Raw genomic sequence first — 72,089 nt, 5'->3', positions numbered from 1 at the left:
AAACTCCCTTTTGGGTGAGGACACCCAATCTGAGAAACGCCTACCTCCCCGGTGAAATCTGTCTAGTATAAGAAAAGCCAGATTTCATGGTCCAAGACATATTTTTTCATGGCTGCGAATTTTGTAAGACCCCATATATTGGCATAAGTGATAGCACAGAAAGAAAGATGTCAAACTGTCTCTACTTTCCCTTCATCCCTTCCATTTTCCCTTCATTGTGTTACTTATTCAGTATTGTTTGATACTTCATTGTCTACTGCAAATGTATCCAGTGGTGCTGAGGAAACTGAGAATTAGGGACAAAATATCACACTGGAAAAGAAAGATTGAATTGAAATGATAAGGTCATAAAAATGACAGAGCTTTCACCTCCCTTAAATTTGAATATAAGGTTCGCATAGGAAAATATTTCATTGGTGATATAGATCCAATGAAAATCCAAACTCTATCAAAGTCCTTGTAATAATTCTTCCCCTTCCATACAAACAGAACAATTCATTATTATCAGGAATTATTGCTGGAATAAGAGACCCATTAGTTCCAACTTGATGGAGGATCCAAATGACCTTAAGGTGAATGCCCAGATGTGTTCTGTCATCTCCCCACTCACCCACCATTCCTGTGATGACCCTGCACACACTCCCAACAACCACATCATTGATAGTTGACTATGCAGTGGAGCTGCTTGGCCTGAAGAGGGAGCTGGAGGCAGAAGTAGGGATGGGAAAAGAGCCTGAGGTTACAGGCAGAGCTGGCGGGGGGTAGGGGATAGGACAGAGATTGGCTGGCCTGGAGTAGGGGGCAGAGTTGGGGCTGGTCTGAGACAGAGACAGAGCTAGGGCCAGGAATAAAAGCCATGGCTGGGGCCAGGGAACAAAAGCAACTTGGGGCTGGATGGTGGTCTCTCCCCAACTGTGCCCTTCCCCTAAATATACAACCACCTGACACCAGGGGTGTGTCCCACAGTTTGGGGATCATTTCCTATATCCATTCCTGCAAACATTAGTTGCTCAACCCTTACATCTCTCCACAACTAACATAAGATTTCATATCAAGCTCTTAAGGCCAGACCAGTCAAATACATGATTGCTACATTTGCACTTTAACAGCTAAAAAGAAAAAAAACATAAAAGTGGATATTTGCAAGCACTACACAATTGATTAAATGAATTAAAGAATATAGTGAATGAGGCATTGCCACCCAAAGGGCTAAGAGAGAAGAGCTAAAGATCAGCATTTCATCAGTACAGGAACTGTGGAGACTGAAGTCCAGGTTTTACTCCCTAATCATGAATGAGAAGCTAAAAAGATGCTCAAAAATCCAGCTCTCTGGCCATGATTTTCAAGAAGCATCATGAAAATCCACACCTTACTCAATTATTCTAAGTTTCCTGGAATCTGAAGACACCAGTACATCGTAATAGTAGTAGTAGTAGTGCAGGTTGAACCACATAAGTCCTGCACCCTTGGGAACTGGCAGGTGCTGGATGAAAGAATATGTTGGACCATGGGGGTTCAATGCTGTCTAGCAGCATTACCAACACTTCCACTACTTACTTGGCTCTTAGAAAGGCATTTAGGCATAAAATACAGCTAAACAACAGCACAGAGCACAGAAAACCAGGACCCCTGTCTGTAAACAAACTTTATGGAGCCACAGGAAACTTGGCCACACCCATGATAAATGGACATCTGACTAACTAAAATCACGCTGGATTACAGATGTTGCTGGACAAGATAGCAACAGGATAGAAAGGTTCTACCTGTATTACTTTCACAGATAGTTCATATTTGTAATGATATACATCTGATATCTATAATTGTTATATTAGAACTAAAAATATTTACAAAAAGTCCAGGCCTGAAAACTGCAACTTGAGCCTGAGTGGTGAATCTCTAATTGGGCATTAGAATTTCTATGCTTCTGGAAATTTCCACGTGGTGGCAATGGACAGGACGTACTATATGAGACCATTAAATGGGTTCAAGAGCTATGTGAGAAAACAAGACTTTTTTTCTGAAAATATTAAGAAAAATATTGGAGAATAACTATCAATTGCTCAAACATGGCTTTCCAGAAAACTTTAAATCTTAATGCCCTTTTCTTGCCAAAAAATCAGCTGGGCCCCATCACCAACTAAATGACAAATTTCAACTCAAGGCCAGTAATCAATAAAGAGAGGATAATGTATGAAAACTTTCTTTCCTTTTGAAGCCCGTGCTGAGAAGGTGCAGTAAGAGAAGGGACATTAATTATATAAAGGTACTGAGAAATTTTAAAAAAGCATTAGAAAATCATGGTAAGTGTATATTAAGCAAGGTAAGCTAAGGTTTACATAGCAACATGGTAATGTAACCCTTCTGCTGGAAGGAGTCGGCAGAAACCAGGGTCGGTTCAATATCTAGGGGTTCCTTTTCATCCACCTCACACAGAACTGGCTCAAGCCCCCACCCAGTAGTCATATGGCATAAGCTTGGTAAAATACCACACCCAGAGTTCATAATCAATCCTCAAGTAACTGTCCCAGCTCAAACAGACTGAGCAGTGTCCCTTGCCTTTCAGGCTCACCAGTCCAATAGTGTAACCAGCCAATCCACACAGAAACTTTTTTCATGCCCCGCTTTTCAAATGCCCCATTTACATCTTGGTCCAGTCTGTGCAGGCCCTGCCCCATCACCTTGATGCATTCCCTCACTGAACCTGAGGCAATGTCCCCTTTCTGCTGGTCCAGCATTCCACTTGCTCCCTGTCCACTGCTCCTCCTACCACTCATCCACCATTTGTGCCATCCATCCGTCAGCTGCTCCTCCTACCAGCCGGCTGCCTGCTGCTGTCTTGTGCAAAACCCTGTGATTCCAGCTCTCAGTGATTTCAGCTCATAGTCGCATTCAGCTCCGGGCCCAGCCACAACACCTCAGTATCCACTAAGATGGATTCTCACATAATAACTACAGACCTACCTTTAGGTCTACCTGTGAACTGTGGGCGGGAGGGGGAGAGCTAGTCAAACCAGTCTTTCAGCTGTACCACCAAAAGGCTTCCAGCCAACTGGTTCAATCTCCATGCCTCTCCCTTTTTTCACTCACACAGTGCTTTGAGGGCTGGGGAGGGGGAACCCTCTGTAATCCATATATTACACAGAATGATGAGTGCCCTCTACCCCTACAAAACTTCAAACTTCTTACACTGGGTGATAGCATAAATTGTGACTTTACAACAGCATGTTGTTTTCAATATCAAAACCTCCTTGCTTTGCCTGCTCCCAGCAGGCTTTGCTTACAAAGCACTACATATGCACACCTTTGTATTTTCGTGCAAATGATCTCTGCAGAACATATTCCCTAACTCCTTCAGAAGTATTGAGCTCCTGCTGGCACGTTCCTTACATCAAGTTTATCAGTACAGTAGGTATAAACATCAGTCGTACACTTTTCAACATTAGACAGTTTTGTGATGGGGAAGTTAGTGAATTCAGTGCAACGTGCTCAGCACAATGGGGGGTCATTTAGGCAGTTTCACAATGAAGCATGCTACACTATAATCATGGGAGTTACATCAGCTGATTCGTTTTTGTGTGCAAGTCAAGGTGCCATGTTTAGACTAATTGGTTTTAGACTTGGTTTACCAGAGTGGCTGCCTCTTTTTCATGCAGTACTGCCAGAGATGAGATCAGCATAACACCTTATATCAAAAGGACAGAGTTAACAGGACATTCTTCATAAGACGTCTGCACATTTGGAAGGTCTTAAAATACTTAAAAGAGTGTTTCCTAAATAATGATGTTTTCCTGAATCACATCTGAATATGCATATTCAGATTGAACTTCTGTGGTCTAGGACCACAGATTTTGCTGGACAAGAGAGTCTCTAGATCAAGGAATCCCAAAGGCAGGGAGACCACCGTTAGGTATTCGGGCCAGTGTGCTGGAGAACAGGAGAGGGGCTGGCCCTGGGACAGGGAACCCAATGGCCTGGGGCCAGGGAGGCTGGTGGCCGGGGGCTATCAGTGGATCTCTGTTGGGTGGGTGTGAGCCTGGCAGCCAGGATGGCAGTGGAGTTCTGCCAGGGTTACTGAGCCTGTTGGCCAGGGTCAGGTTTAGCAGGGGAGCCCCACTGGTGTCACAGATACCAGCTGCGGTCAGCATTCTGGGGCAGAGGGCCCATCAGTTATGGATGGTATCAAAGCCTGACTGGAGGCCAGAAGGGGAGCCACACAGCTGGGAGAGCTGGGAGGGGGCACACAGCTAAGTCTGCAGCTGAGCCCCAGAAAACCCCATATTCTGGCAGCAGAGGCAGCATTATCCTTTAGCATATATAGCATATGCTTCTGTGTAGGTCCCATGTGGCCCCCCATATTTAGTACCATTTTTTGCTGCATACACCTCGGGTCACCACTGGCCATGGGCAGCATCAGCTTTGGTAGCCTCAATCCCCCAATCTCCACCCCTGCTCTGCCTTCCAGTCCCATCAAACCCAACCCCCCACCCATCCGCTCCACCTCCCAACCACTTTGGATCCAATCCCCCAGACACCCACTCTACTTCCTGGCCATGTCAGCCCCAAACAATAGGTGACTGTAAACAAACTTTATGGGATCACGGGAAATTTGGCCACACCCTTGATACGTGGTCATCCAGCTAACTGAAATCATGCTGGATTATGGCTGATGCTGGACAAGAGAGTTCCAGATTAGAGAGGTTCAACCTGTAGAGTCATCAAACTATTGCATGAATAAAAACGTTAGTAGGAAAAAAGCATATTGGAACTGAACCAATGATACATCTACACCGATGTTCTCCACTGTTTAACTTATTTCTCCAGTTTATTAACTTACAGCCACTTCTCTGGTCACCTCTGCCATACATTAAACATGGGGTAATCCAAACAATGACAAAAGATTGGCCATAAATATATTTGCCCCTCCTCAACAGCCTTAGCAAGTTGTATCATCTATTAAAACATCAAAAAGAAAGATTAATTATGATCTGAAATATTAAAACTATGGGAGGTCAAATATTGTCTCACAGCATTACCTACACTTCCACTGCTTTCTGGGCTCTTAGACGACATTTAAAGTTAAATAATAGATATATAACTCCATAGAATACTGAAAGCCGGGACTGATGGTTGTAAACAAACTTCATGGGACTACAGGAAACTTGGTTGCACCCTTGTAAGTGGTCATCCTTATAACTAAATCATGCCGGACTACAGATATTGCTGGATCAGAGTGTGCCAAACTAGAGAGCTTCAACCTGTGTTAAAGTACTTTTAATAGCAACGGTAACATTATTTTAAAGCATTAATGTGCAATCATTTTATAGAGTACAGAAGACAGTATAGTTTTTGGTTATATCCTGAATGACTTCATTTCTTTATATTTATGATACATGTAGGTGTTTATATTTTCCTAATGCACTTTGTAAATTGTCTCATAATTCCCAGATGGAATAATTTGAAACTATTAAACTTCCATAACATTTTAAATCCTGTATTGTTCTTCATGTTCCAGTGTCAGAACAGGCAGAACGAGTGAAGGACAAGGAGAGATCCCTCCCAAACTTCCTCAGTGTTCTGCAGTCTAGTGACTGGAACACTGAACTGGGACTCAGGACCTCTGATTCTATTCCCAGCTCTGCAGCAGGCTGACGTTACATAAATCACTTAACCTTCGTTGTCTCTTTTTCCCCATATGCAAATATGGATAAAGAAACTGACATTTATTCTACAGTGCTTTGAGATCCAGATATGAAAACTGGATATATACTCATTCGGATATTTTCTTATTACTTATGCTTACCTCTCCAGCTGGCCCCAAAAGATAGAAAGAGCAAAATGGAACCCTATCCAGACACAGAGTTTTTTCATAAATTCTCTGTCTCCTGGAAGCCCCAAGTATGGGTGTGTGGAGGCAGGAGAACTTCATTTCATTCCCAACTGTTCCTGAAAGGAGGAGAGATCAAAAGAGTTTGGATAAAAAAAAAAAAGTAAAGGGAGATATTTATTAAAGACAAAGAATTATATAACTATTATTGTTATAATATTAATTGAAATAACACAGAAAAAAAACACTTGAATTTTATTAACTGTCCTCAGAGCTGTCCAAACATGGGGCAAAGTGTATCTGTATACTTATTGGATCCTAATTCTCAACAGCTTATCATTCCACTATTTCACAGAAGTAGTCCAGTAGAGAAGAGGTTGATTCTCTACTTTGCTACACAGAAAGATTTATCTAAACAAAGTGACAGGCACCGTCAAAGCACACTGAATTTCTTGGCATTTGATTTCTTTCAAATATATCTAACTATGAAAGAGTTGTCAAAGGGAGCTCCCTGCTAGTTGTCAGTGGGAAATGACTTCAGAAATTTCTATCTAAGTCTTCACAGGCATTTTCCAATAAACTTTTTGGTAAGAATTTGCATGGCCTCATCCTGTTATTTCATCCTGGTTCTCACAACAGTATCTCCAAAGGTGGCAGCATTTGCAGGCATTTAGAAGAAACTAGTACTTTGTAAAGAATATTTGCTAGTCCAACTTTAACGGTAGATTTGCTTCTGTCAATAAAAGATGAATATATATGCAAGCTGTGACTATGACTGCAAAAGTTGCAGTCCTTTTTCAATGATATCTGGATTCTGTCAGAGTTAGGAGTAACTTGACTGAAATTTATATAAGTTAAGTTGAAGTATGTTTCTGACGTGTACACAAACAGACCATCCGCAATTCAACAGAGGAATGTTCCTGTCTGCCCCCTCTCTCCACCAAAACAGGTGTAGGTAGTGGAGAAAATTGGTCCCCCTATATTCCTGAAAGATTCAATCTAATTAAGATGCTGTGGTGCTGCATTCTTCAGTGGAACTGCATTCTTCATGTTATGCTCTGAGTTGGATGACCATATCTCCCCCAGCTAAATATGGGACATGGAGAATGACCCTTATCCCAGGCAAAATGGGATGGATGGTCACCAGGAAGAGAGTTGTTGCCTGCCAGTGAAGCTCCTGTCTTCCCTGAACTGTGGGTGGCAGCCTGCGCCACTGCTCTGGTCCAGCTCCCAGCTGCCCTAGCTGGAAGAAGCCAGGCCACTCTGACTCCAATCTTACGGTGGCCACAGTTCACCCTGCCTCAGTTCAACCCCCACCCTGCAGCTCCAGTTCAGCCCTGTCTCCCCTCCCCCACTCAGCTCCCACTACAACCCCCATGGCCTCAGCTCAGCTCCAACCCTGCTGGGGGAAGCCAGGCAGCAGATAAGGTGCTGTACAGTCTGGCTCCCAACTCCCCACTCCCCCAGGTTGGGGAAGCCGGTGAGCCCTGTGAAATATGGGGCAATTATCCCATTTTGCAAAATAAATCAGAATGCAGAAAGGCACTCAAAATACAGGGCTGTCCCGCCGACAACGGGATGGTCACCCTAGGTCTGAGCCATAAATTAGAAATCACTGTCCATTCATTAATTTGTGTAAAGAGATACTTCAATCTAGTCTGAATACTTAAGTATTTTTAAAGGATTATAAAAACTACTATAAAAATGCCATATTTTTAAAATGAATATAAACCAGAGCTAAAATTAAGACACTGAAAAAAATCAAATATTGTGATAGACACTTTCAAGATAATTAAGTCCCTGCTCTAAGGAACTTACAATCTAAGGGCAGAGGGATGTAGAAGCTAGGAGAAAGGATACGCTAGGTGTGGATTATGCATGTATGCAATCAGCTTCATTTGCTTTTAGAGCTACATAATAAATGGGTCTTTAAGGGAGACTTAAAGGTACATAAAAGGAAAAACCACGTGGATGAGCTCTGGGTGGCTATGCACTGCACACAGATTTGTGTGGAGTGACAAAAGAAATTGAACTTGTGCCCTGCAATGACAGTCAGGCTTTGATTTTAAAAGATTCAGAAAACTATCTATTTAAACAACGTAAAGGAGTAACAAGAGATCATGATTATTTCTGTTGAATTGGGATGCCGCCATGTACCATTTGTGGTACAGAAAATGTGTCTTGCCACAAAAAGCACAACAATCTTTGCAAATACTTTAATATGCAGCCACTCCAGGGGCAACATGTTGATTTACATTTAGAATACCATGACTATTATAAAAAGTTCCATGTGTGGGAGATGCTTCGATCTTGGAAAGAATATCTTTAATATAGCAAGGCTAATGAAACTTACTAATGTCATTCTATAAATAAATATATACTGAATATGTCATCAGGGAATGCTCAGGCACAACCTGAAGGTGGCCAAAGCACATCAAATGTTTAGATCTCATTTAATAATTAACAAGGTAACACAATGAAACAGACTTAGCCACTGCATTTACACTTTTATGGATTGTCATAGTCATTAACTTCAGTTCTCTTCACTGCAGTGCCACAGAAGACTACTTTTGAGTACACAATGGCCTTCTGTTCTGGGGATGGAACAGAATAATAAGCCAACCTACTCCATGTACAGCAAAGAGGGAAAAAAAAGAGGGCAAACAAAAGCACAGGTGAATAGTAACAGAGAGGGAGCTATGCTCACCGAATAAACTATTTTGCTAGTCTTTAAAGTGCTACTTGACTGGTTTCTGTTTTAAAAGCACAGATGTCCATTGAGATGTTGAAGAACTGCCTATCCTCAAAGCTATGTTATTTGGAATATTCTGTCTAGTCTCTGCCCCTCTTTTAGCCTATGCAAGCTGTGACAACATTACAAGCCTGGTATTACTCATGTATACTGCATGCTCTACAACAGGAAGATGATGACTTAACTTCCAAGGTTCAGCTGTTTGTTTTGTATTGAAGAAACAAAAATGAGATGAAAAATGAAAATTCCTACCACCCACCAAGTTTTGAAGAAATATATTTGGGGAGATCTTTACCTTAAATAGTGTGGAAGGACCCAAATCCAACACCACTATTGTGACTGGATTGTGGGGATTGTCTGACCAAGAAAGCACAAAATGAGACTCTTGTGGTTCTCTGTCTTTTATTTTTCAGTATCTATCAGCGCTGCAGTGTATTAAGTTCACAAAGCACTTTGCAGGCATTAGTTAATTCTGGAGTTTGTGCAGGGTGAATTCGTTGGGTCATTGGGTCCATTAATATCTCCCTGAATGTGTTCAGATCCAGATCTGCTGGCCAGGGAGAATCACTTTAGAAGACATATCCTTTCCAGTTCTTCTATGGCTGACTTAATATCAACCACCAGGGAAGAATTCAGATCCTACTACAAGGATAGGCAGAGTCCATTATTGCCGTGAAGGTTATTCTCACAGGCTCATTTATAATGCATGGCACTTATGTAAAGCTGAATCTGTGACTCCATCTCAGAGTAGGGGGTATGGCTTGTGGGACAGATAGCAGCATGGATGAATATTGTTGTGTGAAATCACAGCTGAACATAATATGTTTCCCCTATGGAATAAAGAGCTATCACAGAAGATGAAGAGCCCACAAGACTTTCACAAAGTTGGTCAAAATATTAGATCAACACTTTTTTTTATTGAATAAATTGGAGTTTCCTCAAACTGTCTTCATGAAAATAGTCCAATTTGGATGATAGTTTCCAAGAAAAAGAAAAGCACAACAGAATGAAAATGCTCACCTTTTGTAAGCCACATTTTGATTTATTTTAGTGTTCTAAGCCCAAAAGTGCAATCAAAATTTCAGTTTGAAATGCTGCAGAAATAGTTGGCTCATTTTGAAGTTTTTAATCAAAAATCAAATTTGTGTGTAAAAATCAGATTATATGGTTTCATTTTCCCCCAAAAAATAAAAGCTATTTTTGAGTAGATATTCTTGTAATGTCTGGCTACTAAAGGAATTATAATCCCCATTAAAAAAATCTCTGTCAGCACATAATTGCCTTGCCAGGTGACTTTTCTCTGACCTGGCAATACATAAGACCATAAAAGGAGCTTTTGAAGCTGAAGAAGAATTTCACAGGTATAGGCACAGTGCAGAATCTGGCTTGTATTGTGAATTCAGAAGAAGAAACAGTCTGGACTCTAAAAAATAAGGCTTTAATAAACTAAAGCAGAGTTACATACAATAAAGGGGAATCTTGAGCTGATTTATGTTCAAGAGCTCATCTATGTCTGGTAGCTAGTTTCAGCTTGCCTGACCAATTCAGTATTCCCCAATTCATTAATGTCATTACCTGTACCTAGAAGGTGCAGTGTAAGACGTTAAGGAAAAGGTAATAACCTTGACCATTAATAGCACTGTATGTTGTTTGCAGAAAGGACAAATTCAAAATTATAAACACTTTGGAATCATGCTGTTGAAGTGTTTCTGTCAGGCAGGGCTAAAGTTATCCCTTTGGTTCAGCCACCTTGCAGATATTTCCAAGTTTAAGGCTACATCTACACTGACCACAGAAGATCAACCACTCAGGCTCAGTCTTCCAAGGCACCATTTTGTGGTTGTGCAAACCAGCACATTACAGGGTCAAAGTTGACCCCAGAACTCCTCAAGACCTGTGAGGATTAAAGAAGATCGATGGGAGGAGCACTACTGTGAACCTTCTGCTGTGAAGATGGTCATGGAAGTCAATGGCTGAAAAGGTGATTTTAGGGATGCGATTGGCATACCTAAAATTGAGTATCAGTGGTCAACCTGTCAAGTGAGTATAGATACAGCATGTCTTAACAGCTGTGGGGACAATTCCTTCCAGCGGCACCCAATATTGTTTTGTGCCCGAGGAGACTTACCCCAGTGTCATAAAGCCACCAAAAATATTGTTGGTGGGGGCCAGTTGCTATAGGCATGGGGGTGGGAGGGTTCAGTGGAGAGCTTCCCCTGGCGGCAGTAAGCACATGACTATCGTAGCCACTGTGGAAGACATCCCCCCGGAGGGAGCAAGCACCACTGGTCCCATGGAAGGCCCATGGGCATGGGGTTCAGTGGAGGAGGCATTGAAATGGTCCCCCCCAACTATTTTAGCTGCCAGGGTAGACTTCCCCCTGGCAACAGCAAGCCCCCAATTATCTTAGCTGCCACAGGAGACTTCTTTCCCACCTTTGGAGCCCTAAACACATGCGAACTAAGACATGGTGCTTTCTGGCAGCATGGTCAGCACTAAATGGCAGGCATATCCTTTTATAGGGTCAGGGGCTACCCACGTGATGTGACTGAGCACGAGAAAGGCCATGACTCGGACACCTGTGGGGGAGGCAGCGGGGTTCGTGCACAAATATAAACTGCTGAGAAGAAGGTTCTTGGCTTCTTATGTGAGAACAACCCCCACAACAGCCTTGTTGCCATGTGGTACAGCAAGACAGCAGGTGGCACCAGGCAGTACAGAAAAAATAAGTGTAGAGACACAATCATGAACTTCCTGCAGGGGAGGAATGGGTAGACACGCTTACAGCACTAATTGCAAAGACAGACAGACCTTTCTCAGGCTCTAATACAAACGTCTATGGAGGCTAATAAATTCAATTGGAAGATGACACGCTTCCTTTAATCGACTGGCCTTTAATCGAACTTTTGAATTCGAGCTTGATGCTATACCCATCAGATAACGGCGATATTGTAATGTTGATATCCGTGCTCCCCAAACTGAGCTAATAGTATTGAAAGTGAAGACAGTCATGTGGTACTATTGAGCTAACTGCCTTAAATTCAAATTTATCTCGTAGTGTAGATGCAGCTTGAGTCACAGATGCTTAAGAAAGAGACACACAGTGGATGCTAACACATTGGCTAGCAGCCAGACAAGAGACATACAATTGCATAGCATTTTGAGGTATTCAGGGTTGTAGGGCAAGCAGTAATAGAGCAACTCGCTACTCTGGATTGCATGTCAGAAAGTGAGATTACATAAGGGACTGAAATCTGTCAGAAAAGCAGAGTACCAGAAGCAGCTTCCGTCAGTAGAAAATTCTAAAAAAATAGTTTTTTTTTGTTTCATCTTAAGAAATTAGTTTAATCTGTGTTCAATAGTTTGACTGAACTGTCAAAGAATGAAAAGGGAACAGCTGTTAAGGTACATTTAATGACCTTTAAAAATGTTCTGCAGACCTCTAAAGAAAAGTGTTCTTCTGTAATAAAGTCCAGAAAGGTTTAAAAATGGAACTGTTTGTTGGTAAAACTGTATTCCTTTGTGTGCATCTCAGAGCTGTTTATTTTAACTGGAAAAAACTGCTGCTGAACATGTGAATGCTGGACAAAATGGCTTGGGCTTTCTCCTACATTGTGGATATCATCTTGCATGGTGCCCTGGTTGTTTTTTCCCTTCATTTTCCTGTTTCTTTTGCTGATAAAACTCTCTAACCTAGGCTATCAGAGTAGTATGCAATTGTCTTTCAATTTTTGTACTAGAAACAACTAAGGTTTGGTACCTCAAACATTGCCAGTAAGAAAAGTGGTGGGCTCACTACACACACTGATGCACCCACATAGAGTGTTTGTACATTTTACACTGATTGTAAGAGCCTCTCTTTGGTCCCATGCAATTTGGTCTAACTCCACCTTCCAAGCGTTTCCCCAGTGTGGGAATAGTGGCACACCCAAGAATTTATGCAGCCTCAATCTAGATTATATAAGGTTAAGAAAAGGGCTGGGTCATATCCGAATTGCATTTCCAAATAGGTGTTGACCCAGCTCAAAGAACAAATAACAGCTATTAGAGGAGGATCTCAACACCTTCTAGCCCATCATATGAGTGTCCTGTGAACCTGAAGGCCCCTGCAATTTAATAAGGCCCTGTGGTAACTGAAAGAGATGGGCTATAAGGCAGAGAGAGAGAGAGAGAGAGAGAGAGAACTAGAAAGAACCTGGTGTCTGTCTGTTATCTATACAAGGAATTTAGATGATATAAAAGAGCGACATGATTGAGGATGAAATATTTCTTGTCCTCAGCTATAAATACTGTGAAGAACTATCCAGAGGTATTTTTGTGGGTGTGCACAATCAAATTAAACTAGAATGCCTCAGTCATTAGTCGTAACTACAATTGAAGGTTCAGATATTTTTGTTAGTCTCACTCACAGGAAAGAGTTGACTTAAAATAATATACCTGGTGGGAGTTCAGTTAGTCCAGTATGATATTGCTTAGGTGTAGATGTGGGAACTCAAAAAGAAGGGATACAATAACATTTCCTGGAGTATTAAATCATTATATCTCTTAGGGTTTCCTTTTATTATTATTATTATTATTATTATTAGTTTTTTTCCTGTTTTATTAAACATGGAATATGTGGAAAGATGGTAGATTGCAGTTAAGTGGGACAGGAGAGTGGTTTAGATATCACTAAAAGAAGTTTTCAACAGCAGGAATATTTTTTCAATTACATTGTGTAACACCACCGAGAATTTAAGCAACAGCTTGTCCAAATTTTGCATTATTGGTCAAAAGCAAGGATCAAAAGCATCTTACTGTTTCAACTGATGTGTAAAATTTTGCAGTCAAGGTTCTTGGAGTAAACATTGAGTATTTAGTAGATAAACTGTCTGGCTATCATAGACAGATGGAACTGAGTGCAAACAGTTTATTATGAAAGGTATAGTGAAGAAAATTATTATTTGGATTGATTTTATTCCTGTTAAATATCAATGACCTTGACTTGGGAAATGTGTAGTTACGTGATGAAATTTACTGATGATATAAAACTGGGGAGAAGCAATCAATACGAAGTAGGAAAAAAATCAGAATGACTTGGATGAAGTAGAAATATGGGCAGGTAAGTGCGTTTTCTATGGGTTTCAGGAAATAATGCTTAATACACTTGACATTCTTGCTGTTTTAAGTGCTGCAATTTACCACTACATCACTAGTTTATGTTTTAGGGTTTCGTTTAGTAAGGATGCCTTTTTGGTTTTTCTGTACTGACATACTGCTCTAAAAGTGAATAAATTCAAGCAAGAATCCATTTCTAGACTGACTTGTTGGTTTGTAACAATAATCCCAGTTGCACTGAAAATATGTTTGAAACAAATGCCAGAAGGAACAATTATTGTCAAGGCAGGTCACATGTTTCCTTTTGCAAAGAGAAACCTGTGTGTCAGTGGATCTTTATATATTGCTAAATTTTTCTCCCATTAAATGCACTCCATCCTACTTTCTTATATATATATATAGAGAGAGTACACACACACACACACACTATATTATATATATATACACACACACACACGCACACATATATATATATACACATATACATATATAGTACACACACACACACTTATTGTGAGCCCAGCAGCAGGGAATGAAAACTCCCTCCAGAGTTAAAAATATACAACCTGACATATTTATTCAATTGATTTCTTCACCATTCCTCTCATCAGTAAGGAAAATAACTACTGAATGTACTTGTTCATTAGCCTGCTTGTTTATAACCTGGCCTCCAAGATGGATAGGCAAAAAAAGAAAATGCTAAGACTCTTCCATAAGGTGACCCTATATTTCAGGGATTGGCAAAATACTTTTCCCAGCCCATAAAAATAAGTCAGTGGCATGCCAAGATGTTTTGTTTACCTGAAGCATCTGCGAGCATGGAGCTCTGCTTTTCCCAGTGTCTGCAAATCACCACTCCTAGTCAACAGGGGCAGTGGGAATTGGTGACCATCATGCACCTAAGCTTGCGCTGTTTCCTACAGTTCCCATTAGCCATAAACAGTTAATCACAGGCACAGGAAGCTAAGGTCCTCCATGCCTGCAGATGCTCAAGGTAAACAAAGTGTTCTGGTGCACCAGAGGCATACCCACCTCAGCTGGGAGCCAGCACTGTTTTGCTGACCTGTTGATAAACCAGTCATGGCTCTTTGATGAGTCACTCACCCCACCCCCCAAAAAATAATTCAGCTTATGAACAATTATATATGGCATATAAGTTTGGTTACATAAATTATTGCTGTATGATATTGAAAATCTGTTCTAACTTATAAGATCATGATATTATCATGACCCTGGATACCTTAAAATCCCATATAATATTTTGCTGGTATGTTGTGATAAGCCACTTCATGAGTTATATTAAAAATTTGAGATGTGGAATCATAGTCAACCATAGGATTGTGTATTGAGATGGAAAATAATAGAGAATAACTCATAGTAAATATTTGTTTAATTATTTGTACTTCAGTAATGTCCAGATGCCCTAGTTATAGACCATGATCCCATTGTGGTATATGCTGGCAAAATGAAGAACAAAGAGGGTCCCTAATGGAAGCTACCACTGCTTATCTGACCATAGGTACATTGAAATTACCTTTTTGCTTTGTAAAAATTAGTTTGGTGATGATTTCTCTCTGCCCTCTGTAAGCATGGATAAAACAATTAAAAAAAAATAGCACAACCAGTCATGTCAGCTCAGGAAAGTCTCAGAAATGGGATATCAGCAACAGTTACACGTCAGGACTGCACTGACAGGACAAGGGAAAAAGGTGCATCATATTAGTATTTCCTCGTTTTTATATGCACTGGTATAAAAAGAGGAACAGACGCTGTATGGGGTTTTATCGGTGACCTTCAGCACCTAAAGAAACCATTAACAATTCAAATAAGGAAGTTCAATAACAAAATTACCAAGCAATACATAGTATTAATTGAAAATATTTCAACATCTCCATTAATAGGAATAGGGTGGATAGAAACTGCCAGTTTAATTATAAGAATTCTAACAGGAAACACAGTGATGACATTTACTATGAAAGGAACGTCATATTTTCAATCAAAGAACAGAGACAAGAAACATTATGAAAGTGCTTTTGGGTAAGGTACATAAATATTTCCTGACCATATAACAATATAGTAAACCCTTGATTTTAAGGACCCCGATTTAGCAGACTTCAGGAACAATGGACTTCTGCCAGCAAGCGCCACCCCCGCCGTTGTTTCTGAAGTCCACTACATCCACCCACCAAAAAAAGTACATAAGACAATGCACCATAGCTGCTGCCAGTTGGAGGAGCTGCTGCTGCCGCTGAAGCCTCTGCGACGGCCTGGACTGCTGCCACCATTGGGGCTGCAATGTGCTCCTCCCACCAGGGCAGGGTGCATACACAGGCAGACAGAACATGCATACACACCCCACCCTTGGTGGGAGGATGATGTGGTGGTTCTGCTGGTTCCAGAGGTGCCAGCTCAAGCCTCTGGTGAATCACTGGCTTTTATACGGGAGGGAGCAGGGGGCTGTGGGAGCTTGGCTGGGGGACCCTGACTGGGAAGGGAGCACTGGGGAGTGGGGCTGGGGAGCTCAGCTGAGGGGAGCACTGGGAGGGCACTCTGTGTACTCTCACATTTAATGGACTTTCAGGTTTAACAGACACCCCTTCTCCCCGTTAGTTTGTTACACTGACCATTTACTGTAAACACATTAAAAACAAACAAAAGAAACAGAGCTCACCTGTAGAAATCTCTTGCTACTTTCCCACGTATCTAGCAGCACTTCTGATTTTCTTATCTTGATATAGTTCATCTGAGAAAATATACTGATGCATTGTTATACTTACTTGTTTAGGTTGTAAAAAAAGACATCTTTACATGATTTAATCATCTACATTGTTCCATGTCCCATTGTTGTTTTCCTCAGAGAAAATTATTTGTGTAGATTTCTTCACAATTTGGCATATTCCAGAATTCTGTTTTTGAAACATTTGTTTAGAAGTTATAGGGACACTAGCTCAGTCCAGGAGTTTTAAAATTATTGTTATACTATCTGTAATAAAACAAAATTATACATATTACTCACAACAGATTGTCTTTTAGGCTAACATTAATGATAATCACGAAAAATGAAATCAAGGACATTCCAAAAGGACTCTCACCAAAAGCCCTAAGAATGTTGTTAAGTTGGTGCTTGTGGAAACATTCAACTGCCTCCCTCTCTCTCCTGATTGGCATACACAAAAGCTACTCATAAAAAGTAGCTTAACGTCACTTTTGCTGACATCATTTCTAGAAAGTATGAACATGGCATGTCTACATTTTGTATATTTGAAATAGTTGATGTCCTCATGTTTAGACATACTACTTTATAGATTTAATCTTATAGTAAAGAAGGTCAGCAAGTGAATTTTTCCGTGTGTGTTTGAACCTTTGCAAGGTAGTGGGGAAAAAATAATCTTCTGTGCCTGAATTGTGGGTTTTATGTCTCTAGATGCGGGAGGAGCTTGAAGAAACCTGATATTACAACACCTGGTCGATTTTCAAGAAACCATACACATTGCAATGGCTTGATTTAAACTTTTCTTTGTTTTCTAAGATTTCTCATATTATTTTATTTTTGATTTCCTAGGGTCATCTTGTTTTGGCTGCTCCACACTAGGCCTTAAATATTAACCAACTTGAGTACCACAGATATTGACCATGACATCACTAACTTCATCTGAAATACAGTGTTGTTGGTGGATACTTACAGTCAAAGAATAACCCTTTGATGAATTTTCTTAGACAATATTTATAAAAATGCTGAACATCACAAAAAGACACACAGGCCATTCAGACCATCAGTCATGCTTTGTCTATCAAAGGGTCAGTGCCATAATTACTTTCTTCAAGAAAAAGAAAGGACATTTATCTTAGGGTTTATATTTCATGTTAACCTTGCTACCAAAACAAGTTGAATCCAGAGACAATTGATTAACGTTAACACTTTATCAAAAGGGATATCATGATAGAAGGGGTGATGAAAGCAAGAACTGAAATAGAATCCCTGGTCTCACAGAGGAGAATGTGGAAACTGAACTACTTTTTTAAAAAGCTGGAAGACCATTCACATGATGAACAGAGTGCATTGGGGGGGGAAATATTTGAGAGACAAATGAAATGTGGAGCTTCTAGGACTTTAAAGGAAGAGGGACACAATAATCTGGCCCTTTCACTCATCTGCTACAATTGGCTATGAGATCCCATTTAAAGTGGAACAGAGTCACAAAATCTTCCATTTTCATTTGAAAAATATACCATAAGTTTTGAATATCATAAAGTATCTCAGAGTAATTTCCTAATAGTAAGCGGTGGAGTGGATCTTAAAATTAGCACAGACCTAGTGACAAGAAACTGTGGACATGACTAACTGGCTCAGGTTTTTGGTGGAAGTAGAACTGTAAAATCATTGAACTTCAATGCAGGTGATACAAGGCTGATGGTCAGGTTTCCCAGATGGGCGCGAAGGTTGAATGTTACTCAGAAAAGCCGTGTCTACACGTGCACGCTACTTCGAAGTAGCGGCACTAACTTCGAAATAGCACCCGTCACGGCTACACGTGTTGGGCGCTATTTTGATGTTAACATCGACGTTAGGCGACGAGACGTCGAAGCTGCTAACCCCATGAGGGGATGGGAATAGCGCCCTACTTCAAAGTTGAACGTCGAAGTAGGGCACATGTAGACGATCCACGTCCCGCAACATCAAAATAGCGGGGTCTGCCATGGTGGCCATCAGCTGAGGGGTTGAGACACGCTATCTCCAGCCCCTGCAGGGCTCTATGGTCACTGTGTGCAGCAGCCCTTAGCCCAGGGCTTCTGGCTGCTGCTGCGGCAGCTGGGGATCCATGCTGCATGCACAGGGTCTGCAACCAGTTGTCAGCTCTGTGGATCTTGTGTTGTTTAGTGCAACTGTGTCTGGGAGGGGCCCTTTAAGGGAGCAGCTTGCTGTTGAGTCCGCCCTGTGACCCTGTCTGCAGCTGTGCCTGGCACCCTTATTTCGATGTGTGCTACTTTGGTGTGTAGACGTTCCCTCGCAGCGCCTATTTCAATGTGGTGCTGTGCAACGTCGATGTTGAACGTCGACGTTGCCAGCCCTGGAGGATGTGTAGACATTATTCATCGAAATAGCCTATTTTGATGTAGCTACATCAAAATAAGCTACTTCAATGTAGGCTTCACGTGTAGAGGTAGCTTAAGTGTTGTATAAAGCCCCTGCTCAGTCCAGTACAATGCTGATGTAAGTTCTGTAACTTTCAGTTATTGCTGGTTTTAAGTCCTGTAACCTTCTGTGAGCTTTGTAAACAGTAGCTTTGTTTTGTAGATGTACCTTTGTTCTATATAGTTATATTTTGTTTCATGGGCTTTGTTTTGTACCCACTGCTAGGTTTATATTGAGTACTGTAAGTTCATAAGAAATTGTTTATGAATACTATAAGTCTTGTAAAAAAATCCTGGCTATTCCTTTTGTAAAAGATTTTTTTTTCTGTGTAAAGTGAGCTTTTCTTTCTGTGAGTGAGTAAAGTGTGAATGTGTATGTACTTGTAAAGGAATCAGTCCCTAAAGCCAGCCCATTGGGACAACAAGTTGCCAGCAGCACATTAATGGCTAGAGAAAAATAGGAGATGAGCCCTGCAACAGAAAGAGGCCCCTTCAGAGAAGACCTATGTTAGCTGGTCACTCATAGTCATGCAGATTCCTGGGACAGTGTTGATGACTCATGGTCATACAGCATCCTCAGGCAGTGGGACTGGATTGAACTGAAGCTTATAAAAGATGGGAACAAAGCTATAGGTGCTCCCTCTTATTTCCTGCTTTTCTTTCCATTACCACTATCCAGGAGTGAGTCTCAGCTGGTGGCACAAGGAGGCTCAGGGCCCCAGGCCCCTTCCCTTCTTGCCAGGATGGAAGGCACTGTCTGCTCCTGAGTAGTCAAGCTGACAAAGAGAACAAGCTGAAAAGGGCTCATAAAATCAGCTCACCGCCACAGATTCATGACTGCAGTCAGACACACTGGACTGACTCTGCCTTGGCTTCTTCCAAAAGTTTGGAGAGTAAAGGCACTTTGAAGTTTGACATGTCAAAGTTGCCATGGGAGAGAATTTGCCTAATGAAGTACTGCATATTCACTGCAGCACTTCATTAGCAATCTTCCGTTGCCCAGATTAACATGCCCCCTTCAAAGTTGGGGGAATAGGTAAACCCAGCCAAACTGTTTTATCCCATGAGGAGCACTTTAAACTAGATTTGATGTGGGGCAGAGGATCACCCCACAGGTAAGTAAAAAAAATATAAAGATTTGGAAGAAGGGTCAGAAACTAGGGTGGGGGAGCATGCCTTTTGAATCATGGAGTCATTTTTTTCATCCCTGCCTGGAATCCTATACCTCTCAGTCCTACCCAACTTCATAAATACTCTTTTCTGAAAATAAAATAAGAAACAAACAAGTTAACCCTTTACTCTAACTTGATTTGTTAATTCTCTGTGTTCAAAATTCTACTTATCTAGTCATGTCCATCTCTATTCCTTCTTGCTTTAGGACAGACCTTATTCTGGGCAATGAATCCCCATTCTAATGACATTTCCAGATGACTATTGTCTGGAAAGAACATCAACACTGTAAACTGTGGTAAACACCTCAAAACTTTCAGAGAAGACCTCTAAAATGTAGATAAAAAATTAGATACAGACTTTGTGTGACAGGAACAGGAAAGAAGGCTTGAATGTCTTAAGAAACAGAATGGTAGTGCATTTTGCAATATATAATTTGTCTGGTCCCACACCACAATATACACTAGCAAAGAAGAACTCCAGAAAGGAGAAATAATAAAATAATATTGGGTATTGATCAGAAGCCCTCCCTAGAAGCAGAAAGATTATCCTTAAATATAATAGAGAAAATCATTGCTATTTTAAAACAGAGCTATTTTGCAGAGGAATGAGTTTAAATAGTCTGACTGAAGTCCTGCCCCTGTTAGACTCCATAGGAATTTTACCATTGACTTTAATGTGCCCAGGATTTCACACTATTCATATCCGACTTAGTCTCTTAATAGAAATCATAAATATTTATTTTTATATAATTGCTAAAACATGTAAAATAACAAAAAAAATGCAGGGGAGGGTGGGAGAAACTGTTACATTCAAGTATTAGGGGGATAGCCATGTTAGTCCACAAAAATGAGGAGTTCTGTAGTGACAAAGACTAAAAGATTTAGTTGGGCATGAGCTATAGTTCATGGCTCAAGCCCTCAGCCAAGGTGGGACATGACACACAAAAAAAGATTTTAAATCTTAGGCTGGATAGACATGAGTAGTTCAGGAGGCGTAGACATGCAGCTAGGTCAGGGGTCCCAGTAAATTCTCTAGGGCACTGGCAGGGGTGTTGAACACATAGTAAGCGATCTCGGACACCAGTAGAGGGTTGTCAAAAGCATGGAGACCTCTTAGCTCAAGAGGGGGAGAACTGTTACCAAAGTTTGGGATAACAGGACTGACATGCATCTAACCAGCTCTACCATTTCCAAGCTCAGGGCTCTAATAGCAATGGAGTGGTCTGCCAATGAGTGAGAGGGAATCCACCCACCAAATATTGACTGTGTTGCAGCAGCACCACAGCCAGGTAGTGTGGTATCCCTGAATTCCTTTCTTCCAAGGATCATCCGCCCCCCATCTACATAGAGTATATTGTGAACCACAGTCCCAGGAACTGTCCCACTTCTCCATTGTCTGTGTGGCAAACTATGATTCTCACTTTCACCCAGCAGGAACCACCTGCATCTCCCTCTTTGTCAGTCTCTGGGGCTGCATGTATACTAGTAAATTTTTTTTGTAAAATCCAGACCTTTTTCAAAAAAAGCCTGTAGAGCATCTAAACATTAAATGTGCTCTTTTCAATCTGACATTGAAAGAATAAAAGCCTTTTTTCCAGTGGCCCTCTTCTTCTCCTAGATGAGGAAGAACACCTTTTTCTGAAAGATTCTTTCAAAAAGAGTGTAGAAGCTCTGCGGGCCCTTCTCTCAAAAGAGAAGTCCTTATCGTGCCAGATTTTTTGATCCCTGTCTCATTCTTTCGAATGATCAGGGGACGTGTGGACTCTTTCTATCGAAAGAACGGATCAACCTTTTGATCTACTTTTTTGTGTGTGGACACAATCTTTCTAACTAAGTATTTTCAGAAGATCTCTTCAGGAAGAACTTCTTTCAAAGGATTGCTGTAGTGTAGACAGAGCCTGAGAAAGGCCAGGATGCTTTATTATGAGTATAAATTCAGGATCAGGAAGCAGGTTGTCAGATCTCAAGTTTAATCCATAGTTTTGCCACTGATCTACTTTGACGTCTCAAAAATGTCCTACTATTTCTATGCTGCACCCTCAATTTCTATTATTCTAGAAAACTAATGCTGTACATTTAGCATCATAATGTTTACAATGTGTATTTAAATCTGTGGATTTTTGGTGTTATGTATTGAAAGAAAATATAATTTTCAGCAATTCACAAAATTCTGATTTCTTTTAATGATCATCTACTCTCTGGGGAAATTATATTTCATTGTTTACATCTATAGAACAAAGGCTGTCTGTACACTAGTCCCCTTCTTCAAAAGGGGCATGGTAATGACCCTGAGCAGAGAATACTAATAAAGTGCTGTGATGAATATACAGCACCTCATTAGGCTAATTCTCCCTGAGGCAACTACCAAGTTGCAAACTTTGAAGCTCCAGCACCATCGCAGCACTTCATTAGTGTGCTCTGCTCAGGTTGATCACCATGCCCCTTTCAAAGAAGGGGCTAGTGTAGACACAGCCTGAGTGCATTGTTCTTACAATTAATAATAATACATTGTTTTTCCACAGTTAATTTCCCTCACACACCATTTACATGATCAACTTTAGAGGTTGGCCTGGGCTGGCAGCATTTGGCCGGGGCCAGGATTGGTGCCAGCAGCTCAGCCAGCTGGCCATAGGAGAGTCGGCTGGTGTAGAAGAAAAGACAGCATCAGGTAGAAGTGGTAGTCTGGGGGACCAGAAGCAGGAGACCCTCTGCTGGTCCTGCAAATTCCTTCATTCAGGATGTTGCAGGTCCCAAGACTACCAGACCAGGGAGGACCAACCTGTATTATGTTGAATCCTGGTGACAGCCATGTGATTACATACATAGAGTTTGCATACACGCACTTATTCTCAAACATTAATTCTGAGAAGCATACATACTTACTGTCCCATGCACAAGTTTCTGTATGCCCTATATTCTGGAATACTCACTTTATACAACACCCATTTAATTTCAATCTAATTCAGTGTTTAGTAAACATGAAAAACTATAGCCACTATAATGCTGAATAGTCACTTTTATTATGTGGAAACATACCTCACATTTTTACTGTCATTCTTATTATCCTCTTTCACCCAGAACATCTAGTGCAATAACCACTGCCTGCCATTCTCATTTCCTCTTTAAATAAACACTTCTGTGATACTACCATTTCAAGAGATTATAACTCTTGGTAGCTTCTGATTAAACACAGTCATTGTAGTTGATGACATAACATTTCAACTACAGCAAAAGTACTGAAGAGTTCAGATGAAACATGCTTCTTAATAATCAGACACACAAGAGCATTGTAGAGTTGATGGTTTAATATTATCCTTTGACTTGACACCGATGGGATGTACTTTTTTCCCTTGAAATGCGTTTGATACAGTAATAGCAATCAAACTGCTATAGTAAACTAATAGAAGTACTGAAACTCTATTGGTACCAGGAGAATTTTGAAATTGGAAAGAGACATTAGATTAATTTGAAGATCATTCTTTCATTAATTCATTACATTGCTCTTTTTGTAACTCTCATGCAGGCATATAACGTGAGAATTACAGGTAAGACAATTAAAAACATTTGTCAAATGATTCAGCATAGAGGGATCAATGAAGTATTTAATTATAATATTTGCCCCCCGTCAGGTTTGTTGCACATAATTTTAGGTCCTGACATGTTTGGTTTACACAAAGTTCACTCTTTGCACCCACTCTTATTGAACAAGGGATGCTTTGTGTCTTAGTTGAAATCATAAGTTTTCAGTGGCAACCTCCCCCCTCCATCCCACCACACACAAAAGATGGCTCTAAAAAGAGCAGTGATAACAGAGTAGAAGATGTTTAAAGTTGTAACAGGATGGCAAGATTCTCATGTTACCACGCCTCTGATCAGGTGGTGGAGCCTGTAAGCCCACAAAATAGTGCAGACTAATTCTGAAGTCTGAATGGAGCGACCATACCTCATTAAAGTCTACCCTGAATATACGGGAGATGAGAATACTCCTCAGAAAGAGAACTACCTATGGATATGATATAATCAGAAGCAGTTTCAAGAGCAGATGTTTGAGAGACTCAAACCTAGACACAGCCAGGCTGTTATTAATTTTCAGTTCTTTTCTGGCTAATATGGGACACATCTGACAACTTAAAACAGGTGATTCTTCAGTTCCAGAGCAACCCCGATGAGTCCTGGATTGTTAGGATAGCTTGTTTTTTAAGAGGCGGGGCATGAGCAGCATACTGGACAATGTACCTATCTGTCCAAACCAATATGTTGGAGAGGGTAGGGAACGCCCATCTACAGGCCAATCAATATGCTTGCAGTGAAGTAATCCTTTTCGTTGTCTCTTTCCCAAGATTTACCATAAAATAGATTAGTGCTTTAAAAACAATAGCATATATTTTGTTACGATATAAGAATTTAGGAACATGTTTCTAAACTGTAAATGTCAGTTAGCAGTGGCTGTCCATCTGACAGATTGAAATAACTGCAGTTTTCATGGATTTCACATGACGGGGTAACTTCATGATGTAGGAGAAAGAAAGATGCATGGGCCCGGTTTAAGGTCTGAGGTCTGAACCAAAGTTACCAAGCATTATGCTATGAGTAACAGGCAGGCCCTGTCAAAAGAAGATGTTTGTTTTCAAGTCAGTGTCCAGGATATGAACTCAGCATGAATAGTGGTACCTTGTCCGAAACATCAGGAGGGAAAGCACAACAAGTGGTGAACAGGAATACCTTGTCTGAAATGTCAGAAGAAAAGTACCAGGGGAGGTTACAAACATGTCACTAACATGTAAAATAATATGTAAGGTGTGTATCTTAGATAGTTTATCTCAATATATAAGCATTCGTCTATCTCAGTTTAACTGTCTGGCCTGGGGGCAATGTCGCAATTCTGGAACAACTGAGCCGCTCCATTGTTAGGGGGAACATATGCATAGTGGTTCTGTAGTCTGCTAGCAACTATAACTGAGCCTTGTTTAGCAATAAACCTGGCTCTGGTACCTTCTTACCTTGTCTGGTTTCATGGTCTTTGGGGTTTCTCCTGAAATCTACCACACCAGCTCTCTGCACAGGGCTAATGTGCTGTACAGTAGGAGCGTAGGCACACAGCCAAATGATTATAATCACTGACGGCACAGGACATCTCTCAAGACATGACAAGTGAACTTCTGAAAACTACACATGCATTAACAGAAACATTATATCCAGGTTGGACTGAGGCCCTGTTGTCCTGGGTTTTGTACCAACAGAGCCACAATACAATAGGATCCAATGCTGCTCTCAATTTACCATTGTAAATCCCATTATTCCATTAAAATCAATGAAGATACAAGAAATAGATTGATTAGTCTGAGATAAATCAGAATTTGACTCATAAACAAAAGCTTATTAAAAAAATAAGTGTCAGTAAACATAGATGAGGCTTATGACTTAAAAAGTTTTTTTTTTAAACTTTTATTTTGCTTTTAAAGAGAGGGAGGCCTATGAACCCTGCATACCTGCTGAACATATTAATGGTATATATAGGACAATAAGTAAATGTTTGTATTTTCCTTCCACTTTGTTTTATATCCACTATTAGTGAAATAGAACTGTGTTTCAATGCAAACAAATAGTTCTTTAAACCAAGTATTTGATTCTGTACATCTTTATTCAAATTCTGTTTCAGACTATGCAAGTTTTAGCTAAGTAAGGCTGTAATGCCTGAACTATCATAATCAAAGAAATTTCTGAGATAATGCATATTCTTACTTTAAACTAAGCATACAGAGGGGATGAAATGAGGTGTTAAGATAGCATGTATTAATGTTAATTTTATTATATAACAATTTCACTTCAGAGCAACAACAGAGATGAGATCCTAACCCATCTCTTTGCACAAACTCTCCCTCAGTAAAAGTGGCCACAGAATATTCAGGCACTATTTCTCTACAAGATAACTTTAAATAATAACTGCCATACACAATATAGCACGAACAAGTCTCTGCTGAGTGTGTTGTCATCATATTGAGCCCTACGGGTTGCAATCAAGAACAGAATGAAAGTGAGCAAATCAACATGTCCTCACAGTCACAAAATTAATAGAATAACAGATTCCACTAATTCAATTTGACATACTCCAGCTGCAAGGCTCAAGGACATTTTGATCTCTTGAGGTACAAAAGTCTAAAGGTGAGTCTTTTCCACAAAGAACTCCTTGCCGTCCCTGATGACTGCTGAGCATAACTGTTGCAATGAGTTTTGGAGCAAGAGACAATTAAGTGACTCCTGATGGCTTAGTGTCAAGGTATACACCACGACTTCTGCTGCTGTTTGCCTTCCTACTCACGTAACTATCATTACACATATACCCACAGGTATATTTGATACAGGTCATCCCAAACATAAGATTAAAACAGATATACTTGAAAGATTTTTTTCTTTCTGTAATATTAAAATAGATTACAGTTGCTGATTGCAATTTTTTTTTTTTTTTACTTTTACCACACAGTTTCCTTCTTAAGTCAGTACCATCTCTTTCCAAACCACTATGATTTCAAGTAAAATGTTTGTCTCCACCTCCCATTTTAGAACAGAGGTGCATCCAGTTGTGTGTTAACTGTTGGTGTTTGCAGCAGGTCCACCAATGGAAGCCAAAAGAGGCAACTGCCCCAGGGCCTATTGGTTCAAAGGGGGCCCAAGATTCCTGGCATCCTCTGCTGCTACTGCAGCAGCAGCACTGACTGGAGCCCCAGGCCCTTTAAACAGCTGCTGGAGTGTTGTGTGGTGCACTCCATGTGTCTCTGAGGGCCCATCCCAGAATGAAGAATACCCCGGCACCATTTCCCAGGAGCCTGTGGAGGCTGTCAACTCCCCTGGCCTGGAGATGTACAAACTTGTTCCAGTTTTAAATATTCATTCATTTAGTTAACTGTAACTTTTGAAAACCAAATAAAGTGAATTTGAGTTTACAGAGCCAAATGGAAATCCATGTTAGGGAGACATGTATGAGAGCTTGGGAAAGGAGTTTTTTTTTTTTTTTTTTTTGCAAAGGCAAGACATTCGGGAAATTCTGAAAGCCATAAATGTAACTCTCTCTAACTTCTCATTATAGTGTTTGATCAAACACAGAGCAAGCTTTTGACAGATAAGTATTTGGAATCACTGAAACTAGGGGCAAGCTTCACTTCCAACTTGGCTTTATTCTCTTGTGCCTTTGTATTCTCGTTTTCAATAAGGTTCCAACTGAAGTCAATGAAAAAATTCAATTTCAATGGGAACTTGGAGAATTTTTATTCGATTTTCATACCATTGCCCCTGCCACCAATCTGTATTTCCTCTGTTGATTGGTACTTCACAGAGACCTAATTCTTACTACTTAGCCTGCATACACACTCACTTGGATCCCTTACTCAGATTGCTCTCAAAGTTATTCATCACTCCCATCTGCCACTCTTATCCATTTTATATATTTTCCATCTGCTAGCAAGTAAATCCTCTCCCCATTACATGATACACTTATCAGTACTTACCTTACTTTTTATAGGGGAAAGTGATGTCTCCTAATAAAAGCAGCACTGATATTTGGAGAAGGGTGCTGGCATGAGGACTGGCCTGAACTTGTTCCATACAACCTCAGTGGAGAAGAGGGGCATCAGATTCAGACCAGACTTGACTTAAACAGATGTGCTGAAACTTTATGTAGTTACTTATTTGAGGCTCAAGACTTTCCAGCAGGGGAAGAACCTGTCTGCTTGAACAAGACACTCTGGCTACGTCTACACTAGCCCAAATCTTCGCAATGGCCATTTTGAAGATTACTAATGAGGTGCTGAAATGCATATTCAGCGCCTCATTAGCACGCTGGCAGCCGTGGCTCTTCAAAATTGCTGCTTTTTGCTGCTGCACAGCTCGTCCAGACAGGGGCTCTTTTCGAAAGGACCCCGGGAACTTTGAAATCCCCTTATTCCTATCAGCAGATTTCTAAATAACCAAGAGAAATCATTCTGCATCCTCATGTGGATCTTAAAATATTGACCTATTTGTTGAATAAAATCTAAAAATGCTGCAGGATAATTATTTAAAGCTGGCAACAAATTTAATTTGTTATGGTTGCTATGATGTGTAAAAGAATTCTTACTGACGTTTAGTAAGTATGAAAGTGTAGCCAGACAAAGTCTCCCCCTTACAAGCCAGCTTGCTCGCTGCCCCCCCGACTGAGGAGCACACAGAGCACGGAAACGGCTGCTGACAGCACAGTCTTTGATGCCCTCATTGAGGCCCAGATGTGCTAGCTTATCGTGACCCTGAGGAGCAGAAAGTACAGATAGAAGGCTAACAGGCCAAACTGTCAACAAGAGAGAGGGGGGGACCCTCAAGAAATCACCCCAGCTGGCTTTGATGGATATGATGCACACACACAACCACCCCAGAAGGGGAAATCTCTGCCCACGCAAAAAGAATGTCCTGTATTCCTAAATTACTTATCTCCTCTCTTACAAGTGCAAATTAAGTAAGAAATGCCCTTGTAACAAACTGGCGTCACAAAAGACAGACCAGTATGATCTGGCACCATAGATAAGAAAAAGAATACGTAACCCAAAAGGGGTATAAAAGATGGGTCCAGCAGAACTCTAACTTTGAGTGCATTCCACCAACTACCTGCTGGTCGGGTCAGGTGATTGCCTCCCGAGGTCCACAACTGGGGACGCCCAACCTTGTATTCGTCTTTCCGCGGAATTGAGTGACCGATCCGGCTTGGCTACGCTGGTATCGAGAGACACAGAGAGGGTAAGATACACCCATGCTAGGTCTCCGACTTTTTTTGTGCACAGCTAAAGAATTAGAGCTCTGTAACTAGATGTCATTGTATCAAGATATCATTGTATTAGATGGTAACAGATGTCTTTGTATTGGATTGTAACGTAACTTGTTAACACCTGTACTTTGCTAGCATATAAGAAGTAAACAATAGCCTTTTGTAACCACACGCTTATAACTGTAGCTTAATAAACTTGTAACTAGTTAAGCTCTAAGCCTGACCCGGTTATCCTTTTGTCACTACAACACAGCCGACACAACAAAATAACTTTAACCGTTTGGTTACTACAGCCTGGCCGTAAGAGTGCTAGCAGCTCCCTGCTCTAACAGTAAAAAACTGGGTTGCTTAGGACCCAGGGGAATCCATCAGCCTGTCTTGGCTGCTTGCAGCGACGAGCTCCCTGCTCTTGTAGTTTTAAACTCGGATGATAACAAGGGCATAGTTGGTACCTCACCGCACATTACCCGGCCACCGGCTAACAGAAAGAAATCTGTAACTTTGAATAAATTAGTAAAAATTGCATAAGCAATAAGTGCACATTAGATTCAATATTTATAACACTGAATTTGAGTAATATTAACACATTAACATTTTAAAACGTAGCCCATGGCAAGTGAATTTCACAGCAATTAAATCTAAGAAATTGTAATTGACATTTGATAAGTGTGCTAAGTGATATCAAGCTCGCTGTAGCTAACATGTTAAATGTCAATTAAATGCACGTGTTCCTTACAATTTGAATTTATTAATAAAGAATGTAATTAAAAATATATTGGTTATGTCATTTTATCTTAATTATATGACAACTAGATTTATCTCTGAAAATGTATTTAATCTTTAATAATCCTTTAAAACAATCCCTGATATTTAACAATTCATATTTCACAGACATTCTGGTTCTTCACTGCAATGTGGTGGAAAGAGACATTATTTAGCTGTTGGTGCAAGTTGATAGTTTAAAAATGCTGCTGTAACATCTGACAACCAAGGATGTCATATGGAAGGGATGAGCAGTTGCAACCATGCAGGATGATAAATGAACCTCTCTATCAGTATAGCAGATCAATACTGGTCAAAGGGAATTCACTGCCAGACATCTTTCTGGACCACTGCAATAGATTAGACTATTCCTCCAGTTGAGTAGCATGAAAAACTATGGCATAGTGTCCATGTCCATTAGCTGACAGGCTGTACATCCTTCAAATCATAGAATTTTGGCCATCATGAAACTTGGGCACAAACAGAAATCTGAAAGTAAAAGTGAAATCACATTTTGGTGCAATGTGTACGAGAAACAATTTTGTTGCCTTCTCCGTCCTGTGGAATATCCTAAGAGTAGCATAAACCCCAAGTGTATCACCTCTTCTCTTTAAAAAATTTAGTACCTTATCAGCATTAGAATTTTAAAAAATGGTTACTCACCAATGTAACTTGTTGTTTGAGATGTGTTGCTCATATCTATTTGACATAGGAGTGTGTGTGTCTGTCAAAGTTTTCCATAGCAACTACCATCAGGGCTGGCTGGGGATTCCCCCGGAGTGGCGCCTATGAGAAGCAGACCCAGCACCCCTCATTTCCTTTATGCCACCCATTCTGACAGTGGGGCAGGACAGTGGGATTCAAACAGATATGAGCAACACATATCAAAGAACAACAGTTACAATGATGAGTAACCATTTTTTCTTATACAAGTGCTCACTCATACCTATTTGAGTTAGGTGATTCTCAAGTTAAACTCAGGAGTAGGGGTCAGAGTCGAAGTGTGACCAACTCCAGAACAGCAGCCCCAAAGGCTGCATGCTGTCTAGATTGCTGCAGTGAGACATAAAGGTATGTCTGGAGGACCACATAGCAGCATGACATAGTTCTTGTAGAGGGACATGTGCCTGGAAGGCAGATGAGGCGGCCTGAGTTCGCTCACAGTACGTTGTCTCAGGTGGAAACCTTAAAGTCAGAACATGCCTGTATACAGGATGTGGTCTAGGAGGAGATGTGCTGTGAGAAAACTTGGTGTCTATTCATGTGCTCAGTGATGACCATGAAGAGTTGCATGGTCTTACAGAAGGGCTTAATCCAGTGAATGTAGAAGGCGAGCACCCGTCTCACATTGAGGGAGTGTAGCTGTTGTTCCTGCTGGGTGCTAAGAGGATTTTTTTTTTTTTTTAAATCTGGATATAAATATCAGTAATTCTATGGCTAGTTAGTAATTTAAAATAGTTAGAAAACTGGCAGGAAAATGTCCTGACTAACACAGAAACCGGGGAATAGTCACAAAGAGGAAGCCATGTTAGTCTGTATCTTCACAAAGTAAATTAATAAATAAATAAATAAATAAATAAATAAAAGCGGTCATGTAGCACTTTAAAGACTAACAAAATAATTTATTTATAATTTATTTCCAGGTCTGAAGAAGTGGGTCCGCCCCACAAAAGCGTATCACCTAATAGATTATTTTGATAGAACCCAGAGACCACCTTTAACAGAAAAGTTGGGTGAGGGTGAAGTTGGACCTTGTCCTGACAGAACATTGTGTATGGGGGTTCAGACATGAGGGCCCAGAGTGAAGATGGTCCGTGCCCTTGAGGCATTGTCCCACCATGGGTTGCACAAAAACAGAGCACCCGCATTGCCCAGGATTGAAAGCTGCTAGGTGAACCTTGATGGATGAAGGAGCAAGCCCTTGCTGCTTCAGGGAAATGAGGTAGTCTAGTGCCTACAGGACAGAGTTAGAGGCCCAAGATCACACTGAGTGCAACAGACGGGGAAGCTGTCCATTTGGCCAGGTAGGACCATGACATAGACATCTTGCAGCAGATGTCTTGCACCCCAGTGTTTGCAAAAAATCAACATTTGTGAGGGTTCTGAACATGGAACACTTGCGAATGTTGAGACCCTACTGTATATGTCTTTTAACCCTCTTCTCCATCAAGATGTGTAGGTTTTCATAGTGCATAAACTTTGGAAATCCTTAACTTTGTGACACATTTATCACCAGTGGTACAATCTGAATAATAATTCTTCCAACTAGCTTGGTATAAGTTATGAAATCGCTAGATAAATAAAATATTGATAAGTACAAAACTAAATCTTTAATGTTAATATTGGCTAATGTAAATTAAAAATTAACCTACATGTTAAAAGGTCAGAGGAATGTAAAAGTGCTGTACTTTTTTTTTAATGCAGCACATATTATAAAAACCTCATATAGATATCAGCTTAGCTAATATTGTACTTTTCAAACCAGAATGCTTAAAAAGATATTTTTTGTATCATTATCTTCCCTATACTGTTACAGATATTCCCCAGGGATGAAAACAAAGATAAAACAATTTGTATGCTAAAAGACAAACTCCCAAACTCTTCTTTATTCTTATTGCCCCTAATTTGGGAAGTGTTCAGAATCCAGAGCTGGATCTGGATCTGTATTTCAGAAGTAAGGCTCAATATTATGTATGATACTCTGGCATCCAAAATAGGCGAGGTACTGCACCAACATGTAACCTACCCTAAAGAATTTAAAATACAAAAGAAGATTGCCTAATCCAGAGCAGAGGCTAAAGTTCAGATACTATTCTTGGAAAATCAATATTGATTTGTCAAATTAAAAACCTCACGAAAAAAAAGTCTCACTCTTGGATGTACTAGAGCAATAAGTCTATTGAGGGTTAAACTATTACCCAAGAAACAAGTGAGAAAAATCTCCAGTCATGCTATATTTTAAAATTACAATCTTTCAGATTCATTTCATTCATGTTGTTTAGGAGGCGCTGCAGTTAATGGAAATAAAAATCTTATTGTACTTTATTGTAAGGTGGTTTTTTAAAAAAAATCTGGATATAAATATTGTTAAGCCTTTGGTTAGCTAGTTATTTAGAAAATTTTTTTTCTTAATTAGGGAAAAAGGAATAATTTCCTATTAGGCTGAGTGGCAGAACATTTATCTTAAACAGATGTGATTTCCTTTACAATTCACTGTTTTATCTCAAGCTTTATTCCCTTCTAAATTCATGGCAACAAAAAATGAGATTAATCTGAAATAAATTCAAAGTCATTTTAGCCTTAAGAATAATTTACTTGAGTTTAATAAAGATGTTCAGAATACACATAACATTATTAGGACCAACATTTAAAGAATTCAGATAAATCTTCAAAGTGCTCATTTTATGAGTTTTGCAAAATTAACTTTGCAATTACTTTAAGCTACAAAACACAGGGTGGATAGGTTTTTCCCAACTGAATGACATTCATTTCTGATACTGAACATTAACTTATCCTGTCTAAAAGTAATTTTTAACTTCAATGTGGATAGTTACTCTAAAACAGGCGGATTTGATGACCAGTCTCTCTCAAAACAAATATCAGAAAAGTGCACTGTGCTTTGCATGAGAACTGTTTCAATATGTACAGTTTCTGAGCAATAAACATTTAGGGACTAATCTTGTAGCCTACCCATAATCCAAAAATACACATATATGTAAGTGGACTGCAGGGGCAGGTCTTCATTCAGGTTTGTTTGAAAATGGATTTCTCTCAAAACGTGCTACTTTATTCCTCACCTTGTTCTTTTCCTTCTCTTTCTTTTTTTCCTTATCTCAGAAATTTTAGCACCACTTAAGGAGATACAGTACAATCCTCATCCTTTGACCTGTTCCGCATTATATAAACCATCCTGCTCTTCTGTAAAACTTCTAAAAAATCAACTTGAAATCCATATAAGCAGCTATTTTGCCCAAAGTCTCTGGCACTTTTCACCTTTATTTTAACAGCTTTAATTAATCCCCTAGAAACACACAAACAATGCATTGAAGTTATTTAAAACATACAGCATTTTGTAATTTAACCTGTTCAAATGTTACCTCTATTGTCTAAATTAGGATTAAATCATATGCCTTCCCTAATCCCTCAACCCTTCTGGTTGAGAATGGAACCTCTACTCAAAAATAGGCACACTGATAATAGAAATAGACTCAAGCTGATAACATAATTCAAGCATCTCAGGGTGCATGGGGACCTAGAGGGCTGGCATTTGACTATATATATGACAGAAGGGGGAAAAAAGAGGGAAAGGGCCTCACTCATAACTTTTATTCCGTGATTAGGGTATTCACTGGGGACGTGGAAGACCTCTGGTTCAAATTCCTGCTCCATTTGATTGGTAAAATGAATTTAAATTGTGATTTGTCACTTTCTAGCTGAGTGCTCGGACCACCAATCTAGAGAATCAGTAGTTCATTCTTACGCTTTCTTCCCTCCCCAAGCCCAGTGATTCTTTCATTATCTACCATGCAACACATTCAACACTGGGTCAGAGAGGGAGAAAGCAAGCAGCAGAATGACTGTAGCCAGGTGGTTAGAGAATTCACTTGGGGAGTAGGTGACTCAATCCTGGTTTCATTTAAAAAAAAAAAACACATTAGTTCACATGTAAGGTCATTGGATCCAGGTCATCGGCCGGAGGAGCTGAACCTAACATCTCTGGGTCTAAAGCTATATGCTGTACCACATGAGCTAAAAGCCAACTAGCTCTAAGCCAAGGCAGTGGAGCCAACAGTTCATCTCCCTTGTCAGTATCTCAGTGCTTCTGGGATTAAACACAGATGCTTCAGCTGGACAAACTCAGGAAACACCACATCACAATATGCCATAGGCTAGTGGCTACAGCATTCTCCTTGGTTAGATCTACACAGCAAAGTTATTTCAAAATAACTATCCTAGCAGCTTAACTTCAAAATATAACTTCAAAATAATGGTTGGCTTATTTTGCCAAGCCTTTATGAGGAATAGTACTTATTTCAAAATAGCTATTTTAAAATAAGGACTATATAGACAAGCTACATCTACAACAGCCCCTTCCTTTTGGAAGGGGCATGGTAATGAGGGAGTTTGGAAGATGTTAATATGGCACCTCCATGAATATGCAGAATCTCATTAGCATAATTGCATCTGCAAGTGATCCAAAAAGTACCATTTTTGGAACAGATGCTGCCCGTGTGGACAGGGGCCTTTCAAAAGGACCACTCCCACCCCCAGACTTCAATAGCCCCTTCTTCCTAAAACCAAATCACGCTAGAGGATTCAGCTTTCGTGTTAATCCTTCAAAGGATTAACATTTGCGGACATTTAATTGCTAGACAGCACTTTTTCTTTTCTTTTGTTCTTGGCAGTGTTTTAGGTATTTCTCTTCCCTGACTTCATTTTTGTTTGAACTGATTTACCACAATTTCAATTATTCATTGTGTATTTCCATGGTAGATAACACATCAAAGTATTTCCCAATGACATCAACTATTCATTTTCAGAAGCAAATTTACACAGGGTAACGTGATGTCATGTGTGAGATCTCCTGTTAACTACAACTTTCTTGCACCTCATAACTAATGGTAAAAAAATCTTGTAAATTCAACCTATTCCAACACAAGTTCACTGTATATTTTCTATCTTCTAAGCTACTTAACTCAGTTTTGCCTTGATGGGTTTTCAGTGCCATGGTTGACAAAAGACTGAAATTCCCCAGTTTAGTAAATTATATTTTATTAGACAGAGCCAGCACTCCTAATACTTGAAAATGAATACCTACATCCACATTACGTGAGATTATTTTTCAGTATTACTTAATTTTTAATATGGAGTGAGAACACATGATTTATTAAAATTTTGTGTGAACATAATGCTTGGAAAAAGGTACCAGACTCACAAACATTAAGAATGAGGTCTTGCATATATCACATAAGAAGCAGCATTTGCACTTGCGATACAAGACTTATTGCTACACTGCTTTTTTTTAAAAAAAATACTTTGTAGCTATAAAATCCATAAAACTTTTTCACTTTTTTAGTTGCTCTCCAGATTTTGTTTCTTGTTTTGTTTTGCTTTGTTTTGTTTTTTTTAAAAGGAACCATCTTCATTCTTCCATTGTTTTAGGCTCAGGCTGCACTTTTGCTTATCTTAACTGGGGTTAGACATTCTTTTGTTGAACAACTCGCTCCTGTTTGCCTGCATCAAGGATGACTTGAGACTGCAGTGACTTCCAACAGGGCTATAGATTGCTCTCTGCTGTAAGCCCTCTCCTCCCACTGCAGTCAACCTCAAGTCAGTTGGAAAATTCCAAGCAATTCTCAAAAGAGAACATGTCAAATGAGATTTTTGTACTCTGGGGCTGAACCTACCTGATGTTAAATAGAGCGTAAGTGGATGAGTGAGGGAATCATGCTTGAGAGTTGGATTAGCAGGTACAGAAAATCATGTCACACCCTCCATAGGCATATTCACCATGATCTCAGTTCAGGAAGCCAGACATAGTTGGGATAGATATTGAGCATGTGAATAAATGTAAATAGTTGCTTCAGTTATGTCCTGAATAGGGATGGACTTAAGCAAATGCTGAAGCGATTTCCTGAACTGGAAAATAGGACTCAGATCTCTTGCTTTTCTACTTTTCTTTAGCTTCTATTAAAATAACATGAAAATGGTGAATGCTTGTTGAGAAAACTGACTTACACTGCATCTTGTGATGTGTAAGCAGGGAAACACCAGTGGTATTTTAGAAAAAAAGAGCAACAATAGCAATATGCTATTGTGCAATTTCAAGGCTGATACTCATCACTGCAGCTAATAGGCTAAGCTGTGGTGAATTGCACATTACCAGCTATCTTCATACCCAGTTTCCTTTGACTTCATTTCAGATGCCTTTGTGAATTGCACGATACATTTAAACCATAATTTTAACAATCAAGTTCTCTGCTGTTGATATCTTTTAAAAAAAAAACAAAAGTCAACAATACACTGGAAGTCAAACTGAAATCTGGGGCTGACGACTGCTGCTAGACGTAGCACATGCAAGCATCACCCCACTCATAAATCAGTTTACAGCCATCTCATAGGATGAGTACCCAAGCATCTTGTTTGTCACATTTGGGACTAAGGCTAGGAATTACTAGTATTAAGCATTTTTCAAAGCGAAGGAGAAGATCCTTCATATTTGCTTCTTCTGCATAGTAATTTGGAAGAGGGAAATAGAGTGGTATGCTTAGTGAAGCAATCTGGATGGCAGGAGGAACACAGGTACTTGGAGGGAGAAAGAGGCATGAACAACTCACTAGGTGCATGAAGTTATAAGTCTAAGTGCAAGTGCAGACCTCTACACACATTTTAAAAAACAGGGTATCTTCTTAAGTCATTCCCAGTTGCCAGTACACAAAACAAAGAGAATTTCTCTTTGCCCTAGGGTCTGTACCTGCTTGTCTATGCCACAGATTTCAGTTTTTTTTTTTATTTTAAACAGAACATAGATGTTTAAAGTTAGGCTCTTAAATAGAGTGTTATTTACATAGATAAGAAACATCACTGACAAAGATTTTGTTTTTAAATGGCTGCCTTAATTTGGGCTTCTTGGGTAAAAGTGATTTAGGGGCATAATCCCGTTTTTAAAGACTCCTACATTCTCATTGAAATATACACATATAATTCCTGTGTGTGTGCATGCATGTGTTTACACACACTCTCTCTCTGTCTAACACACACACACACACACACACACACACACAGAGTAAATTATAATTTTCCCCAGTACAGGCTGAACCTCTCTAGTCTGACATTCTCTCAGCTGGCAAGAGCCATAATCTGGTATGATTTTCATTAGCTGGATGACCATTTATCATGTCTGTGATCAAGTTTCCCATGGTCCCATAAAATTAGTTTACAGACACCCATGCTGGCTGTCAGTGTTCTGTGCTGTTATTTAGCTGAAATTTACCCTTAAATGTATTCTAAGAGCCCAGTAAACAGTGGAATTGATGGTAATGTGCTAGACAATATTGTCCTCCCGTTGTCCAGCAAATTCCCTCGTTTGGCACTAGTTGGGTGTGTCAGACGAGAGGTTCAACCTATAGAATAAAGTCTTAGTAAAATTGCCGCAATAGTTGTCAATGGTTTCTGAATATTTAATGATCATATAGTAGTCTGCACATTTGTTTAAGGGATTGAATTTCCATCAATAATGGCAATACTTCATTCTACATTCAGAGACAAATTCTTCACTCTTACGCAGTCAACTCAAAAGGCTCATTTACTTCTGAGTTTTTACCACAGTAATGAATGATTATGCACTGAATTGTTTGATTCTAACTGCATAGTTCTGTTGAGTTCTACTTTGTGCACAAAGAACTAGATACCTTCAAAAGCAGGTAGACATATGCATTCTCAAATTAAATAGGGAAATACAAGGGTAACTAGGAATAATTAGACTTTATAATATGCGAGAGGAGACTTCAAAGTGAATACCATTGAGTAAAACTGTTAGTAATATTCTTTTGAAGGAACTGCTGTAAGAGGTAGCCACATAAATTATTGTAATAAAAAAGAAGAAAAATCATGGAGGGAATTAAGATGACAATGGGGGGGGGCTGCAGTAAACATGGAACCATTAACATGTTTTACTGTATAAAATAGTAGTGTAATTGAACTAAAAAATTACAACCATAATCACAATTTTTAACTTCTCCATATGGTCAAATTTTTCACTCTTTTCTAGATATTAGTCATGGATTATTTTTAAGCAGAAAGCCCTGAGCAGAAAAAAATAATGTGAAAGTTTAATAATGGAATTCTATGTAATGCTATTGAGAAGTTGCCCAGAGAAACTTTAATATTCCATTAAGCAGAGAAAACCTTTGAAGGAATATGTGCATCTGTGGCCTGACTCTTTTCTTATTATGAAAGTCTTGTTATTGATGTCAATGGGAGAAAGATCAGGCCTTGTGTAAAGTCACTGATTACCATGGGTTATCATCCTGAATCACTAAGAGAGGATATACAATAAAATAAAACTGAGTGATAAAACCTACTGTAAAAGAAAAAAAATATACTTATTAAAAAAGGCAGCATGTGGCTAATGGAACATGCTTTGAAATGGTGCAGCATGTATGTCATCTCTGCTGGTTTAGTCCCAGAGGCGAGTGAGACCAAGCCCCATGTTCCCTATTTTGAGATAGGGAAAGTGGAAGGTGTTAGGCTTTTGGGTTTTATGTTCCCTGAATGAAAGGTTTGTATCCTGACCTTTAGCTGGAGTATGGGGCAGGGGAGGGAGGGAGGGAAGGAGGGTGAGAGAGAGGGATTGAAATTTTAAAAATTAGGAATTAGGAGTACTAAAATTTAGAAACGTATTGCTGGTACCAGATCCTTCCCATGGATCCCAATTCCCACCATTCTTCCCCCACCACCAATTTATGTATCCTGTTGAATACCTCTTTTCTTCAAGAGCAGGGGTGGGCTGTAAGCAGTCTGTGGACAGGAAGTGTTTCATGGGAGTTATCACAATGCCAAGCACTTATCTACTTGTGTGGGGTGCATCCACAGGTACGGACTCTCACACTGTCTGTTTGCTGCAGTTTACTGTTCCTGGCAACTGGGAATTGCAAAAAGCAGCATCAGTTGGGTCACTGCTTCCCACACCTCCCATTGTCCAGGACTGGTGAACTGTAGCCAACAGGACCATGAGAGGTTTTGCTACAAGAGGTTTTGTTTTGCCGGAAAGCAAGGGATATGAGAATATATTTCTGCTGCTTTAGAAACATAATTGAGGATGTGAGCTAGGATAGAAAGAGATTGTGGCCATAAAGATACCCTGAAACAAGCAGCCGTAAAGGCTCAATGGATTTCAGGGCTATTGTTCTAAACTGCCAGAGCTGTGACTTCGTAATGCATATTGACTCAATGGAGAGATACAATAGTGATGAAGGATTCAGTCCTTCTCTACACTAGGACTATATACCTAACTATCCGCCAGCCTTGGTTCCAAATAGTAGAGCAGAACTGATGGTAGAAAGGTTTGAAATGTTGCAGTAAAACATTAAAATACAGGCAGAGATGGTCTGCAAGAGTAAAAATTCAAGGATATTAACAATGCTTATATGCCATTGCTTTCTGTGTGAAAATAAAGTTTGTTACAAATGTAAGGGTACTTTTGAAGTGAGATGTGTCCAAAAGTTTTCTGTTTTTCACAAAGAAACATAGTTCTCTTTCTGAGGCCTAGGAAGTAGGTGTACTTGAAAGTCTCAACACACTCATGTGACAAAGCATAACAAACATTTGCAATTAGCCACCTGTTCTCCCTATCCATTTTAGGTAGTAAATCCCTCCCTCCATTCTCCTATCCCCCTGTGAACTATACAATTGAAAGGGCCTGCCAGGGAAGCTCTAAAATGTCTAATCATTTCTGATCTAATGTCTAAGGATCACTTAGAAGAAGGGAAAATTATCAGGAAGCATCAACATGGATTCACCAAGGGCAAGTCATGCCTGACCAATTTGATTAGATTCTATGACGAGGCGACAGGCTCTGTCGATATGGTGAAGTCAATGGATGTGATATAACTTAACTTTAGGAAAGCTTTTGACATAGTCTCCCACAATATTTTTGCCTGCAAGATAAGGAAGTATGGACTGGACAAACTGACTGTAAAATGGATAGAAATCTAGCTAGATGGTCAAGTGCAATGAGTAGTGATCAAAGACTTGGTGTCTGACTGGTAGTCAGTATCAAATGGAGTGCCCCAAGCATCGGTTCTAGGGATGGTACTATTCAACATCTTATTAATGACCTGGATGAGGGGATGGATTGCACCCTGACCTGCACTTGGGAGAGAAGAATCCAGAATATTTTTATAGGCTGGCAATCAAATGGCTAAGTAGCAGTGCAGTGGAAAAGGAGCTGGGGATTACAGTGGATGATAAGATGGATATGAGTCAACAGTGTGCCCTTGTAGCCAAGAGGGCTATTGGTATATTGGGGTGCATTAGAAGAAGCATTTTTGGCAGATCTAGAAAAGTATTTATTCCCCTCTCTTTGGCATTGGTGAGGCCACATCTGGAGAATTGCATCGAGTTTTGCTTCCCCCCCCCACCACCAGAGTAAAGAAAGGATGTGGATGCACTGGAGAGGGTCCAGCAGAGAGCAACAAAAATGATTAGGGAGCTGGTGAAGCACATGACCTACAAGAAGAGTCTGAGGAGTTCTGGCATATTTACTTTGAAGAAGAGAAGAGTGAGGAGCAGTTTGATAACAACCTTCAACTTCCTGAAGGTGGGGTTTAAAGAGGATGGAAAAAGACTCTTCTCAATAGTGACAGACAGAAGAACAAGGAGTAATATCCTCAAATTACAGTGGGGGAGGTATAGGTTAGATGCTAGGAAAAAACTATTTCACTAGGAGGTCACTGAAGCATTGGAATGTGTTATCTAGAGAGGTGGTGGAATCTCAGCTCCCAGATGTTTGTAAGTTCCAGCTAGACAAAGTCATGGCTGGGATGATTTAGATGGGGTTGGTCCTGCTTTGGGCAGGAGGCTGAATTAGGTGACCTGCTAGAGTCTCTTCCATCTCAAGGATTCTTTAATTCCATTAACTGTATGACTCTGAACAATGAAAAGTCAAAGACTTCTAAAGTGTTCAAGAAGAAACTCACAACTTGCCTAATGAAAAGAACAAAAAATTCTCAAGTTCATGGTGGGCTGTGCGTGCATTCTGACTTAGGCATTCAGCTGAAATAAAGAAGAGCTGCTGGCTTGAAAAAAATGTTTTGTAAGAGCTTTATTTTTGTCGTAAAGTATCATTAATGATGCAGGCCAACTCAAGTATGCAATATAATACTAAGAAAAAATGGCACTCAGGTTTTATTGTAAATACATCAGCTTAATTATGGAGTATGTAGCTGTGTGAGAATAGCTCAACAACTAATTAGAAACTGAATTATAATACAGTGAAGATGGGTAACAATAAAAACCCCACCACACTAGAAAATGCAATCCACATTCATGATGAATCAGCTTGTTAACTACACCATTGTGGAAGTCACATTACTCTTTATATATTGACGTCACATCTACTCCTTACGCTATGCTATATAAAGTTTTTCCCTATTCTTCTTTTATTTCTTGGTCACTGCACACATGTAAGAGTTGGACTTTGTGGGGAAGAGCCACTGTATTCATGTAGCAGAACAAGGATAAATTCAAGACTCTTCTCTTTATTCATATGACAGATGTTATTGAAACAGCATCCTCAAACTTTAACACTTAAGATTTTTTTTTAAACTAGATGGGTGGGGTTGAAAGAATAGATCTGAATTTTCTGTAACACTCCCTGTTTTAAAAAGGTTTTAAAGATTTCCCTTCCATATAGAAAGATTTGAGATTCCTTTAAATAAGATTCTCTTTGTTGTCATTCTGAAAATAACCTTTTCTTATTTTGAATGCTCAGTAAATACAGAAACACTTCTATTCAATGGAGCGTGTTTATGACCACTGAAGAGGCAACAAAGCTCTAATGTGTCACTATTTTAGTATACAGTCCATGAAAGCATACAGCCCATTACAATGCAATAGGATAGAACTCACCACTTGTCCAAGTGTTTGTGCTTGCATTCTAGTCTCTCTCTCTCTCTCTCTCGCTCTGTTTGTGGTGGGTTTCCAGCAACTCAGCCCTCCAGATGAGTCTCTCACAGTCTGCATGTGAAATACAAATCAATTCCCTTTCAGGGCACACATTCCAACAGAAACTTATCACCATACTCTTCATTTCGGCTTTCCCTTCCTGTGGCCCTCTCTGGGCTCGTGTCCTTAATTAGTCTAGAAGCCTTGAACTGGATTTGGCCTTGGTATCAAGTCGTATGCAGAGGACTGTCACACTGTAAACAATATTTTCATCTTATTTAGGCCTTTCTGCCTCCAGCTCTTCTGCTGTGCCACTGAGCAGCTCAGTTCCCCTTCCATGGGAGTATCAAATGCCAGGCCACTCCCACAAAGTGTGTAACGCAAGGTGACCCATACCTACCCATTATTCCAGATGTCAGATCAGAGTTCCCTAAAGACAGCAGCCATCCAGTGAGTCACTATAACTAAAGTCATCAGTGCTAGGTTCCCTGGGCCACTTCCCCATATGCATAGCACATTTTTTGTCCTTGATTCCCAGAAGACAGGCAGGTATTCCTTCCTGCTCCTCCAGTCACTGCCAGCAACTGCTTTGTCCAAGGTCCCAGAACCAGGGAGTCAGACTTTGAGGGGGAAAAAAACCCACTGTATTCTTGAAACAGAACAACAAGGACTTCTCTGTCTCCTGGCAACAACTGAATTCACCCTAGTCCTGAAGTTCTTTTTATTCAAACATACTGGACTCTGACTGGCTGCTCCCAGCCATCCCTATTCAGATGGCTGCATCCCACACAGTCACTCAAGGCAGTATGGAGGATCCTCTCTAGTTCTTTTTCTTGGGATTGGCCGTGGCAGAGCTGAAGCACTTCAAATACACATGAGGTTGATGGCCAGGGACTACTGAAGGCCCACACAGCAATAACTGTAGTGCAGTAAAGAATGTCTTGCAGAGTAGTACTACTTCTTTCATGTATACTTTCGTCACAAATTACACTGTAGTTTAAGCATCACTACATAAACTAAGAAAGATAAAAAAAATCTAAATTGTACAGCGGGGCAAAGTTTTCAGACAAAACTGTCATAAATGCAGATTCTGGACAGCCAAAAGATTTTGCGACTTTGCATCAATTCCAGTAAAGTGTTAAAATGACACACACAAAAAAAATCAGAAATGTCAAAACAAACTTTTCCAATATTTTCATTTTTATACAAACTTTTTTTTTCAATTTAGATAATGAATGGAAGTTAGGCACTGTTCAGCAAACAACCAAAATATGAGAAGTCAACAGTATCTATGTAACCAGAATAGCCCTGGAGCAAAGAGAGAAATTCAGATATTATTCCCCACACAGAGAGCTTAGCCATTGGGCTAAGGAGTGAGAGAACATGAATGAATGCAAAAATATAGTCCAATTATTTGTGAAGTATTTTATACAAAATGAAGTGGTTTAACAAGAGAGTTAGAGCCACTACTTCAAAATACCCCATGGCTTGGTGCTCAGGGCACACCTCTGAAGGGGTCAAATTCCTGCTCTGGAATGGGAATTCAAATCTGAGTTGCATACATTTCCAATGAGGGTTTAAAATACTGTGCTAAGTTTGTCAGGTTATTTTAAGGCTAAAATGTCCTCAAACTCAACAAAATATTTAGCTTCAAATCAAATCAAATCTCCCCCACTCACACCCCGGAAAACAATTTTTCCAATTTTTTTACATCACCAAAAAAACCTAACCTGAACTTTTTTTCTCCAATTTTTCAGAACTGCCAGAAAACTGGAAAAAACATTAACATATATTTACACTGCTGTAAAATCTAAAACCCTACAGCAACCTACAAGTATGTATGCATAAATAGAATCTATATTCTGTAAATGATCAGTTTGGATTTATATTAAATATTTTGAAAAGAGATCTGTAAGAACTGACAGAATGAAGGGAAATCACAACAAATATTTTCGTAATTTTGTTCTTGGGATGCATGCTCTTCTCGCTCTCTGTTAGGTGGATCCAGTCTTTTCCTAGCAATCCTCGTTCCCAAAACAGAATCCCATGACCGAAGAAACCAAAGCCGTCTCTCTGACATCACTTGTGCAACCATGTCTTTACTTCCACAAGTCGACAATCCCTACTTGGACCCCTTCCTTCAACAGGGAGGAAGGACGAGAACACCACTTGTGCTCCATATTCCTTGATCGTTCTTCCCATAATCTGCAGTGATCTATTCAAGGCCATTCTTTGCTCTATCATTGGTTCCTACATGGATAAATGGGAAGGGGTAATAATCCACAAGTTTGATGATTTTTGGAAGTCTTTCTGTTACATCCTGGATTCTAGCAAAAAAAGTCATAGAATTGTTATTTTAGCCCAAAAATTGTACCAAAAATAATTGGGATGTCATAAACTATCTGGAAAGACTAAACCCATAGCTATGTTAAAGATATAAATAAAGTCTATTCGAGTCACTAGGGCTATGCCTACACTAGCCCCAAACTTCGAAATGGCCACGCAAATGGCCATTTCGAAGTTTATTAATGAAGCGCTGAAATGCATATTCAGAGCCTCATTAGCATGAGGGCAGCCGCAGTACTTCGAAATTGACGCGCCTCGCCGCCGCGCGGCTTGTCCCGATGGGGCTCCTTTTCCAAAGGACCCCGGCTACTTCGAAGTCCCCTTATTCCCATGAGCTCATGGGAATAAAGGGACTTCGAAGTAGCCGGGGTCCTTTCGAAAAGGAGCCCCTTTGGGACGAGCCCCTTGGCGGCGAGGCGCGTCAATTTCAAAGTGCCGCGGCTGCCCGCATGCTAATGAGGCACTGAATATGCATTTCAGCGCTTCATTAATAAACTTCGAAATGGCCACTTGTGTGGCCATTTCGAAGTTTGGGGCTCGTGTAGACATGGCCTAGATCTGCTTTCTTATCCTAAGAATTATTTACTTATTGCAATTAAATTTATATATATACTGTGCCTCCATCAAGATTAAACAATTTTTGATGGTTTGCTTTGGGTGTGTGTGTGACAAAGGGCGTGTCTACACGAGCCCCAAACTTCGAAATGGCCACGCAAATGGCCATTTTGAAGTTTACTAATGAAACACTGAAATGCATATTCAGCGCTTCATTAGCATGCGGGCGGCCACGGCACTTTGAAATTGACGTGGCTTGCCGCCGCACGTCTCGTCCAGACGGGGCTCCTTTTTGAAAGGACCCTGCCTACTTCCAAGTCCCCTTATTCCCATCTGCTCATGGGAATAAGGGGACTTCGAAATTGATGTGGCTTGCCGCCACGCGTCTCGTCCAGACGGGGCTCCTTTTCAAAAGGACCCTCACTACTTCGAAGTGCCGCGGCCGCCCGCATGCTAATGAAGCACTGAATATGCATTTCAGTGCCTCATTAGTAAACTTTGAAATGGCCATTTGCGTGGCCATTTCGAAGTTTGGGGCTTGTGTAGACGTAGTCAAAGTGAGAACAACTAACTATTGGCTCCATAGTGGCCAACAACTTAGTGGTTAGGACATGAAGCTGGCTCTCTCATATTTCTTGTGAAAGAACTCATTTTATCTAATTGACACGAAGGATTTGAAGTCAGGTATCTCTTAAATGAAGGCCCTCACATCTGTTGTAAGGCAGACATTTCTATCGCTCCTGTTGGGCTGGGTCCCTCTGTATTAAAAACTAAATATTCAGTGGCTCAGTAAGATAGCAAGTCTCAAACTGAGGCAAAGAATGTAGGATTCCAAATTCAAGTCCTTGTTCCGATAAGGGATTAATTCATATTGATTCATACTGATTTAGCCAGACTGCATTGATTGAAAGCAATCCCTACAAAACAAATTCACATAACATTGAAATGTTTTGTTTCAAAAATGCCCAAAATAACCATTTCATTTTTTTTTCAGTTCAAAATGACTGTTTTCAAAATTTACTTCGATGTTTTCAATGTTACTAAAAAAATTAAAAGAACTCAAAATGAGAGAAAATATTTTGCTTCAGATTGAATTAAATATTTCATTTAATTTGAGCTCCAGTACTTTACAGACTGATAGTTTGATCAATAGATCTACAGGAAAACAAACATTTTCTGTTCAACAAAAATATAAACAAAACATTCAGGATCTACCCAAACATTTTTTTAGGAATAGCCAATAAACTAAAGAGAGAGTGAGAAAGAAAGAAACTCAGCTATTTGTACATGTCTAAAAGTTATGCAGGGCTGATGGAAAGTTTTCCATATATGATAAACTGTCTTCACATTTTATGTTAGAGCCAGAGGAATGAGGGCTTTTTTCTGTGAAAGTAGGAGTGAGGTAAAATACAACAGTTCAACTCAGCACACTGCATTAGCAAAATAAAAAAGAAAGAAATCCATCAGAAATGACTTGGGCATAAAGTAATCAAAACTATCCTTATTATTAAAATTATTATTACAATATAGAACCATTCAGGACCTTTCCCAAAGGTGCGACCTTTATAGGACTTTCAGATAATGAAATTATTTGGAATTCATAAAGCAAGAGAAGTTACCCTACAAGAAAGACTGCAGATAAGCACATTTCCAAATGAGTTTTGCTAATTCACATTTGGCCAAGACATTAAAAGTAATTATAGCTTAAAGTACTTACTGGTTTAAAAGAGGATCATTTTTAGATAAATAAATATGCATGATAATGACTGCCTTTTAAAACTGCAATTTATTCTAGAGATGAGCTCAGATGAAAATTTTGAATTCAAATACTTGGAGAATTTGGATTTAGCTGTCAATTTATACTTTACTGCCAGATTTTACTCTTCCTGTTAATTATATTATTTATGACATGATTATCTAATGGCAAAATATCATTTCTTTTCCAAGTAGCACATAGTCTTTGGTCTTTGTCCTGGAAAAGCAAGTACATGTTCTTAATTTTACAAATAGTGAGTTGTCCCACAAAACTCAGTGGAATGACGCACATTAATAAAGTCGACTTAAAATTAACAATGTAAGTTTCATAGCCTTGGGACCCAATTTTAGGTATAACACAAAAAATGAAAAACAACAAAGGGACATGGAAGGGGAATTGTTACAATAAAAAGATCATGTAACCGTCATCTGATATTGTACTGTGTGTAATGACATTAATGGCCAAGGCAGCAGGGTCCAATCTGCAGCCCAAAGGCCGGAGTCTGGCCCATGGAGCCTTTTTATCTAACCCACATTGCTGGCAGCATCCCCATTTTTCCAGCATGACTCACATGGGCCCTGGCTCCAGCCGGCACAGCTCATATGGTGTGGCTCCTGCCGGTGTGGCTCTTGTGGGGTGTGGCTCTGGCCAGCGCGGCTTGCATAGGCCCCAGCTTGGGCCCTGATGTGGATGCAGCTTGGGCTCTGGCTTTCCTGGTTTCTGCTGCTCTTGAAGTGGTAGCAGCCCTAGTAAGTCACCTCATTCATTCTGTGCTGAGGGTGTCTCTCTGGAAAGGGGTAGGGCATTTAACTAGAGCAGGGCAGGGTCTGGGGGTGGCAGCAGAATTGGTTTAAAGTGAGGGAACTAGGGGTGACTGGCTGTGCAAGATGGGAGGATCAGGTTAAAGCAAAGGGCTGGCTCTGGAGAGGGAAGGGGAGATATGGGATTTTGCATATCCGAAAATTGAGAGTACTGGGATGAATACTTTTTCCAAACAAAAAAAAAAAAAAAAAGGGATACTTTATAAAAAATGCTTGAGAAACACTCACTGTAATGGGTTTAATTTGCTGGCAGGATTGATCTGGCCATTAAACCAATTAAACTGAGTCCTATTCCTTCATCTTGGCAGGGACCTGTCCCTGCCACAATGTTTGGGAGGCAGTTTGGGACTGTGAGGGCTTTAAGTTTGGGGACGGGTGGTTTGGGACTATTTTATGTTCAGCTGCAGTAACGTGTAAAAAATTCCAGAACCTTCCCAGTGTGGACCGCTCAATCTGTCTAGCAACAATGACCCAGATATAACTCACACCTACTCCCCTCCAGGGGTCTGTTAAAGCAATACCTCCTTATTAGCTACACGGGTTACACTTGTCTCAATAACGTTTACAAATAGTCCTTAAAAACCCCTTATCTGGTCCCTCAATGCCATGCATGACACTGCAGTATCTTCTGCCACACCTAGGATCCTAATCCATCCTCTCCTATCCTTTTAACAGACAGTCCTCTCAGCTAACATACAAATCCACTCTTTCTACCAGTGACTCCAACAGTCTTTCTACTGGACATTCCTGACCAGAACAGTATCCTTCATTCTCCTTGACACATCTCACTGGGACCACTTACCTAGCTTGGAGTTCTGCAGCCTGGAAAGCTCCTGATTTTCTACAGTTTCCAGACTTCTGGCTCACAGCCAGCAGGCAACAATTTATGCTGATCTCTCATGTTCAGCCCTCTTGAACTCTGCCTCTCTAGTTTGAGGAAATAAGCTAGCAATCCCCTCTGGCTCACCTCCTGCCTTCTTCAAAGAGCCACCTGTAGTGTCCTTCAGTGACATCCTGCAGGTTCTAATTCCTAACAGCTTCTGTTCTGTCTAATTTCTAACTCTTTTCTGTCTTTCCTGTGACTGAATTGGGAGCCCCAGTTGCCTGCTTAAGCCCAAATTGGGTCACCTGAGGCCAGGGCCATTCCGAGAATTTATGGGGCCCTACACAGTATTATTTAACTGGTGCTTCTATGCCTGATGACAGTAGGGGGTGGGGGAAGAGGATTTCTTAGAGTTGTAATTTTATAATCTCCAGCAACACACTAAAGAAACATTTTTAAAAAAAATTCAAATTAAGGTGCTGTAGTTGAACACAATAAATCCAGAAACTCACAAGGGTTGGCAAGTGCCTGTGAAATGGCCTCATTATCACTTGAATGGCTCTTTCACAGTTTCTGCTAATAGGTCTGGCAGACTTTTTCACTTTTAAGTTAACTGGATCTGCTCTGAAAGAAGCAAAGCCACAGAACAAGGGTAGGAGGAGGCAGGTAGGTGGACATTAAGAACTAGTGGTGCCCCAAATCTTCAGCTGCTCTACACAATTGCATATTCTGAATATGGGCAAGGACGACTGGCTGAAGAGGAAACAGTTGCCTTGGTCTGTTTCCTATTGAAAGGGCCAGTGTCAGCCTAAGACCAAATCCACACATTCTAACTCCTTTGTAAGACTTTCTGCTTGCTTAGTGCCATCAGAAGAGATTCAGTCAAATACCATTAGGTAAATAAACAAGACTGAGAAGGGACATGATAACAGCCTTTAAGTACCTAAAAGGTATTTACAAGAAGGAAATAGAAAAAAAATATATAGGACAAGAAGTAATGCAGCAAAGGAGGTGTAGGTTGGACTTTATGAATATTTTCCTGTCAGGATGGTTAAGCATTAGAAACAATTGCTTAGGGAGGTAATGGAATCACCATCATTGGAAATTTTTAAGAGCAGGTTAGAAGAACACCTGTCTGGGATGATCTAGAGCAGGCATATCAAACTCAGAGCCTACTGAAGACTGCACAAATGAAAACTGATAGCTTTCAGGGCTGCAAAGAAAATGTAATTCTATTAGAAAGTTGCAATTATTTATTATTATAGATTATGTTTTAGGTCTATTTTATATTTTTTTTCAGGTCTTGAATTATTATTACAATTATTTTAATTGATACTTTAATATTTAAATACGTATTTTATTGTTTTATAATTATTAATAGTTCATAAAATTTGAGAAAGAGACACACCTAGCAGTGAGGGAAGAAAGACAGAAAACACGGACCAGGGAGAAAAGCCAAATCAGAAAAGACAAAGTATCTTGGAGAAAGAAGAGACAGATGGCTTTGCAGTGAACATGCAAAGCCAGGTGTCACAACGCCTGAGTTCTATGGTTAGTGCTGCATTCTCTGTGCTACCAGTTTTATCATCTCTAAAAATGAGGATAACCTACCGCACAGGAAAAGTCAGGAGTTACCAACATGAGTGAGTGAATGGGCTTTGAGATTTCTGGCTGGAAGGAACAACAGCAAGAGTTAATTTATAGAAGCAGTATCTGAGGGGAATGGAGCTGTATAGACTTGAAGGATAAAGATCAGGGCAGAGAAAAACTGACCACCACCAGCTGGCTGGCAGAACGCCTCTGATGTTATGTCACTAAGGGTGTACTTAAGTCAGAACATTTCGATTGCACAGAGTTTGCTTTGCCAGTCATTGTGACCAGGTTTGAATGATGCTTTGGCTGATTTTATGTATTTCCCTCTCACCTTTGTACAGGGTGGGTACAACACAGTGAAACCATTTCCTTGAAAGAAGACCCTCTCTTCCCATATGGAGGTTAGAGGGTCCCCTTTCTCCTACCCCTTTCAGGAGGCCATAGAAGACATCACAATCCAACACCCTTTTTCTCTGCATAGAGGAAACAGGGAGAGAGGTAAAAGGTGCTGGGTGGGACTGGGTGGCCCCAACAGGGGATGGAGTGATGAGGAGACAGACAGGTCAGGATCTCACAGTTTCTGTGCCTATTGTCCAAAGTCCGAAAAGGAGATTTCCTTTCATTTCCACTGAAGGAGAAACATTGTACTACCCTTCCCAGCTTAGACCTCCTCCCCTCCCATTTACACTCCCCCCACCAATTTCTTGACACTTACTTGTCAGACATTCTGGAGTTTACACTGCAACCCCCCATTACACTGTGTTCTCCTGCCCCCCGTTCACACTTTGGGACTTGTATTTCCCCCCCACTTCACCCCCCTGGCCCCTTGAGGCCTCCACTGTTTCCCATTACAGTGCAGCCCTTCTTCTACTGCCACCCTTTGCAATGCAGCCCCCATTGCACCACCCCCTCAGGCCCCTTGAGGCTTGCGCTGTTCCCCAAAACACTACCCCCAGTCCCCATGGGGCTTGCACAGTACCTCCCATACCTATACCCCACATTACTCTGCCTCATGCTCCTCGGCTGCCTCTGGCTTTGCCCCCTGTGACTCCCTCTCAGCAGCTACCTCAGGGAGGTGCCCCTCTCCACCTCGGCCAATGTGGGTTTTGCCGTCCCTCTCCCTTAGAGTGGTCACACACTCTTCTCTGGCACGCACAAGAAGCAGGGGTGAGACAAACATCAACCCTGGCTTCTTGGGCTGGGCATGTCTGGCATGTGTGTTAAAACACCCTCGGCTTCCTTAATTTGGCTTTTAATAACCAGGCACCAGACATGGACAGCCCAAGGAGCTCAGAGTGGTGTCTGTACCTCCCCTGGCCACTCGTACATGCCAGAGAAGGGTGTGTGATTGGGTGAGCCACACTTAGATGTTTTATTAACATGTAGTTGTGGGCTGCAAAAAACTTCAGGTGATATGCGGCCCCCTGGCTGTGAGTTTGACATGGCTGGTCTAGAGGGTGTTTGGTCCTGCCATAAGTGCACAGGATTAGACTTGATGATCTCTCAAGATTTCTTTCAGTTCTATGATTTGATGATAAACTACCCTTTGAGCCTAAAGAGAGTGTGTGTGTGTGTGTGTATATATATACATACACACACATATAAACATGTTCTTGTTGATGTATAAAAAAACATCAACAAGAAGCCCCGCTTGTGATATATGCAGAGTCACAGTGACTATTTGAACAATTAAATAATGGTCTACTGCTCATCTTTTATGATCTAACTGTGGGCAAACACTGAGTTTTAGAGGAAAAACATCTCCCTTGCTGTGGGTGTAGGTTTAATTCCTGGCTGCTCAACATATGGATTCTTCTGCTGAAAAATAGTTAGTTGTATTTTACAAACAAATTACAACTGCTACATGGAAAACAAAACACAAACAAACAAACAAACCTTCCCTCGCTCTTTGCCAAATGATGAAAAATGAAGATTTAATGACAGCTTCTAGTACTAGTCACAAGTTGTTTTGATTGCCAAAGGAATTTTTACAAATGGAAGTTCTCCTCATTTGTGCAAGATGGAAATAAGATTCTCTTTTGTCTTTCTCTCATTTCCTGAACATTTATCAAACTGGCCTCTAATACAATGGCTTTAGACTGTGCTTTTGTACTGTGAAGGAGAAAACTGTGCTATATTCTCACATAGATCTGCTTTCATACTGTAAGGCTGAACACTTACTTTAGATTAGAGTGTGATACCCTTGCTCATGCTAAACAGTACCTCATGCTCTCATTTTTTCTCATTAATATCAAAGGGACTACAGGAGCAAATTTCCCATCTTAAGGATTTATTTTTTTCCTGAAATGAGTAAGAAGTATGAAGTAAGAAGTTCATTGCTGCTCTGAGTAAGACTCTCCAAATCTAGGTCTATAAAAAACCTCTCTTTCCTAACCAAGTTATAACTAAAGCTTATTTCATTATTGTATTTTGTCCTTAGAAGATTCAAACCATTGTAGTCAGACTTCTTGCAGTTGTTTTTGTAAAAACAAATTCTAGTGTTTAAAATACTGAGTGTAAATTTGGCCCATTTCATCATCCATGGCTTTGCTATTTTATAGTCATTGGCAGAATAAATTTGAGTTTTATAAATTTTCGTAATATTCAGAAATAGATAAAAGTGCGTGGAGTTCCAGGCTTGTTATAAGTGCTTTATAGTTAAGTGATCTTTTTAGCAGGAACCTGAGGAAAATGTACTTGTACTATAGGCAGCTTCTCCCCCCATCCCCCACCCAGTCCTATACTTTTCTTGCATGATTGCATGGGGCAGTAGAGCTTATGGTAGAAAGATGCAGTCTTCATTGTTCTACCGATATTCAGTCCTTGCTAATAGTCCAACTTCAGATAATCTAATTGCACACCCAACTCCTCACACATTTTTATCATTTTCTTACCAGAAAAGAGTAGACAGAACTATGATATGAAGTATTGTCCTGGTGTAGGTACACTCATCCCTCATTTAATAAGTACTTTACTTATGAGTACTCACTAAAACGAGGAACAAATATTCCTACCTTTATTCACTGTATGAGTGAACTTTCCCTGGTTATATGAGCGGGGTCCCTGGCCGGGGAGCCCACAGCCCTGTGGCTGGCTCAGCTCCAGCTCTGGGGTCCCTGGCTGGGGGCGGGGAGACCTGCAGCTGGAGTCTTCGTCCTCTCTTCCCTCAGTCATGCAGCTGTCCGACAGCCCTGTGGCTGGGGGAAGAGAGGGAGAAGGCTCTTAACTTGGTTCCCTCCCCTGCAATAGTGGGAACATGAAACTGACCAGCTATGAGATGATCAGTTTCCTGGCCCCGCAAGCTGTGGGGAGACTGGAACTAGCCTGCCTCTGGTTCTGAGCTCCTGCCACTCTGGCAGCCAAGAAGCTGACCAGCCCTGGTGGTTCCTGGCTCCACTCCCCTTGCAGGAAAATTTGAGTTATATAGGGGTTGCAGGAACAACCCCTGGGTAACTCCAGGGTTTACTGTATTAGACCCCCCACCCTCCCCTGCCTGTCTGGCAGACCTCACACCCTCAGCCAGGTTTTAACTACCCCCCATGGTCCCAAACTGCCTTCAGTCTTAAACCTGCCCAGCAGCCCCAAACCTCCTCTATCCTTAGACCACCTCCCAGCAGTCTCAAACTGCCCCCAGCTTTACACCCCCACAGCCCCAAACTTCCCCCAGTCTTAGACCCTCCCTGCATCCCTCAACAGCCCCAGCCTTAGACACTCCTCCTCCTCCCACAGCCTCTTCACTGGGGCTGCTACGCTGGGTGGCTCCCCCAGCCCTCCTGCTCCCAGCAATTAACACAAGCGTTAAGGTCTCAGCACCTAGGCATAAGGTAACTGCTATCTCTACTGATAGAGATAGCTGCCATCTCCAGCAGTTATTGCTAAAGATAGATATCTGCCTGAGGCAGCAGTATTAGGAAAATGCAAATGGCTTCTTTAACAGCCACATGCAGCTGGAAACTGCCCAGCTGGCAACCTTTAACAGACCTAATGGGACCCATATTTGGGACCTGACCCATCCGTTGCAAATCCTTGCTCTACATATATACATGACATCTTATTTCAGGTGCCAAACTATTCAAATACATCAGAAAAGTACCTAAACTCTACTGGTTTATGTCAAGTTACGAGCCCTTGGAATGAATTGGAGACTTTTACATGTATTTTAGTAGCAATTTAGTGTTGCTCTTATGAGTTTTCTCCTACAAGCAGAAATTTGGGAACCAATTGTGCTCGTATAGCGAGGGATGAGTGTATTAGAGGGCACAATCAAAAATTTGAAGAAGGTAATATTACAATACTGACAGGCTGCGTCTACACTAGCAATTCTTTTGGAAAATCAGGCCCTTTTTCAAATGAACACGTGGAATGTCCACACACAAAATGGGCTCTTTTGATCTGAAAATGAAAGAATGCAGCTCTTCTTCCAGAAGCCATCTTCTGCTCCCGGATCAAGATCATCACTTCCTTTTGAAAGTTTCTTTTGAAAAAAAAAAGCACACTTTGGGCCCTATTTTTGAAATAGTAGTCCTCAAGGTGCCGGATTGTTCAATCCTTGGCCTATTCTTTTGAAAGAGCAGGGGCTGTGTGGATGCTCTCTATCAAAAGAGCAGATTGTTCTTTTGATCTGCTTTTTTGTGTGTGGATATGGTCTTTAAAAAGAAGTCCCCCTACTCCCCCCTCCCCCGAAGAGCTCTTCTGGAAGAACTTCTTCGGATAAGTCACTGTAGCATAGACATAGCCACAGTTTTCTGTACTATATCAATTACCATAATATCTGAGTACTTGCACTATCCTCATGCCACCCTCAAAAGGCAAGAAAGTGATGTTGTCTTCATTTTATAGATAGGGAACTGAACCACAGGGAGGCAAAGTAACATTACCCAAGGTTAGATTGGAATGTGAAGGAGCAAGGAATTGAATGCAGGTCTTCTACATCTAAGGTGATTGTCAAAAACACTAGATCATCATCCTCTTTTGATTTCTGTATTCTGTTAAGGGTGCACCTCTGAAGCTATGGTCCCATTAACTTCCAGAAAAGTGTATTCAAGTTCATATTATATAAATATGTAAAGCATATGCTATTAGAATTGAATGAAGAAATTATTATTTTTGACTGAGAAACCACTGATGGGAAAAAAAAAAACATTTGAGGTCAACATGAAATGACAATTTTTCAGTTGCTTACTGAAGTGAAAAAGAAAAAAAAATACTTTAATTTTCTCAGGCCGTTTCTCCACAGGCCACTTCCTTTGGAAGTGGCGTGCTAATACACGGAGCCAAAGATGCTAATGAGGCACAGATGCAAACTCCCCAGGCCTCATTAGCATAATAGCACATGATTTGGAATCTGGAAGACCATTCTTCCGGATTCCAAAATGTTGTGTAGAAGCACAGCCCTGGAGGCCCCTTTTTCCAAAATTCCAAAGGAAGCGGTATGTTAGAAATGGCCTCAGAGGGTTAGTAGTTTGTCTGTAGCTTCACAAACAACAAGCAGTCCTCTAGCATGTTAAAGACTGACAAATCTGTTAACATGCTACAGGACTGCTTCTTGTTATTTTTTGCCCCCAAACAATCAGTCTTGTAGCACCTTAAAGATTAACAAATGTGTTAGTCTTTAAGGTGCTACAGGACTGATTGTTATTTCTAATTTTTTCACGTTAAATTAGGTGCTTATCTTTTTCTCTTTAAAATGTTTTAAAATAAAAAAAAAATGTTAAAATGAAATGTTTCAAATTAGCTTTTATAGCTGAAATTACTCATCTCTGACCCACATTTCTGAACAGTTTGTTGACCAAAAACTGCATTTTTTTGCAAATAACTTATTTGCTAAAAACGTTTTGCTAAGCTCAATATACTACATGCTGCATGAAATACTCAAACATAAGTTGCATATATATATATATATATATATATATATATATATATATATATATATATATATATGCAACCCTATATATATGCAACTTGTGTTTGAGTATTTAATGCAGCACATAGCATTATATATATTTATTTATTCCATGCAATTAGTATCTGCAAAATTGGAAATCCTATGTTCATTATGAATACTATTTTACAAATCTCAGAACTGAACTCATATCTAAAAAAAGCTTTACAATAGCAATCAGGTTTGATGGTTTTATATGCATATTGAAAGCAGAGTTATTGGCATACACTATTCTGTTTCACTGATCATCTCTAACTACAAAAATAGCATGCATTAGAATTCTTTTGTTACAAAACCACCCACCAAAGACCTTTTCCCATTAACTCAAACAGAAAACCTATCAAAAGCTGAAGCATTCTAACAAAATGTGACTCAGCTTCTCTCACCTCCTGTTTCTCAGCTGTGGAGTGAAAACTTTGTTGGCTCTCAAATACGCTTTTTTATTCTGTAATTGGCTAGAAGGGAGACATTCATATTTTATAAGAATAATTCTATAGCAGATTCAAGAACTTTTTTCCAGTTACAGTAATTATTTTTCACCTATAAATTAGGGTTCAATATGGTAAATTAATACCCACATATTTCTAAAAATAGTCTGACAATTTTTAAAGCATACTACATATAATCTTTAGCAGTGTCATAATTTGTAACAAAGAATCCTGATTGTATCAGCTTCATGTGGATTAATCTTTGCCTAATTTTGGGCTGGCATGACAAAATTTACAAGGGCTCCTTGCATCTAAGCTGACTTTCCCCTCTTTCCTTTTATTTTCAAATTATTGTCTCTATTTGTATTACTGCAACCCCCCAAGACCTAAATAAAGTCATCATTGTACTACGCACTGCACATATAAGTAGGAAAATATAGTATTTGAACTGAAGGTATTATAGTCCCAAAAGACAAAACTAGGGCTAAGAGAAAACATGTATTACCTTATAGATGGCAAAATTGAGACACAACAATAGCTTGTGATGTGGGAAAGCTGAGAACTGTACCTCAAGAGTCCTAGCAAAGCACCTTGGGCTTAAAACCAGGTTCCATTCTTTTATTAGTTTGTAACCATGTAAAACAGAAAGTTGAATTTGGTGGCAGTTTTGGCTTTTAAGTTACCCTAATGGTGTAGATACCACAGAAGCAGCAGTGGCAAACCAACGTATGTGCGAATTCATGTAGCCCCTTCCCAAATTGGCAAAGGTTTGAAAGGGCAACAAAGCAGTCCCAAAATCATTCTCGCTCCATTGCTAACTTCCTGAAGTGACTCCTCTCTTGGGGTATGTCTACACTGTAACCACATGGTGTGAGTATATCTTGTACAGACACAATCAGATTTAATTTAGCTGAGGTGCTGAAGCAGTGAATTTCTGGCAGAACACACTCCAGTGTGTGCTAGCCCTGTGGCTTTCCTGATCCAGTACCCTGCTCAGGCATGCCTATATGAGCTGCAATCACATGCCACGATTGCAGCACAGATCTCCTTGGAATCACTTAAGAGGAGATCCATCTACACTATAACAAAATTTTTAGCTGGTTGTGTGTGACTATTGAATTTATCAGCTTAAGGAATGGGTTTAGAAAAGAGTATAAGGCATGATAGGGGATGTATACAGATTGCTGACCTGGGCTTTACTACAGAACATAATTTGAAGTTCTCCAAAGGAAAATAAATATATATGTTCACAATAGTGATATGCTGTCACTTCTTAATATTGTAGCTGGAAAGTATGATTTCTTTCTTTGTTCATTCATTCAATACCAGTGGACATAGTGGACATCCTCCATTTGTACTGTTTATTATTTTAAGGACTTTTGGCGGCTTAACTGCACAAGAGCTTTCATAATTGTTTTTTAAAGAATAGATATGGTTTACTTCTTTATTCTGATTATTTGCATACTATGCTTTTTCCCCCCGCCCAAGAGTTGTATCACCTGTCCTCTAACTTACTAATAGTCAGATATTTTCAAATATAGTGTTACCAAAATGGTGTGTCCTGATACATTCCTGCGCATGACTTTTTTCTGTTGATGGTTTTGAAATTTCTAATATGCAATTTAAGCCTCACTTTTAATGTCTGTTTGAATTTTTTTGCCAAGATTTTACCAAAGTTTCTGACTGTTGTGTGGAACAGTAATGGTGTTTTCATTAAATCTATGAAGGTTCTATCTTATGTTCAGTAGACCAAAGCTAAGATCAGGTGTTATGGAACATCTGTGTGTTCATTGAATCTTAGTTGTGATGTTGGAATGAGGTTTTTAATTACTACATATGCATGTACGCACTATGGTTTTCTTGTTTTAAGCACTGGATATAGTGTCATAAACATCAGGCCGAGTTTGTTGTACGTTGTTTAGATTACTTTGGCTTGTTTTATCAGAAGATCAGTGTCTGTATTAGTATAATGTATAAAAATGGACATTCATCTTATGATAGTATGAAAATCACTTAGTACAAAATTATACAGTGTAATCGTTATGGTAATACCTCAGACATTAATATTCATCACCATAAAATTCATGAAAAAATGTTCATATATTAAAATGTGTATTGCATTAGCAATAGTGCATTCAGAAAGCCTACTTAATAGACAACCAAATAAGCTAATAACTTTTATAATGGCTTAGTTTATGTATGTGAATAAACTGACATAAAATGAATGCTATTTTGACTATCAGGATATTTTTCAACAAGAGTTATGTTCATATTGTAACCTCGTCTGCAACTTCCGTGGTAAATTCGAAGGGTGTTTTAGTCTCACTATATGGAAAATAATTAACATTTGAATAGAACTTACTTTTCCATAGTTAGACATTAGCCCATTAATTAATCCTCATAATCCTATGTGAGGTAGGTACAAAAGGAATAATATTCCACATTCTAGACAAGGAAACTGAAGCAGAAAGCCTTAAGGTCTGAGGCCAAGCTTATAGAAATCAGTGCAAAAATTCCAAATAATTTGTTTACCTTTGGAACATTTCCTAAGTTATTTGTGCTAGACCAACTAAGCAAGTTATGTACTAGGTATGGAATTCAGGAAACTCTTATATATTAATGTTAATGTTAAGGATATATACAATCAATGCACATTATATAATAAAGATGAAACTTGCACCTGCTCATGGTTCATCTTTTTATTCCCCAATTTGCTGAAAGTCCAGTCAGGAATGTGACAAAAGTCATCCATCTGAAGATAACAATTCTGAAATAACCTGGCCAGACACATGGTACCCTCTGCACTGGTAGATGCTGACAAAGGTCAGAAATCATGAAACTTGTCTATGGACCAGAAGTATTTACCCATGTTTCTTCACATGTACTATCATATTCACAGAGTAGTTACATCATCTATAAAAATTATTACAAATATAGCTATTATTTAAAAAGGTGTCTGATGGCACCTAGTGGCATGTGTCTGCAAAGGAAAACAATAGTGCTTCTATTGTTGTATAGCTTACTCAGACCTGATAGCATAGTACTCCATCAGGCAGATGAACAATAGTTAAACTTTTGAACCAATTTCTTCAACTAGAAGAATGATGTAATATTTCATATAACCCAATCATTTTAATTTTCACATTTCCTTTGGTAACGAATGTATTACACTCCTATTAAACTTTTAAAATAATTCAGAAGTTCACTCTTCCAAACAGTTTCCATTTGATTGCTATATCTTTTCCATGTTCACAGTGATTGTTCTACAATTGTTCACTTTTTACTGTTTAAACACCCTAAGCTTGCCAGTGTTGTCATAGTTACCAGTTCATCACGAGTATTGCAGAATGAAAGTAAGGTAAACCCACTATGTTTCCACAGGAAAGGAGATTTCAAAAATACCTCTTTATAAAGATTTATTTGGAATTTTATAAAATGTACTTGAAGACTTGTATATTTTATCTGTTATTTTCATCTTTTTTCATTACAAAGAACTATAATACGTGGAAATTGTGCTCTCTAAATTAAATCCTAACAAAGAACATATAATAAAATAAAATATTAAACAATGTCTCGATATTTGGGATAAAAAACACATACACACACCTTATCCCTCTACCCGTCTTCACCACAGTCAAGAGTATCAGAGAGCTAAAGGGGTGCGTATTGTCATTACCTCCTTGCAGGCAGAGAGTAAGGCAAGATAACATTGCAATTGTCCACCCAGAAATGCTTCCAGCTGAGACTTTTTTATAATAGTTTTCAGACAGCTTAGTTCACATGTGTGATTTCAAATTTTGTAAGTGTGGTTTACAGAATCATAGGACTGTAAGGAATCTTGAGAGGTTATCTTGTCCAGTTCCAGCATTCGTGGCAGAACAAAGTAATACCTGGACCATCCCTGCCAGGAATTTAGCTATATCTGCTGTTAAAAATCTCCGTTGTCAGAGATTCCATAACCTCCCTAGGAAACTTATTCCAGTGTTTAACCACTCTGAGGCTACTTCTACACGTGCAGCCAACATCGAAATAGCTTATTTCGATGTTGCGACATCGAAATAGTCTATTTCGATGAATAACGTCTACACGTCTTCCAGGGCCAGCAACGTCGATGTTCAACTTCGACGTTGCTCAGCCCAACATCGAAATAGGCGCAGCGAGGGAACGTCTACACGTCAAAGTAGCACACATCGAAATAGGGATGCCAGGCACAGCTGCAGACAGGGTCACAGGGCGGACTCAACAGCAAGCCGCTCCCTTAAAGGGCCCCTCCCAGACACAGTTGCACTAAACAACACAAGATACACAGAGCTGACAACTGGTTGCAGACCCTGTGCCTGCAGCATAGATCCCCAGCTGCCGCAGAAGCAGCCAGAAGCCCTGGGCTAAGGGCTGCTGCCCACGGTGACCATAGAGCCCCGCATGGGCTGGAGAGAGAGCATCTCTCAACCCCCCAGCTGATGGCCGCCATGGAGGACCCAGCAATTTCGACGTTGCGGGACGCGGATCGTCTACACGGTCCCTACTTCGACGTTGAACGTCGAAGTAGGGCGCTATTCCTATCTCCTCATGAGGTTAGCGACTTCGACGTCTCGCCGCCTAACGTCGAAGTTAACTTCGAAATAGCGCTCAACGCGTGTAGACGTGACGGGCGCTATTTCGAAGTTGGTGCCGCTACTTCGAAGTAGCGTGCACGTGTAGACGCAGCTTGACAGTTTAGGACAATTTCCTCATGTCCAGTCTAAACAAGCCTTTCTGCAGTTTAAGCCCCTTGCTTTTTTCCTATCTGCAGAGGTTAAGGACACTATTTCTCCCTCCTCTAACAACCTTTTAGATATTTGGAAGCTGTTATGTCCCCTCATTTCCTCTCTTTTCCAAACCAAACAAACCCAGTTCTTTTAATCTTCCCTCATAAGTCCATTTTCTAGACCTTGAATCTTGTTGAATCTTCCTCCTTCCTGGCCCTCCATTGATCCCAGGCCTGCAGTGAAGAACAATATTACAGAAGCTCTGACTTTCAAACCCTTTTGCTGTTCTTGGAACCATCTCCAATTCGTCTACATCTTTTTCATGAAATATGGCATCCATAACCGGACACAATTGTCCAACTAAGGCCTAATCAGCATAAAGTTGAGAAGAAAAAATAGTTCTTGTCTATTACACTCCTACATCCCACAATTATTTTTCCTTTTATTCTTTTGAAAAGGTATTACTCTGACTCGCATCAAGCTTGTGATCCACTGTGAACCTCAGATCACTTTCTGCAGTACTCTTTCCTTGATAACCATTTTACATGTATGCAACTTATTATTCCTTCCTAAGTTGAGTATTTCTCCTTATTGAATTTCAACTTAAAAAAACAGAATATTTCTCCAGTTTGTCTAGATCATTTTGAGTGTTAATCTTATCCTTCAAAGCACTTACAATCCCACCCATCTTTGTATTACCCTCAAACTTTGTAAGTGTACTCTATATGTCATTATTTAAATAATTTATGAAGATATTGGGGGAAAAAAACAGCCTAGAATTCACCTCACTTATTATACCTTTGAAGATTGATTGTAAACCACTGATAAGTACACCGTGGGAATGGTTTTCCAACCAGTCATTCACCTAATGTATAGTAGTGGGTTGTATTTCTCTAGTTTGTTTATGAGGTCATGTGTGACTATATCAAAAGCCTTACTGTAGTCAAGATATATCATATCTCTTACTTCCCTTCTATCCTCAACTCTGGTTAGCCTGGCAAACAAAAGTATCAGGTTGGTTTGACAAGATTCGCTTTTGACAAATCTATGCTGTTACTTTATCACCCAGACAGCTATACTAGCTTTTCCCTCCATGCCAAAAAGCCTGTTCAGCAAGGTAACTTTGTATATTACTTTGTCCAGCTCCTTATTTTGTTTTTAAGAATAGATGTGTATGTTGTGTAATTAAGGATTAATTCCACAAACTTTTTTTCTTCCAGGTTTTACTTACATGTATAATGTAATTTCAAGAGGGCATCAGGAAAGTTTGCAAGAGCAAAAGTTTATGTTCTGCTGATCCTTGGTTACATTCTTATCTCTGCCACTGTCATGTCAATGTCTTACCCTCTATGACTCAGCAAATTCACCTGTAAAGAGAGGACAAACGGGGATAAATGATAAAAAATAAGTCCACTTGAAACCCTGAATGAGTGCAAAGAAGCAAATTCCTTTTCCATGGATGGACAGATATCAAGGCTTCTGCAATATCATTCTCTCTTATGATAAGCTTACTGCAGGTCCATGATCAATGGAGAAGCAGGAAAGAGGAAACTGTGGATATACCAAGAGAGGTATAGGAAAGACAACAAGGATGAAAATTGTACGACTGAGGTAAAGATTATTCTATCAGAAATGTGCTAGAGCCAGAAGCTGTATTGGATCCTCCTATCTGCAGAAAGCCTATCATAGGAGAGGATGCTGTTAAAAGAAACTGTTTTACTTTGCCTCAACACCTCCCCCCCATGTTTTTCCCCTAGGGCTCCACATTTTGGGTGAAAGGGGATCAAGAGACTTTTATAATGCCAATGTTACTTCTGTTGCCTGGTAGAGGGAATTATGAGACATAGATCTCAGCAGATCCACCTCTTGTGGGTAAATTTGGGGAGAGGGAGGGTTGATAGCAAACATCCAAGAAGAATGACTGAGGAGAAAATTATGTGCAGAACCGTATTATTTATAGTGAGAATTGAATGAATATGCCGTGAGTATTCATCCCCTTCAAGTGTAGAATCTCAAAATTTTATAATGCATTTTGAAATTTTGACAAGAAAGGTACTGGACATTGGAAGTACATATTCCCTTCGATCTGCCCCACATCTCACCATCTTTTCCCTCAGATCCCTGGTTCCTTTAAGTGTTGTGTTCTTGTTTAGTCTTTAACTCAAGGATCAACCTAGAACCTCCCACCCCTGAAAATCTGTGCTCCCTACATTTCAGTATCAGTCAGCAAAAGGGCACTTTCATATATTCACTGAGATTACTACGTGAGAACAAGTGATAGTCCTCCCTGCTCTGTGATCTGGGTGTCCAACAGAGTGTGAAATAATAACTAGATACTCATCTTTGTTTTATTTGCAGGAGACAAGAGTAGCCACAGAGAAATCACTTCTGTGAAGCAGAACACAGAGACCAACATCAGCTGAGGAGCAGTCTCTAGCACTCCTCTGTGCAGCAGTGATGCTAATGTATAATGCTATATCTTAATAGCGATCTTGATTGGCTATTAAAATGCAGCACTACACATTAAAATCATTACCCACTGCTGCAAAAATACTTACCAAAGACACATTCCCTGGAAATTACCTTTCAGTTCAGTGCAATGCTACCACTACCAAAAAAGCTGTCTCAGCTACTCTAATTTCCAGCTGAAGAAATACAATTCTTCCTTTTTCCAAATTTTATATTCACACAATTATGCCGAATGATATATTTAACCAAGGAAACAAACTAGACGCATCGATACACCACAAGCATTAACGCAAAACACTATAGAAGAGGCATCCTGCTTTTACTGGAAAATGCTGGGGATTAACTATTATCTGTTCCTTGAAGATTTCTTTTTTTAAAATTGTTAGCTCCCTACCTGGATCACTGTTAGAGTTAGAACCAAATGGGAAAAAAAAAATGTAGATCACAAAATCATGGAATTGGAAACATAGAGACGTCAAGTAGATTGCTTGAACCTGGGAAAGCTGGGCCATAGGGATGAACGTGGCAGGAGATGAATGAGCAAACCAGACATATATGGGAGAAACAGCTACAAAGAAAGGGTACTTTAGCCTGTTAGGGACAGCTGAAGACAAATAAGGGTGGATGTTCAGAAGGAATTGAGATAAATTGGAGACATCTTTTATCTCCCTCAGGCTCTATGTGAAGACAGTTCTTTAAGACCAGGAGAAGGGCAATTTCATTTCAGCCTCTTTGGACATAGAGTGGGGCAGACAGTAAAGCTCAGAGTGAAGGACTACAGGATATAAGGGCAAAAGGGGGAAGGAGGAAGCAAAAGGGTAAGTGTAGACCTACACAGAAAAGTGAACGGAAGGAACCCTGCTGGTGGTACATATTTTAATTCCTGACCCTTTAACAGGATGGGGGTTCCTTGACACAAATCACAGAGCGTTACTCTCTACTTATGATCTGTGTGGAAAAGAATTAGTACACAGAAGTGCCCTGGGGGCCCTGACTGAGTGGGTGGGTAGGAAGGTTGAGCAAGATGGAAAAGGCTAATCAAGAGAAAACTGCCACCAAAAGTTTCAATCCTAGATGTTAAGAATTCAGTGCAGATTTAGAACTTGCCTCGCAAAAGGTTTTGATAAGAACCAGACCACAATCTATTGTGGCCTGTGTTGTAAAAAGCTATCAATTACTGAGTTAAAACAGACAGGTACAGCTACTTATGAATTTGGCCTGTCTAAGTTACCCTTTATGCCCAATTGAAAGAGTTAAGATGAAAATCTAGGCTTATTTTATTTATATCAGTTTGCTCATCCCTACCTTCCACAGACAGGGGAAGAAGGACAGAGGCTGTGAATAAAATTTTGAGAAATTTTTAGGGGTGATCTAGTGTTGTTTTTATACAATCTGATGACTTCTTTGCAAATATTACTGTTGCTACAGATAAGCAAAATATAGTGAATAGTCAGCCTGTGAAAATCCTTGCCAAAAGGATGGTGTGAATATCAGGAATTTCTCAGCATTCAAAAATAAACCAGGTAAATTCACAAAGGTTAGGTCCATCAATATTTCTTAGGTAGGAGGGGAGGAATGGTGTCCCTAGACTATTTGTCAGAGGCCAGGAATGGATGACAGAAGAGGGATCACTCAAATGATTACCTGTTGCGTTCACTCCCGCTGGGCTATCTGGCTTTGACCATTGGCAGAAGACAGGATAGTGAGCTAGCTGGGATGTTTTGTCTGACCAAGGGTGTCTGTTCTTATGTTTTAATATTTTTACTTGGTTCGTCAAACAACATTTCAAAAAGCAAAAGCTACATCTTGCAGGAAACAGTAAAAGTTTAGTTATTCCCCATTCCTTGGCATGCTCTACAAGTCTTCAAAAGTAAACTGAAGCAGGAGGGTAAATGGTGACATTTTTCCTTCTTATGAATAGACATAAGAGTAAGATAAAGAAATATATTAATATGGAATGAAGAGGCAGAATACTTCTTGGCTTCTATGTGAGAAATAAAACATTTGTTTGGAAGGAAGAAAATCTCATTATCACTATACATATACACTTCACCTTGGGGAATTTTTTCTTCCTTCCTGGAGCTTGAATATCCTCTTTTCTATGGCTTCAACAAGGACATATTAAAAAAACAGGCCTCTACAATCCCAAATTCTTCAGGCCTAATGCCCCATTATCCTGTAGTTTTTAGAGCACTACCAGATCCTAATGATAGAAGGGAATTGTAACCGATGAGAATGGTGATAGAGCCTGTTATGGATCGGTCTCTGTTCCGTGGTGTCTCTTTTTAGAAAGCAAGTTTGTATTCATTGCCATGATGAGAAGATTCTTCTGCTACATGTGTTTTGCCACTGACATTTTAAATAATTGACACAACTTTTATTGAACACTGCAATATATCCCATGCAGGTGTTGTACTAATTACGATCAACTTTACAGTCTATTACCTGTGAGTGGCCTCCACAATACTCCTAGCCACCCTATGAGAAATCCCTAAAATATAGTATCAAAACAAAAAAGCCATCAGGTAGCACTTTAAAGACTAACAAAATAATGTATTAGGTGATGAGCTTTCGCGGGACAGACCCCCTTCTTCAGGTCATGATGACGATCATGACCTGAAGAAGGGGGTCTGTCCCACGAAAGCTCATCGCCTAATACATTATTTTGTTAGTCTTTAAAGTGCTACCTGATGGCTTTTTTTGTTTTGATAGAATAAAGACTAGCATGGCTTTCTCTCTGTTACCCTTAAAATATAGATTAGGATATTAAATTCAGCTCTCATTCAACTCGTGCTACCGCACTGAATCATGCAATTGCTTACATGAAACTGAGGGGACAATTTGGACCAGCTCTTCAAACAAGGAGGGAAAATGAGTACAAACAGCAATATTTGTAATCATGTTTTCAACCCTGTTAGAGGAGAATTTCAGATTAACAAATTTTTTATGTCTATGGGTAATTCAACAGGGTGGTAATATTATTTTTAAAATGGCACTATTAGAAGTAAATTCAATACAGGAAATGTTGAACATTTGCATATGATCTAAACATACCCGTCCAGGAAAGAGAGCTACAAAACTGCAACATCACTTGGGAGAATTTAAACACGTGACCATATCTGAAATAAATTACCATAGTTTTTTATACTTTTTTGTTCATAAAAAGGAACTGGAAGACAGCCAAGAGACCTAAAAATTGCCTTGGAGAAAAGAAAAGCTATCAACATCAATCTAGAAAAATCTGTAAGGAGAAAAGCACTTTTTACTGCAAAAGAAGTCAATATCACAAATGATGGGATATTCAAGTAGAAAATGCAGAATTTTCAAAAAGATGTGGTAGAAATGAATCCACATAAGAGACAGAACATCCAGAAAAAAGATTGCAATGAGGGAAAAACAACAAAGATGAAAGCAAATATAAGAATATGTTGGAACTAAAGAAATGCTGATATGCCATGAAAAGATAAAGAGCTTATATGAAAGCAAAGTATACCTAGCAAAAAGAAATATTCTTGGTCTGACAGTAGTGGATAAGACACTACATCTGAATTATATCAGGATGGAGGACATAAATACAAAGAGACACTTCTCTTGTTATATTTAAATATTTCAGGAAAGTTTTTTAAAACTAGTATCTAATGTTATGCTCCTAAAACCTTCCTTAGAGATAGATTGGATGACAAGTGGCATCCCTCGCAAAACTTCTGAATACTCTGATTGGCTGCTGGGCACAAGTTCATATGTTGGGAATTTACCATGAATCCTAGTGATTCCTTACTGCCAACAATGGCAGATTTGATTTATTATCAAAAGTGATTGCATTGATCAGCCAGACAGCCAAGCAAGCTAATGCTCACCTCAGTAGTGGGAAATTCAAGTTAAAAACTCTGTTAATTATCAGGAAGTATAGGGAATTGAACCAGGGTCTCATGTCCTGGGTAAGTACCAAGTTATAAAATGGTCTCATCATAAAACTCCTTTGACCATTGTGTGTGGAGTAAGGCAGCCTTTGAAAGTGTCAACTAGATCTGGCCTTGCACGAGAGATCAGAGCAAGACCAACTATCTTCAGATGGTCTGGAGATCCATCTAGGGATTAAATATGACATATAGGCACGAGGGTGCCTAGACGGGGACATTTTGTTCATGCCCAACAGCAGAAAAGTGGGCACCTAGTAATATAGGAATATTTATGATAAAACTTTACGGCCTTTGAAGTTAATCCGCAGATGAGCAAGGGTTTTGAGTCTTTAAGTAGGCCCTACATTTTAGACTTAAATGCTCAAAATGAGACATAGCCACGTAAACCCTTGTATGGAACTGCCCTAGTATAGAATTCGGGAGGCGGGGAGATGGGTTAATTCCTTTTTATTAAAAAAAATCAGGGATAAAATGAGAGAGATGTGCATCTCTCACATATGAAATTCATGAAGTTCTAGATGTGAAAAGAGCTAATGTAATTTTATCAGTTTTATTGCTTTTATAAATACAGAAAGTATAGTTAAGACAATAACATCACCACAGATAAGCTAATCATAAAATATGATGGTCTAACTATGACAATGAAATTAATTGAGTAAAGCCTACGATTTTCATTAATTTTCACACAATTTCTATCAGGCTTTAAACTTATTAGCTTGCTAATAACTTTTATCTATTAAAAATGCATTCCACGAGCAAATGCGCCAGTGAGTCAGTGACCATTATATTTTTTTCTTACATCAGGAATTTCCCCAGCAATAAGATGTTGTATTAAGCAACTCATGAAAGCTTTATAATATTAAATGCAAACTACTAATATTGTGTATAAAAGAATTCCTCTCATCTTACTTTTGGATGTTGTAATGGGCTCTCATGAGCTCTTTTAGAGATAGCAGAGTGCTTTTATTAACTAAAATGATGACATGAATGAACATTTACAAAACTGAATTTATACATTTCATTTTTATTGTACATATCTCTCTCAGACCTTTGCATAGGAAAGTGGATAGGATATACCAAACTGTTGGCTTGTAGTTACAGTTTCTTGAGCAAAGGTCAAAAACACATTTCCTTTAGAGCGCTCAATATGCTGCTGTTCTTAGAGAAAAGGTACTTAAAGAAAATTGCTACCCAGTAGCTCCCTAATAAACTTCACTAGACCGGAAGGACATGGTCCTAACAGCACAGGTTTTGAAACAAAGCATTCACTAAAGAGCTACATAATTCCATCTATTGATACAGTATTCATTTTGCATGTCATGTATGAAGAAATCACCACTACAAACCTACCGCAAGCTCAAAACCACCCTTCAGTAATTGAAACCTATTCAGAAGATTCAGGGTAAGAAATCTGAAAATTCCAATTCAATCTCCATGCCTCTTCAAGCAAGACTAGATTAAATAAGTTGCAAACTAATCTACGGCATACTTTTTTTTTTTCCAGATTTATTCCTCTTGCAGCCCTAGAAGCTGGACAAAAACTACTTTCAAACAAGAGTATTTGGCATTTGTACCCTGAGTCAGAAAAATCTCAATATCTAAAGTCGTTTTTTTCTGACATTGAATTATCGTTGCTTATGAAGTACACAAAGAACCCTTTGGTGACCAAGGCTTATATTTATTTTTCAGTAAGTTTTGAAAAATTACTGTTTTCTTAATCAGAAAAACAAAAAAGTGATGCTTTGAACATCAACACTTTAAAAACGTCAAGGTTTTGTTAAACCTGGAATGAAAACAAGTTCTCCCATAACCAGTTATTTTTTTTTTTAAGAATTTAACTCTTAGGCCCAGCTACTGTTATAATCGTAACTACAAAACTATTCTAATTGCCCAAGAAATAACACCAATTTACCTGTCTATCAATTATGCAGAAATCCCAAGCCAGATGTGTGGAACAGATCATGAAGCATCTTTAATATTTCCCCCAATAAAAAAAATCTAAGTTATAAACAGACTTAATGTGGAATATTATTGCAGGAAAGCATGAGGGATACTTACTATTTATACCAGACCTGAGTGACTGAAGTATAAGAACTAATTTTAAAAAAATTCAGAATTCGGAAAAGATTTTCAGGAATTCTTTAAAAAAAAAAGCAATGGTTATTCTAGCAAGGTTTGCTGACAAAACCCGATTTTGTCGACAAAACTGGTGGAATTCCACACATAAAATGTGCTTTGCCAACAATTCGTTTACAAAACTCGGCAATTTTGCTAGCAGCATTCTGCTTCTCAGCCATGGGGCATAACACTGCTGTTCACAGGCTCTGTCAACAAAAAAACCTGGGGGTGGGGGCTTCTCTTGACAGACAGGTCACCCAGAACAATGGGCAGCCCTGTATGCTGTGCTTCTGTGTGCCTGTTTTGTTGAGAGAACTCTATCAACTGAGCTGAGCACTCTTCAGATTGGCTTTTGTGTGTGGCCGAACTCTGTCAACAGAAGTGTTATCAGAAAATTTCTTCCAACTGTAACTTCCATCAACAGCGTGCTGTAGTGTAACCATAGCCATACGATAATAACGAGAGTCCAAGAAAAGCATCCAATGAAGAAATGTCATCTTTTTGATGCCTACTAGACTCACAGTGGCTACATCTATATGGCCCGTTAGCACAGCGCTACTGCCGGCAGCAGTGTCCTGCTAACAGACTCTGTAGATGTGGCCACTAAGCACCCAAACCAAAGATTACAAAGAAATCAATAATATTTGTCCACCGTGGGCCTCAGAAACATTTTCAATAATTCAAAATGATTGATGGAGTTCATGATTAGAGATTTGAAGACACCCCCAATCCCCGGCCATCTAGGTTTGTGTACCATAGAAGAGCTAGAGAATGGTGAAATCTCATAAAAGGATTTATGAGACAGGACAGTGGCACATGTAATATGCCTAAACAAAGGAGAGGTAACCCTCCATTAAACAAATCTCTGTTCCCAGAGTCTGATGATCCAAGTCTTTATCTACACGCTCCCCCTTACCGAGTGTACCTCCACCTCGGCTCTCCCCTCTCAGTCCAGACCAGTCTGTACCAACCCAGAATTCAGAGGTACATCAGCATGGAGACTCTTACCACACAAGGGCAGGATCACCATTTGGCCACTTGCTGCTGCCACTGGCTGCTTGCTGCCTGCATTCTGCCAGCTGCTTGCCTGCTGCCCTGTGGGTTTGGCTTGAGGCAGAACCCTGAGATTTCAGCTTTCCATGGCTTCAGCTGCCAGTGATTTCAGCTCTCAGTGGCTTTGGCTCTGGACCTACCACAAGTGATTTCAGCTCTCAGTGGCTTCAGCTGCCAGTGATTTCTGCACTCAGTGGCTTCAGCTAGCCACCAGAATCTCAGTATCCACTAGGGTGGATTCTCACAAAATAACTACTGACCCCAGCAGTAGCCTGGGCTTTAGTTTTGTCTTTAAACATTGGGAGGGAAGGACTAGTCAAACCAGAGGTATAGCTGCAGGCCTCAAAGTCTCCCAACTGGTTCAGACAGTACCCCCTCCCCTTTTCTACTTCACATTGCTCTGCTGAGGGGAGCCCTGTGTGAGCCACATCGTACGGAGCAATGATAACCACCCTGTACCCCCACAATAATTTCAAGCATTGGTGAATTTGTGATTTTTTTTTTGTTATTGCGCTTCCATGACTTTTACTTAAAATATTCTTAACAAAATCATAGCCTTAGGCATAACATAAATTCATGGGAAAAGCTCTCTTGATGACTGTAGGTGGGTTGGCTTCCTGGAGGGGTTTCGCCACCTCCAGGTCAGTGGATGGCCACTCTCTCCATGGCTGCGAGTACGAAAACAACCCCCCGAGCCAATAGACCATTACTTCAGCCTTACTTCAGAGACCTGGCCTTGCGTAAGGTGGGTGATGGGGAAACAGCCCTAGATCGGGGTGCTAGCCCTAGGTCAGGGCAGACAGTGAATAAACCCAGTTAGCAGTCTACAAAGTCAGGAGCCCAGCCAGGGTTCAGGGCCGGGCAGCAAAGCAACTGCATGCTCAGGCCTCAGTTTAGGGAAGAGCAACAACAAAGCAGTTCAGAAAGCCTGGGCCCTAGCTCATGGCAGGGCAGCAAATACAGGTAGCAGTTCAAGAGCCGAGGCCCTGGTTCAGGGCAGGGCAGCAAACAAACTATAGTTCAAAGAACCCAGGCCCTAGTTCAGGGCAGGACAGCATACAAAGAGTTAGGGAGCACAGGTATAACCAAGTGACCCAGCAAACGGTCTGTCCCCTTGTTCAGAAGTATGCAGGCACTTCACCTGTGTTGGCAGAGGTGCGGAGGCTGCCACCCTGCACATGGGTGGCTGGGGTTGGGGGGGGGAGAGATGCAGGCCCACCCACTCCACTGCATCCCAGCTTCAGGCCTGGTTTGCACCAGAGTGATCTGCCATGAGAGTCAGCAGTGATCCAGACTGCAACATGCAGACCCAAGGCCCTTTAAT

General features: G+C 40.0%; 1 long non-coding RNA gene across 1 annotated transcript; it reads right to left on the bottom strand.

Moving 5' to 3' along the window:
- Positions 1-16,572: 16,572 nt before the first annotated feature.
- LOC142012543 (uncharacterized) lies at positions 16,573-62,466 on the bottom strand. The gene is made up of 3 exons (XR_012645391.1): positions 62,437-62,466; positions 42,159-42,266; positions 16,573-16,656 (listed from the first exon to the last, which is right to left on the bottom strand). It is a non-coding gene; the product is annotated as an uncharacterized LOC142012543 (long non-coding RNA).
- Positions 62,467-72,089: the final 9,623 nt, after the last annotated feature.

This window comes from Carettochelys insculpta, chromosome 4 (assembly GCF_033958435.1).
Source record: "Carettochelys insculpta isolate YL-2023 chromosome 4, ASM3395843v1, whole genome shotgun sequence".
In the NCBI taxonomy this organism is placed as follows: Eukaryota; Metazoa; Chordata; order Testudines; family Carettochelyidae; genus Carettochelys; species Carettochelys insculpta.
Note: the sequence above shows the minus strand (reverse complement) of the source record. Positions and strands in the feature narration are given on the sequence as shown.